Source organism: Oncorhynchus nerka, linkage group LG23 (assembly GCF_034236695.1).
Source record: "Oncorhynchus nerka isolate Pitt River linkage group LG23, Oner_Uvic_2.0, whole genome shotgun sequence".
In the NCBI taxonomy this organism is placed as follows: Eukaryota; Metazoa; Chordata; class Actinopteri; order Salmoniformes; family Salmonidae; genus Oncorhynchus; species Oncorhynchus nerka.
Genome location: NC_088418.1, coordinates 41410763 through 41482851, shown reverse-complemented (window position 1 = coordinate 41482851; position 72089 = coordinate 41410763). Strand labels below are relative to the sequence as shown.

The 72089-nt window shown below is 42.5% G+C and overlaps 2 protein-coding genes across 2 annotated transcripts; one reads left to right on the top strand and one right to left on the bottom strand.

Moving 5' to 3' along the window:
* The first annotated feature begins 26402 nt into the window (after positions 1-26402).
* atxn10 (ataxin 10) lies at positions 26403-38765 on the top strand. Its single transcript, XM_029629987.2, has 11 exons — positions 26403-26576; positions 26835-27011; positions 27307-27392; positions 27577-27673; positions 28317-28481; positions 28577-28657; positions 30336-30486; positions 30610-30718; positions 31318-31496; positions 33239-33302; positions 36899-38765. Exons 1-11 carry the CDS (start codon positions 26437-26439, stop codon positions 37081-37083), a joined length of 1434 nt encoding a protein of 477 aa, XP_029485847.1. The 5' UTR covers positions 26403-26436; the 3' UTR covers positions 37084-38765.
* Positions 38766-38888: 123 nt separating this feature from the next.
* Positions 38889-56210, bottom strand: wnt7ba (wingless-type MMTV integration site family, member 7Ba). Its single transcript, XM_029628803.2, has 4 exons — positions 55817-56210; positions 54180-54406; positions 46932-47203; positions 38889-42537 (listed from the first exon to the last, which is right to left on the bottom strand). The coding sequence occupies exons 1-4, from the start codon at positions 55897-55899 to the stop codon at positions 42058-42060; spliced, it is 1062 nt and encodes a 353-aa protein (XP_029484663.1). The 5' UTR covers positions 55900-56210; the 3' UTR covers positions 38889-42057.
* Between the last annotated feature and the right edge of the window lie 15879 nt (positions 56211-72089).

Genomic DNA, 72089 nt, shown 5'->3' with positions numbered 1-72089 from the left:
ATGGACCCACCTGCCAGCAGTGCTAGAGCCTAATTACAAGCCCCCTTTCCCTTTGGAGGCTTGACTTCCATGAAGAGGCTTATTTTTTCACCTCAGGAGACCCTTGATGGGTCCAATGCCTTGTTTGGCCTCTCCTCTTAAAACTTCTTCAGGCTAGGGTCCTTTTTTCTCAATTTCCGCCTGACGCGTCCAAAGTAAACTGTCTGTTGCTCAGGCCCTGAAGCCAGGATATGCATATAATTGGTACCATTGGAAAAAAGACACTTTGATGAAGTTTGTAGAAATGTTAGAATAATGTAGGAGACTATAACACAATAGATATGGTAGACGAAAATCCAAAGAAAAACCAAACTGAATTATTTTTTTTGAGAGCCCATGCTCTTACATTGGAAAGTATAGGGAAATAATTAAATCTAGCTCCCAGTATGTAATTCCTATGGCTTCCACTGGGTGTCAGCACTCAATATTTCAGGCTTGTTTCTTCCAAAACGAGTAAGAATAATGAGTTTTACTTCAGGGACACAGACTTGGACATTTGTGTATGTGCGCGATAAAGAGGACACGCACATGCTAATATCGTTTTTCTATTGAACATACTTCTTTCCGTATGAAATATTATAGTTGAATTACATTTTAGGGTGTCTGAGGATTGGATATAAACATATTTTTAATTGTTAAAACAATGTTTAGGGTAGATTCCTATCTTGGCATGTTGAACGAGTGGATTAATTAAGTCGATGGTGCCAACTAAACAGACTTTTGGGGATATAAAGAAGGATTTTATATAACAAAACAACACTACATGTTATATCTGGGACCTTTTGGATGACAAATCAGAGGAAGATTTTCAAAAATAAGTGAATATTTAATCACTATTTGTGAATTTATGAAACCTGTGCCGGTGGAAAAATATTTTGATGTGGGGTGCCGTCCTCAAACAATCGCATGGCATGTTTTTGCTGTAAAGCCAACTGTAAATCGGACAGTGCAGTTAGATTAACAAGAATTCAAGCTTTCAACCGATATAAGACACTTGTATGTACCTAAATGTTTAATATCCATAATGTTTATGATTACTTATTTGAATTGCGCTCCCTCCAGCTTCACCAGAAGTTGTCCTGCTAGCGGGCCTTATTAAGCATTGATTCATTAATATACCATTGAAAATATCTATGGATCTATTCAGGTGTTGTCAGAGTTTTGTGTGAAATGCTCTGGATTTTAGAGGTGCTTATCCATTCATCACCATTGCATTGAATGAGGAATCCTTGTGAATTTGTTTATTTTTCTGTAAGTGTTATTGGCACTTCTACACTGATTTGTATTGTTACTATATTTCAGTTTGCATAATGTAATTGTGCACTTGTATAGAACATGTCTCTCAATTCAATTCAAATGGCTGTATTGGAAACATATGTAGTTTGCCCCGGTGATGCGTTGTGCAGACTGCACCACCATCTGGAGAGCCTTGCGGTTGAGGGCGGTGCTGTTGCCGTACCAGGCTGTGATAAAGCCCGACAGGATGCTCTCGATTGTGCATCTGTAAAAGTTTGTCAGGATTTTTGGTGACAGGCCAAATTTCTTCAGCCTCCTGTCTGTGTGGGTGGACCATTTCAGTTTGTCTGTAATGTGTACGCCCAGGAACGTAACTTTCCACCTCCTCCACTGCTGTCCCTTCGATGTGGATAGGGGGGTGCTCTCTCTCCTGTTTCCTGAAGTCCACAATCATCTCCTTTTGTTGACATTTAGAGGTTGTTTTCGTGACACCACACTCCGAGTGCCCTCCCCTCCTCCCTGTAGGTTATCTCATCGTTGTTGGTAATCAAGTCCACTACTGTTGTGTCGTCTGTAAACTTGATGATTTGGGTTGGAGGTGTGCTTGCCCATGCAGTCATGGGTGAACAGGAAGTACAGGAGGGGCCTGAGCACACACCCTTGTGGGGCCCCAGTGTTGAGGATCAGCAAAGAGGAGGTGTTGTTTCCTACCTTCACCACCTGGGGGCGACCCGTCAGGAAGTCAAGGACCATGTTGCACAGGGCGGGGTTCAGACCCAAGTCCTCAAGCTTAATGATGCGCTTGGAGGGTACTATGGTGTTGAATGCTGAGCTGTAGTCATTGAACATAATTCTTACATAGGTATTTATTTTGTCCAGATGGGATAGTGTGTAGTGTGGAGCGCGACGGCGATTGCATTCTCTGTGGATTTATTGGGGTGGTAAGCAAATTGAAGTTACTCTCGGGTGTCAGGTAAGGTAGAGGTGATATGATCCTTGACTAGTCTCTCAAAGCATTTCATGATGACAGAGGTGACTGCTATGGGGCAATAGTAATTTAGTTTAGTTACCTTTGCTTTGGGTACAGGAACAATGGTGGACATCTTGATGCAAGTGGGGACAGCAGACTGGGACAGGGAGAGATTGACTATGTCTGTAAACACTCCAGCCAGTTGGTCTGTGCATGCTCTGAGGACGTGGCTAGGGGTGCTGTCTGGGCCAGCAGCCTTGCGAGGGACAACACGCTTGTCCAGAAGCAAGACGTTGGTGTCTACAACATGGCTCGTTTTACCTTTATAGTCCGTGATTGTCTGTCGACCTGGCCAAATGCGTCTCGTGTCTGAGTCGTTGAATTATGGCTCCACTTTGTCTCTGTACTGACGTTTTGCCTGTTTGATTGCCTTACGGAGGGAATAACTACACAGTTTGTATTCGGCTATATTCCCAGTCACCTTGTCATGGTTAAATGCGGTGGTTCACGCTTTCAGTTTTGTGCGAAAGCTGCCATCTATCCTCAGTTTCTGGTTTGGGTAGGTTTTAATAGTCACAGTGGGTACAACATCTCCTATAAACTTCCTGATGTACTCCACTCTGATATCCAAAAGTTATTTCCGGCTGTATGTAATAACACCAAAAGATTCTGGGCTAATAATGTAAGAAATAACACACGAAAAAACAACATACAGCGCCCTCAGCGCCATCTTACTACATTTCTACAGATTCCACAGCCATATTGTTGCTCGACAGTAGAACTGGGGCTAATCACTGTTTCACCTAAAATTACACTAGGTGCTTGGGAATGCATTTGCAAAATCTGCACATATTTAGTAGTAAACAACTTTGCCATCATGTTGTAAAATATACTATAGACAGAAATGTCATTAGCTAGCAAAGTTAATCAAAAATAGTTAGAAATGCTAAAGTTGGCTAGCTAAAATATGGAGGTCTCCCCTTAATCTTAGATAGCTAACATTGTACTGCTACTAAAGTCAATCTGGCGACATCAGAATTATGACAAATTTGTCTAAAGGCGGCAAATAATTAGTAGGCAATCTTCATCAGCGCCCAATGAGGATGCATTGAGTAGAATGCTCAGTTGGCCATCAGTCCTAAAACTAACGTTCAAAACAATATTGTAACGCAACGTGTAACCCATGAATAGCCTAGACAGGCTATGGCTGGGGAACTCGAGGAACTCGATTTTCAAGAGAATACTTTTATGTAGAAAGAATGAGGCTAGCTAAATTCTTTATAAACTGCTCATGTGTATTAGCTACAACTGTCCTCATGTTCGTGAGCTAACAACTGTTTAGAGCAGGCAGGTACGGTGGCTCCCTTATGACTTATATAAGGTGAGTCAAAAGGAACACATAACAATAATTCACAAGGACTACATAGTGAACATAACAAATACAACTGTTTGTTATGGATTCTCGTGACAATTGACGCGCTCTACTCTCACATGCCAATTTTGATGCCGTGGACATTGTCACTCTGTGTGATTTGAGCTGTAGATGCTGTTTAACACTCACAGCCCATCTGTTTTTCTCTCATTCACGCCTGTGCATTCTAATTTGTTTTATTTGGACTTTACTTGTTTTTTCCTTTGACATGATGTGCAAATTATTTTCATCTTTATGTTTAGATTCAGGGCTGGGTTTTATGTAAATATTACCACCTACCAGCATGGCAATGTTTGCTAACCTGAACCACCTGCTGCAAAGTTCTTCCTATTTGCGAGTCGTCTGAGAGCCAAAGAGCTTTTCTCTGAAGCCCTCACTTGGGTTTCTGCTAGATAAAACACCCACAAAGTCAAAATTGTCTATTGTACATATTCATGAAAATAAAATTAGGTTTTGGCCTTACATTAAGGTTAAGGCTAGGCTAATGATAGCAGTGTGGTTAAGGTGAGAGTAGGTTTAAAATCTGATTTTAGAATCAGACGGGTTTATGACAGCTGTGTTAAATAGTGATTACCCTACACTTTGCCACCTTGCCATGCAGCAAATAAAAATAGGTGGCGCAAACTGCCTTTGTATGTCCCCCCCCTTTTTTTTTTACATTGGATAACTTGTTAAATTTCGCTTATTTTTGATCTAGTCTGTTTACAAAACTTTTTTGAAATGGTCAAATTTCGTGATATGTGATAGCATTTTAGAACACGGCTCCACCCGTCGCACCAAGATGAATGGCTTTGACCAGTGTTTTAGACACATTCATTTTGCGTGTGCAGGGTTTGGTCATTTTCAACCATTCCATTGTTCCTAAAGATAAAATGTGTAACAGGTCACAAAATAAGTTGCATGGTCTCACTCTTGTGTGCAATAATAGTGTTTAACATGGTTTTTGATTAACTCGTCTTTGTACTCCTTCGGTCGAGCAGTGAATTTCAAACACAGATTCAACCACAAAGACCAGGGAGGTTTTCCAATGCCTCGCAAAGGGATATTAATGGTAGATGGGTAAAAAATAAAAAGCAGACATTGAAATATCCCTTTGAGCGTAGTGAAGTTATTACTTGTACTTTGGATGGTGTATCAGGACACCCAGTCACTACAAAGATACAGGCATCCTTCTCCAACTCCATTGCCGCTCAGGGATTTCACCATAAGGACAATGGTGACTTTAAAACAGAGTTAAACAGCTGTGATAGGAGAAAACGGAAGATGGATCATCAACATTGTAGTTACTCCACAATACTAACCTAATTGACAGAGTGAAAAGAAGGAAGCCTATACAGAATAATATTTCAAAACATGCATCCTGCTTGCAACAAAGCACTAAAGTAATAACAAAAACATGTGGCAAAGCAATGAACTTTTTGTCCTGAATTCAAAGTGTTACAGTATGCTTGGGGCAAATACAATTCAACAAATTACGGAGTACCCCTCTCCATATTTCCAAGCGTAGTGGTGGCTGCATCATGTTATGGGTATGCTTGTAACCGTTAAGGACTATGGGGTTTTTCTTGGTAAAATAAATCCTAGAGGAAAACCTGGTTGTCTGCTTTCCACCAGACACTGGGAGATGAATTCACCTTTCAGCAGGACAATAACCTAAAACACAAGACCAAATCTACTCTGGAGTTGCTTACCAATAAGAAAGTGAATGTTCCTAAGTGGCCTTATTATAGTTTTGACTTAAATCTACTTGAAAATCTATAACAAGACCTGAAAATGGTTGTCTAGCAATGATCAACAACCAATTTGACAGAACTTGAAGAATTTTGAAAAGAATCATTGACAAATGTTGCACAATCCAAGTGTGGCAAGCTCTCTGCCAAAGGTGTATTGACTCAAGGGTGTGAATACTTATTTAAATGTGATTTCTGTGTTTAATTTTCAATAAATTGCCAGACATTTCTAAAAACATGTTATGGGGTATTGTGCTAAGATGGGTGAGGGGGGAAAAAACATTTGAATAAATCTTGAATTCAGGCTGTAACACAACAAAATGTGTAATAAGTCCAGGGCACTGGAGCTAGCTAGTTTGCTGAAATTATAACAGGGAGAACAAAATATAGCTATTTGATCATGTCCGTGTGCATGTCCAAATATTAACGATGTCTGGAATTTGACATGGTTTCACTGGAATTATCAAAAGGCAAGAGTCAGGCAAACTTCAACCCTCAACGTGTCAACAGTTTTGTATAGGCACAGTTTAGCTGAGACTCCTCTCTTTACAGGTAGGCTGGTAGTCTCTTTTTCAGAAATAATGATTTCAACTTACACTATGCCCATCTTTTAACTGAAATGGTGCTCACAACTTTCATTGGCTGGCTAAAGTTAGCCTGCTAGCTAGTAACACTGACATCTGTCAGTTAGTGCCCTATTTGTAATTTCTCTGCTATACGTGGGAATCACCACAACGTTCCCACCCCCCAATTCCTGAATATGTATTAGCAAGCCTGTAAGCCTGCAAAATAACCATAGGACAACCACGCTCTCACCAAGCTCTAAGAAACATATAATTCTCAGGACATTGTGCTAACTGGGTTATTAGCTGAATGTAGTTGGTGAACCATATCATTTCTTTAAGGGGTTTTGAAAGCATCATCTGCATACCTCTTATTCTACCTTTGAACAACGCTGATTGTCTTCCTGAGTACCATTTCACCTGCCAACCCAGCTTCCTTCTCAACATCTGCTGATGTCTTCTTTGACATCCTGGCCGATGACAACCAGTTGTCTTTCGATGTTGTAAAGCTCTCTCAAAATAACATGATTATGGGTGAGTGGAGAGGAAGTCAAGTGCTACGGAGTCATTCAAAACAGAGAGAGAATGAAGAAGAACATGTGAAGAACACGTTCAGTGAGTAAGAATACTCTTATGCTAGTTTCAGCCCTAATTTCTCTTTGGCAATATCCAAGCAAGCTGGAATATAACCAGGGTTCCACTGAGAGAAATAAACTGGACAGGAACATAAACACAGTGAATTTCTGCTCCCTTACAATCACATATTAATTTAAACAAGCCTCCCCAAATTCCTCTGGATTTCAGATAGGCTAATACTTCGTTTTGTGTCCCTCCTGGTTGCATCAGAAGCCAGAGGTGTTTTTAAAAAATGTTTATCTTAAGGGATAATACAAGAAGACAAAACCCAGACATGAGGAGATTCAGACAAAATACAAATTGCAGTATTCCAATGGGCCCCTTTTGCATGTTTAAGTTGAAAGTCCCTATACTTCTGACAAACTATCAATAGACCATTAGTAACATATCAACTGTATATTATATTGATAGTGTATTGAGCAGTACTGTACATGAGTATAGGGGCTCTCAAAATAATGTTACCTAAATGTGTAACCAGAGTTATTCTCCTATCCAGGTTGAAGTTTCTGTCTTTGTGTGATTTTCAGGTGTTGTTCGGCAGGTGAAGCCCATCACTGGCCCTCTGAATGTCATCCTGGAGTTGGCAATGAACTACGTTGAGACGTTATCTCTCACTGGAACATTGTTCTCATCCACATCTTCATCTCAGAGTTTTGATAAATGAGAAACAAACAGTAAATGATCAATACACGTGTGCCACTGTGATGAAATGTTAACCTGTGGAATTGCATAACGTTATAACTATGACTTCTGTAGATTTGTGTAAATCCCAGAATGTGAGAAATTCATTTTGAACACCATAATGATAAAAAATGAAGGTATGAATATTGTTGTTGACACATAGAACGCATGGTTTACCTACTTTGATCCATACCATCTTTCTGTGGAATAGAAACTGTATTTACTGTAAATGTTGTTTTTTTTCATCATTGGGTTATAACATATTGCTATACATTTATTGTATCTGTGTACTTTGACAGTGGGTGAATTGGCCAGAAACTATAAGGCAGCTACATACATTTTCCAACACTTTGCATTAGAGGTTTTCAAACTGACTAACTCAGAAAGTTGGATGTCCTCTTTTCACCGGTGCTAGAAACCTACACTTCCAAAATGTATTTTTACACATATTTATTACTTTCAAAAAGGACAATTGACAACAAAAAAATTCCACACATACAACCCCCCCTAACCCAAAAAAGACCCAAATTACGCTTCGACTATAGCCAAATATTCAGCAAAAAAAATAGAGAATATACAGATTTACAGATCCAATGCTTTTACAAGATCAGCGGTTTGCAATTCCAATCTTTCTGCTTCTTAAAACGCCAGTGAATATCATGCTATAGGGTTTGGTTACTGTTAGAACACCATCTATTAGCTCATCAAAAAGAAAGGAGGACCAAGGCACTCTTCATATAATGAATTAAAATGCCTTTATTTGTAAACATGCCATACAAACAAAGGCATTTTAAAATTAATTATATGAAGATTTACTTGGTCCTCCTTCCTTTTTGATGACCAATTTACCCCTTTTACCAAAGAGCACCTTCTGTCTACCAAAATCTACTTTTGTGTACCTTAGCAGCACTTTAGATTTTTTTTTACTATATTAGCTGCTCAGGACTTGGGCTAATAGTCTTATACCGTGTCCATCCCATAATTAACTGACTTTTACCAGTGCTTCTCTACCCAAGGCTAGAGTCAACACAGAATAACCACAGACTGGAAAGTCTACAGACCCAAAATACTCTGCCACGCAAATGAAAATTCAAAAGAACATGGTTTCTCTTTGTTGTTGCAGCTGAAGCACTTGTCCCACAACTTGTATAGGGAATAAAGACAAATTGATCCCCTAGTACTGCTAGCCCTTTGAAATTATCAGTGCTTGATGTGGATGGGTGGCAGATGTCTGAGAGAAGTGGGATCAGACGTCTTATGTCTGCTAAATGACTTAAATGTAAATGTTATGTCAGGCAAATTGGAGTTACCTTCCAGATAGCACATTTGGTTACTTGGAAGTAATACATGTCCTGAAAGATGGGAAGGCAGGCAGGAAAAGACGAGATCAGGTGGGACAATTCTAGACAATGAGAGGGCAAATACTCCTGTAGGCACAACTCCGATATAAATGGTTTTTTTTTTTTCAATGTGGCCAAAATGCTTAAAATCGGTCAGCACTAGTTACCACAGCCACAAAGTCAGAATTCCAAAACGGCTATAGGCTATCAATGAATGAAAACAAAATTAGCTTTGATTTAATTTAAGGTTAGGATTAGGCATAAGGTTAGCAGTGTGGTTAAGGTTGGGTATAAAGTCAGATTTATAGTTTAGCCATAATTATTATATTGTGGCTGTGGTAACTAGTGACTTACACTGAGAGGACAAAACATTAAGAACACCTTCCTAATGTTGAGTTGCACCCCCTTTGCCCTCAGAACAGCCTCAAATAATTGGGGCACTGACTCTACAAGGTGTCGAAAGCGTTCCACAGGAGTGCTGGCCTATGTTGACTCAAATGCTTCCCACAGTTGTGTCAAGTTGACTGAATGTCTTTTATGTGGTGGACAATTACTGATACATACGGGAAACTGTTGAGTGTGAAAAACCCAGCAGCATTGCCGCGCCTGGGACCTTCTCCCATACCGTGTTCAAAGGCATTTAAACCTTTTGTCTTGTACCCACTGTGACTATTTAAATCTACCCTAACCAGAAACCTAGGATAGATGGCAGCATTCGTACAAAACTGAAAGCACGAACCACCGCATTTAACCATGGCAGGGTGACAGAGAATTTTAATTAATTTTTAATTTCACCGGTAGGCTAGTTGAGAACAAGTTCTCATTTACAACTGCGACCTGGCCAAGATAAAGCACAGCAGTTCGTCACATAACAACACAGAGTTACACATGGAATAAACAAACATACAGTCAATAATACAGTAGAAAAAAATACAAATATAATAACAGTGAATGCAAATGAGGTAAGATAAGGCAATAAATAGACCATGGTGGCAAAGTAATTACAATATAGCAATTAGATACTGGAATGGTAGATGTGCAGAAGATGAATGTGCAAGTAGAGATACTGGGGTGTACAGGAACAAGATAAATAAATAAATACAGTATGGGGATGAGGTAGTTGGATGATGGGCTGTTTACAGATGGGCTATGTACAGGTGCAGTGATCCGTGAGCTGCTCTGACAGCTGGTGTTTAAAGCTAGTGAGGGAGATATGGGTCTCCAGCTTCAGTGATTTTTGCAGTTCGTTCCAGTCATTGGCAGCAGAGAACTGTCAGGAAACACAGCCAAATGAGGAATTGGCTTTGGGGGTGACCAGTGAGATATACCTGCTGGAGCGCATGCTACGGGTGGGTGCTGCTATGGTGACCAGTGAGCTGAAATAAGGTGGTTCTTTAACTAGCAGAGACTTGTAGATGACCTGGAGCCAGTGGGTTTGGCGACGAGTATGAAGCGACGGCCAGAATATGGCAGACTACAAACAGAGTAGTCATTCCCTCCACAAGGCAATCAAACAGGCAAAACGTCAATATCGAGACAAAGTGGTGTCGCAGTTCCATGGCTCAGACACGAGACGTACTGTATATGACAGGGTCTACAGACAATCATGGACTACAAAAGGAAAACCAGCCACATCGCGGACACAGATGACAAGCTAAACACGTTCTTTGCCAGCTTTGAGGATAACATGGTAGCTGGTGAGTAAGAAATTTAAAAGTGTTAACCTTTGCAAGGCTGCCGGCCCAGACGGCATCCCAAGCCGCGTCCTCAGAGCACACGCAGACCAGCTGGCTGGTGTGTTTATGGAGATATTCAATCTCTCCCTATCTCAGTCTGCAGTCCCCAAATGCTTTGCATTGTTCCTGTACCCAAGAATGCAAAGATAACTAAATGACTGTTGCCCCGTAGCACTCACTTCTGTCATCATGAAGTGCTTTGAGAGACTAGTCAAGGATCATATCATCTCCACCTTACCTGTCACCCTAGACACACTTCAATTTGCTTACCACCCCAATAAGTTCACAGACGATGCAATCGCCATCACACTGCACACTGCCCTATCCCATCTGGACAAGAGGAATACCTACTGTATGTCAGAATGCTGTTCATTGACTATAGCTCAGCATTCAACACCATAGTACCTTCCAAGCTCATCATTAAGATCGAGGCCCTGGGTCTAGAACCCGCCCTGTGCAATTGGGTCCTGGACTTCATGATGGACCGCCCCAGATGGTGAAGGTAGGAAACAACATTTCCACTTCGCTGATCCTCAACACTGGGGCCCCACAAGGATGCGTTCTGCATCGCCATGCACGCCTCCAACTCAATCATCAAGTTTGCAGATGACACAACAGTAGTGATAACCAACAACAACGAGACAGCATACAACACCATAGTACCTTCCAAGCTCATCATTAAGATCGAGGCCCTGGGTCTAGACCCTGCCCTGTGCAATTGGTGAGGTGAGGGCTCTGGGAGTGTGGTGTCAGGAAAAACAACCTCTCACTCAACGTCAACAAAACAAAGCGTACATATCACTGACAAACTGAAATGGTCCATCCACACAGACAGCTATTGCGCCTTCTTCAACCTCAGGAGGCTGAAGAAATTTGTCCTGTCACCTAAAACCCTCACAAACTTTTACAGATGCACAATCGAGAGCATCCTGTCGGGCTGTATCACAGCCTGGTACGGCAACTGCACCACCCACAACCGCAGGGCTCTCAAGAGGGTGTTGCGGTCTGCACAACGCATCACCGGGCGCAAACCACCTGCCCTCCAGGACTCCTACAGCACCCGATGTCACAGGGAGGTCAAAAAGATCCTCAAGGACAAAAACCACCTGAGCCACTGCCTGTTCACTCCACATTCATCCAGAAGGCGAGGTCATTACAGGTGCATCAAAGCTGGGACCGAGAGACTGAAAAATAGCTTCTATCTCAAGGCCATCAGACTGTTATATAGCCATCACTAGCGCAGAGGCTGCTGCCTACATTCAGACATGAAATCATTGTCCACTTTAATAAATGGAGCACTAGTCACTTTAATAATGTCACTTTAATAATGTTTACATATCTTGAATTACTCATCTCATATGTACGCTACCGTTCAAAAGCTTGGGGTCACTTAGAAATGTCCTTGTTTTTGAAAGAAAAGCACATCAAATTGATCAGAAATACAATGTAGGCATTGTTAGTGTTGTAAATGACTATTGTAGCCGTAAACGGCAGATTTTTAATAGACTATCTACATAGGCGTACAGAGGCCCATTATCAGCAACTATCACTCCTGTGTTCCAATGGCACGTTGTGTTAGCTAATCCAAGTTTATCATTTTAAATGGCTAATTGATCATTAGAAAACCCTTTTGCAATTATGTTAGCAGTGCTGAAAACTGTGGTTCTGATTAAAGAAGCAATAAAACTATCCTTCTTTAGACTAGTTGAGTATCTGGAGCATCAGCATTTGTGGGTTTGATTACAGGTTCAAAATGACCAGAAACAAAGACATTTCTTCTGAAACTCGTCAGTCTACTCTTATTCTGAGAATTGAAGGCCATTCCATGTGATAAATTGCTAAGAAACTGAAGATCTCATACAACGCTGCTCTAACCAGAATAGAAAGAGGAGTGGGAGGCCCCGGTGCACAACTGAGCAAGAGGAAAAGTACATTAGGGTGTACTTGAGGGTGCCCTCAACTGGCAGCTTCATTAAAGAGTACCCGCAAAACATCAGTCTCAACGTCGACAGTAAAGAGGCGACTCCGGGATGCTCAAATCAAATCAAATCAAATCAAATTTTATTTGTCACATACACATGGTTAGCAGATGTTAATGCGAGTGTAGCGAAATGCTTGTGCTTCTAGTTCCGACAATGCAGTGATAACCAACAAGTAATCTAACTAACAATTCCAAAACTACTGTCTTATACACAGTGTAAGGGGATAAGGAATATGTACATAAGGATATATGAATGAGTGATGGTACAGAGCAGCATACAGTAGATGGTATCGAGTACAGTATATACATATGAGATGAGTATGTAGACAAAGTAAACAAAGTGGCATAGTTAAAGTGGCTAGTGACATAAGGATGCAGTCGATGATCTAGAGTACAGTATATACATATGCATATGAGATGAATAATGTAGGGTAAGTAACATTATATAAGGTAGCATTGTTTAAAGTGGCTAGTGATATATTTACATCATTTCCCATCAATTCCCATTATTAAAGTGGCTGGAGTTGGGTCAGTGTCAATGACAGTGTGTTGGCAGCAGCCACTCAATGTTAGTGGTGGCTGTTTAACAGTCTGATGGCCTTGAGATAGAAGCTGTTTTTCAGTCTCTCGGTCCCAGCTTTGATGCACCTGTACTGACCTCGCCTTCTGGATGATAGCGGGGTGAACAGGCAGTGGTTCGGGTGGTTGATGTCCTTGATGATCTTTATGGCCTTCCTGTAACATCGGGTGGTGTAGGTGTCCTGGAGGGCAGGTAGTTTGCCCCCGGTGATGCGTTGTGCAGACCTCACTACCCTCTGGAGAGCCTTACGGTTGAGGGCGGAGCAGTTGCCGTACCAGGCGGTGATACAGCCCGCCAGGATGCTCTCGATTGTGCATCTGTAGAAGTTTGTGAGTGCTTTTGGTGACAAGCCGAATTTCTTCAGCCTCCTGAGGTTGAAGAGGCGCTGCTGCGCCTTCTTCACGACGCTGTCAGTGTGAGTGGACCAATTCAGTTTGTCTGTGATGTGTATGCCGAGGAACTTAAAACTTGCTACCCTCTCCACTACTGATCCATCGATGTGGATAGGGGGGTGTTCCCTCTGCTGTTTCCTGAAGTCCACAATCATCTCCTTAGTTTTGTTGACGTTGAGTGTGAGGTTATTTTCCTGACACCACACTCCGAGGGCCCTCACCTCCTCCCTGTAGGCCGTCTCGTCGTTGTTGGTAATCAAGCCTACCACTGTTGTGTCGTCCGCAAACTTGATGATTGAGTTGGAGGCGTGCGTGGCCACGCAGTCGTGGGTGAACAGGGAGTACAGGAGAGGGCTCAGAACGCACCCTTGTGGGGCCCCCGTGTTGAGGATCAGCGGGGAGGAGATGTTGTTGCCTACCCTCACCACCTGGGGGCGGCCCGTCAGGAAGTCCAGTACCCAGTTGCACAGGGAAGGGTCGAGACCCAGGGTCTCGAGCTTGATGACGAGCTTGGAGGGTACTATGGTGTTGAATGCCGAGCTGTAGTCGATGAACAGCATTCTCACATAGGTATTCCTCTTGTCCAGGTGGGTTAGGGCAGTGTGCAGTGTGGTTGAGATTGCATCGTCTGTGGACCTATTTGGGCGGTAAGCAAATTGGAGTGGGTCTAGGGTGTCAGGTAGGGTGGAGGTGATATGGTCCTTGACTAGTCTCTCAAAGCACTTCATGATGACGGAAGTGAGTGCTACGCGGCGGTAGTCGTTTAGCTCAGTTACCTTAGCTTTCTTGGGAACAGGAACAATGGTGGCCCTCTTGAAGCATGTGGGAACAGCAGACTGGTATAGGGATTGATTGAATATGTCCGTAAACACACCGGCCAGCTGGTCTGCGCATGCTCTGAGGGCGCGGCTGGGGATGCCGTCTGGGCCTGCAGCCTTGCGAGGGTTAACACGTTTAAATGTCTTACTCACCTCGGCTGCAGTGAAGGAGAGACCGCATGTTTTCGTTGCAGGCCGTGTCAGTGGCACTGTATTGTCCTCAAAGCGGGCAAAAAAGTTATTTAGTCTGCCTGGGAGCAAGACATCCTGGTCCGTGACTGGGCTGGGTTTCTTCTTGTAGTCCGTGATTGACTGTAGACCCTGCCACATGCCTCTTGTGTCTGAGCCATTGAATTGAGATTCCACTTTGTCTCTGTACTGACGCTTAGCTTGTTTAATAGCCTTGCGGAGGGAATAGCTGCATTGTTTATATTCGGACATATTACCAGACACCTTGCCCTGATTAAAAGCAGTGGTTCGCGCTTTCAGTTTCACGCGAATGCTGCCATCAATCCACGGTTTCTGGTTTGGGAATGTTTTTATCGTTGCTATGGGAACGACATCTTCGACGCACGTTCTAATGAACTCGCACACCGAATCAGCGTATTCGTCAATATTTCCATCTGACGCAATACGAAACATGTCCCAGTCCACGTGATGGACAGACCTCAGCGTGGGAGCCTCTTGTTTTAGTTTCTGCCTGTAGGCAGGGATCAGCAAAATGGAGTCGTGGTCAGCTTTTCCGAAAGGGGGGCGGGGCAGGGCCTTATATGCGTTGCGGAAGTTAGAGTAACAATGATCCAAGGTTTTACCACCCCTGGTTGCGCAATCGATATGCTGGTAAAATTTAGGGAGTCTTGTTTTCAGATTAGCTTTGTTAAAATCCCCAGCTACAATGAATGCAGCCTCCGGATAAATGGTTTCCAGTTTGCAAAGAGTTAAATAAAGTTCGTTCAGAGCCATCGATGTGTCTGCTTGGGGGGGGATATATACGGCTGTGATTATAATCGAGGAGAATTCTCTTGGAAGATAATGCGGTCTACATTTGATTGTGAGGAATTCTAAATCAGGTGAACAGAAGGATTTGAGTTCCTGTATGTTTCCTTCATCACACCATGTCTCGTTAGTCATGAGGCATACGCCCCCGCCACTCTTCTTACCAGAAAGATGTTTGTTTCTGTCCGCGCGATGCGTGGAGAAACCCGTTGGCTGCACCGCATCGGATAGCGTCTTCCCAGTAAGCCATGTTTCTGTGAAGCAGAGAACGTTGCAGTCTCTGATGTCCCTCTGGAATGCTACCCTTGCTCGGATTTCGTTTTGGTGCTGGCCTTATTTTAATGAACAAAAAAGTGACAAACTTTTGAACGATAGTTTATATACTGTACTATATACTATCTTTTGCATCTCAGCCTATGCCGCACTGAAATTGCCAATCCATATATTTATATACTGTACATTGTTATTCAAAATTAAATCTAATTGTATTGGTCAAATACATATGGTTAGCAGATGTTAATGCGAGAGTAGCAAAAGGCTTGTGCTTCTAGTTACGACAGTGCAGTAATATCTAACAAGTAATCTAACAATTCCACAACAACTACCTAATACACACAAATCTAAGTAAAGGAATGGAATAGGAATATGTACATATGGATGAGCGATGACCGAGCAGCATAGCAAGATGCAATAGATGGTATAGAATACAGTATATACATATGAGATGAGTCATGCAACATATTGCGGCAGACGGCAGAGAGAGGTGAGGGGAGTGGTAATTGAGGAGAGATATCTTGCAGGTCTCTGGCTCCACCCCCAAGCCTTATGTGGACTTCCTGCCCCAACGAGGCAAGACTTCGTTAAGCCAGGGAATGCTTGGGGATAAAAGATGAAGCAGCCTGCACAAAGGTGCAGAGGAGGTGAGAGAAATGAGAGCAAAATCTGTTGTGACCTGAACTGGCGGACTATCTCCCTTGGGTACTCAGCCAATCCAGTCTGGTACACGAGTGTGAGGATTACCCCTGAAATACAGAACGGACATCGTGAACGGCTTGTGGACTGATGTGATTGGTAAATTCCCCATTCTTTCCCTGTGTAAAACCCCCTAATAAACTAATAATTTGCATTCTATTTGTACTACTGGTGCCTGTTTTGTTACTGAACTTGGTCACGTGGAAACCCCACGCCCTTGAGCCTGCTACAATATGTAAACATTATTAAAGTGGCATGATTTCAAGTCTGAATGTAGGCAGCAGCCTCTGTGCTAGTGATGGCTGTTTAACAGTCTGGCCTCGAGATAGAATCTGTTTTTCAGTCTCTTGGTCCCAGCTTTAATGCACCTGTACTGACCTCTCCTTCTGGATGGTAGCGGGGTGAACAGGCAGTGGCTCGGGTGTTTGATGTCTTTTTTGATCTTCTTGGCCGTCCTGTGACATTGGGTGCTGTATGGGGGCTGGAGGGCAGGTGGTTTTCCCCCGGTGATGCGTTGTGCAGACTGCACCACCCTCTGAAGTGCCCTGCGGTTGTGGGCGGTGCAGTTGCCGTACCAGGCGGAGATACAGCCTGACAGGATGCTCTCAATTGTGCATTTGTAAAAGTTTGTGTATTTTAGGTGACAAGACAAATTTCTTCAGCCTCCTGAGGTTGAAGAGGCATTGTTGCGCCTTCTTAATCACCACTGTCTGGGTGGGTGGACCATTTCAGTTTGTCCGTGATGTGTACACCGAGGAACTTAAAACTTTCCACCTTCTCCACTGTTGTCCCAGTGATGTGGATAGGGGGGTGCTCCCTCTGCTGTTTCCATCTCCTTTGTTTTGTTGACGTTGAGTGAGTGGTTGTTTTTCTGACACCACACTCGGAGTGCCCTCACCTCCTCCCTGTAGGCTGTCTCATCGTTGTTGGTAATCACGCCCAGTACTGTTGTGTCGTCTGCAAACTTGATGATTTGAGTTGGAGGCGTGCATGGACACGCAGTCATGGGTGAACAGGGACTACAGGAGGGGGCTGAGCACACACCCTTGTGGGGCCCCAGTGTTGAGGATCAGGGAAGTGGAGGTATTTGTTGTGAAATGGTTAGATATTACTTGTTAGATAGTGCTGCACTGTCGGAAATAGAAGCTCAAGCATTTCACAATACACTCATAATAACATCTGCTAAACATGTGTATGTGACCAATACAATTTCATTTAATTTCATTCCCCTCTGAATGGCACACATATACAATCCATGTCTCAAGGCTTTAAAGTCCTTCTTTAACCTGTCACCTCCCCTTCATCTACAACTGATTGAAGTGGATTTAACAGGTGACATCAATAAGGAATCATACAGTATCTTTCACCTGGATTCACCTGGTCAGTCTATGTCATGGAAAGATCAGGTGTTCCTAATGTTTTGTACCCTCAGTGTCTATTGGTGCATTCGTAACAACCTAACCTAACGTAGCAGGCATACAAAGACGCCTGAGCGGAGTTCCAACATTTGTGTAGGCTATTAAATGCCTGATTTCTCTGTTGTACTACATAACTCATATGGTGTATACCTCCACTCAGGTGCATCCAATTTAATTTGATCATCCTTGAGATGTCACCACAACTAGATTGGAGTCCACCTGTGGCCAATTCGATTTAGAAAGAAACACACCTGTCTATATAAGGTCCCACAGTTGATAGTGCATGTTAGAGCAGATACTATACCAGGAAGTCCAAGGAACGGGCCGTAGAGCTCTCAGATCGAATTGTGATGAGGCATATATCTGGGGAAGGGTATAAAACAATTTCTAGAGTTTTGAAAGTTTCCATAGGCACAGTGGTCTCCTTCACTGGAAAATAGAGAACATATGGAAGTACCCAGACTCTGTCTAGAGCTGGCTGTCCGACCAAACTGAGCAACCGGGCAAGGAGGACCTTGATCAGGGAGATGACCAAGAACCCTATGACCAATCTGACAGAATTACAGAGTTCCTTGGCTGAGATGGGCGAACTTGACAGAAGGACAACAGACTTGACAGCACTTCACCAAGCTGGGCATTATGGGACAGTTTCTCAGAAGCCACTCCTGAGAAAAAAGTGCATGACAGCACGCCTGGAGTTTGCAAAAAGGCACATGAAAGAATCTGAGATCATAAGGCAAAAGATGATGTGGTATGATGAGACAAAAATTTAACTTTTTGGCCTGAATGAGATGCGCTGTCTGGAGAAAACAAGGCACAGCTCATTACCCATCTAACACCATTGCTACCGTAAACCGTGGTTGTGGCATCTTCATGCTATGGGCATACTTTTCAGAGGAAGGAAATGGGAGACTGGCAATGACCGAGGGAACAATGAATGGAGCCAACTACAGGCAAATCCTTGATGAGAACCTTCCCCACCGTTCTCCACGGGATATCAAGTATCTCAGGCTAAATAGGTCATGTCTCCACTATATCCCACTCCCACTATAGAGGAAAAAGAGCATTATTGTCAGGATTTGGCCAGGGTTGTTCCGGTTTTTGGTCACTAGATGCCCCCATTGTGCCTTTTGACCTTTTTGTTTTCCCTTGATCCCCATTATTATTTGCACCTGTGCCTCGTTTCCCCTGATTGTATTTAAACCCTTTGTTTTCCTCAGTCCTTTGCTCTGTGTTTGTATGTTAGCACCCAGCCCTAGTATTCTGTTAACTCTTGTTGATCCCGGTGGACGCTCTTGTGGAATTCTGTTTTTTGTTCTTGTTTATTTATTTTTGAGTATCTTTTGAGGCTTTTTGTGCTATACCTCCCACCTTGTGGATTTACCTTTTTTGTCTTGGAGGATTACCTTTGTTCTTGTGGAATTCCTTTTGAGGTTGTGGAGTTACATGTGTTCCTGAAGGACTTCACTTTTTACTACATTAAATACACCGTCTCAAGTACTGCTGTGTCTGCCTCATCTTCTGGGTTCTGCCGACTATTCGTGGCTCAGTTGGTTAAGTGACTGTTTCTCACTCCGGAGACCCGGGTTCGTAACCGGGTCCTGACAATTATGGGTTGAGAGAGGCAGAAGAGGAACGTTTCACCAATCCAGACATAGTAGCCTCAGACTGGATCATAGATCCTGGAAACTATAGAAAGGTGTGCCCGGTTCGTACTCATGCAGTTGCGATGACTTAGTATAGCAGGCAGAGATGCCCAGAAGGAGGGCACCCCATACTGCCAGATGGCCAAACTACACACGAATCCAAACTACACCAGCCGCTGAGTATTGGTCAAATAAGTAGCATAATAAAGGGGTGCCTGACCCGGTTAAAGAGGGTCAGGAATTGATCCGTTTCCTGAGGGGACAGGGACGAATTTTTGAATTCCACGCTGGTGGTTATGATCATGTTTTTCCATCCCCATTGCCAAGAACGATGTTGGCACAATTAGTTGGAAACTATCGTACTCCCGCCTGGTCGTCCACCCGTGAGGCATGCGATCCAGCAACCTAGCAGGTTCAAATTGAACTATTTGTGACAGCTATTGGAAATAGCATTAACATGAACAACATTTGTAGATGTACTCTGCATCGAGAGGACTGGGTATGTGAGTACATTAATAGAATTTGTAAGTCTGCTTGGTTGGCAGGTTTGAAACCTGTTATCAAAACGGCTACTGCAGGGTTAGTGGACCAACATTCTCACTAGGATGAGATAGTAAAAGGAGACTTTGAGAGTGGACTCTAATTCCACTCACTTCGCAGCCGTGCATGTGGTTAATAAAGCCACAGTGAAAGTCACTAACAGTGGTTTTAACGGCCAAGGTAAGACAAAGAAAGGGAGGAAAGGGCAGTGAATCTATCCCAAGGTGCAGAGTGTCAGAGCCCTGTTTTAGGTGTGGGGCCAATGGTCATTGGAAGAGTGAGTGTAGTGGGGCAAAGGAGCTTGAAATAAGCTACATTTATGACATGAAAAAATATTACATTAAGCAGGGTAACAGGCAGAATCGAAAGCGATACAACTGCTTCCCATGTCTCTGACTATAGGATCACTAGGGGGGAGGGTAATCTCCTGAGACACTTTATTCTGTCTTATTCTGAAACAGATTTATAGAATTTCTGAAATAGATTTATAGAATTTATAGAGGAGGGGGTCACGAAATACCCCGGTCATTAATTTTTGTCAGAAATGAACTGTCGGTCTCATGGTAATTGACCATTAATTAACATAAATACATTTAGCATCTTCTGGCTTCCACACATATCCTACAAGCCACTGATGCAGACCTTTGGAACATCTACATTTTCAAAAGTCTATTAAATCCATGTAATATAGCCTACACCTTCACAATAAATCAATTTATTTTAGAAAGGTCTAAAGAAGCATGATATGAAGAAAATGTAGTGTTTTTCAGAAGAATAGAATAGCATACTCTGAGTTGTCCTTATGTTAGGTCCTGATATGGCAATGGCTGTGGGCTACGCTAGTTCATTTAGCAGACAAGATTTGCTTACAATTCTGTGGCATTATTTTATAGTGTGAAGAATACAATTGAACAAAGCTGAATAAAATGGAGAGGATATTAACACAGAAATAGACACTCCTATATGGTTAATTAAGAGTTATTAATGTAACTTTAGTTATTCTACAAACGTTGGGCTATATGTTTTGATTTTTAATTGTAAGGCTGCATGATGCGACTAATGATGATTTGAAAAAAGTTGCTTGAAAGGCATGAGCTCTGATTAGTTTTTTTTGCACAGGCTGTACACACTACATCAGTCACTCATTCACAATTTGACAAACACTTGATCCTGCTTAGAATTTCACGGCGGCATCCCCTTTGTGTGGCCATAATGCACCCTAAAAAAATCCATGCCTTTTGCATCCAGTGGCTGTTGTGTGCTTCTCCCTAAGTGCTGCGTGCTCCAGCACATTATCGGGTCTTTCTCACAGGCTACAAGTGAAGACAGACACATCGGGGACCCAACTGCGCGTGTCCTTATCTAATTCCGAGGTGCATATTGAAGATATTGGAAGAACTGTCCACATTTACTTTTCATCAGCCAACAATATGAGAAGGCCTAACGAACAGTCAATCTACTATAACCCATAGTACAAATGTCGACCTATTCTATTCTGTGCAAGAAATACATATTCCAAACATAGTCTGGGGCAGTTGTGGGATGTGATAGATCACAAATTAATACAACCACTAGCATCAAAAAAACTTTTTTACGCAATGTGGCTGACGCAACAGATCAGAACGTTTAGCTTAAAATGTTGATGGCAGCCCTCATGAGAGCCAGTTTCATCATCGCGCTTGATGGTTTTTGCAACTGCACTTGAAGAAACTTTCAAAGTGATTGAAATTGTTTGCATTGTCTGACCTTCATGTCTTAAAGTAATGATGGACTGTCGTTTGTCTTTGCTTATCTGAGCTGTTCTTGCCACAATATGGACCAACTTCTGTATACCAACCCTACGCTGCACAGCTATTTTCAGGTCTCTCCAGTGACGTTCGATTGGGTTCAAGTCCGGGCTCTGGCTGGGCCACTCAAAGACATTAAGAGACTATTCCCGAAGACACTCCTGCATTATACTGGCTGTGTGCTTAGGATCGTTGTCCTTTTAGGTAAACATTTGCCCCAGTCTGAGGTCCTGAGTACTCTAGATCACTTTTCCATCAAGGATCTCTCTGTACTGTGAGCCGTTCATCTTTCCCTCTATCTTGACCAGTCTCCCAGTCCCTGCCACTGAAAAACATCCCCACAGCTTGATGTTACCACAACCATGCTTCACCGTAGGGATGGTGCAAGGTTTCCTCCAGATGTGACGCTTGGCACAGAGTTCAGTCTTGGTTTCATCAGACCAGATAATCATGTTTCTCATGACCAAACTGAGTAATCGGGGGAGAAGGGTCTTGGTCAAGGGGGTGACCAAGAACCGATGGTCACTCTGACAGAATTCTTCTGTGGAGATGGGAAAACCTTTCATAATGACAACCATCTCTGCAGCACTCCACCAATCAGGTCACTAATCTGGATATGCTGGATTTGCGCTCGAATGCTGATGACTGGTCATTGGTCAACAATCAAGATGCACAGCTTTTTGGTTCTGACGCACTAATGAGAATTTAACGATGACTTGCGGGCAGTGGGTTCAGAACAACAAAGGCAAAAAATATATACAAAAAACATTTGTGGGGAAATTATACTACCAACGAAAAGGGAGCTTTGAAGACTGGAAGGGCAAATGGGCATGTGCTCTGCACAGGTAGAGCCATCCTGTGCACATGCCTGGACCACACTAAATAGCTTTTAGGCGCACTTGACATTGCACACTCACAGCAGAATCAGAGTTGAGGGGCGGCATCGGGTACACATCGATATATAGCCTAATAAGCAACTAATTCTCAAACAATGAGAAATATTGACATTTCATCAATTACAAATTACATTACCCTCCCCTGGACTCGATTTAAAAAAGACTAAACCCACCCCCTAACTGAAATTGAAAAAAACATGACCCTCCCCCATTTTCCTCCAGGTCATTCAATACATTTCTAACCAACCTTTAAAAGGGACAGGTGGCTATTTGAGACTCAGCATTTAAGGTACTCCTGTCTGAACACACATCAATAAAATCATACAAAATACTACAGAAGAGAGCATAATTTAGCCACAGAGGATCAACAGCTTCAAAAAAAATATTGTGGATTGTTTTATCACAAGCACTTACAGTCGGGAAGGCCGCAATTTGGGCAGCACACGTGCCAAATATAGAACAGCTTGATGCGTTGTGACTATAGACATACTGTAGTGGTGGCAGCCTGTTAAAGGATCTGAAGGTGTGGTTTGTTGGAAACGTAGCTTTGGGTTAGCTCTGTTGTAGACCCGTGGGAGAAAGTGCCATGCCAATTAATCTCTAATGTTGTACTCTTAACTACCTGTTCAGGATCAGTGTCCTGAAATCATGACAGTTGCTGTTTAATATGCAATATGTGACTAGAATGGTGTTGTAAACAACAGCCAACAACCTGGGACATAGACATGTTTTATATTGTCAGAAAACCTAAATGATTGTTATCTAACTGCAGGTTCCAATTTACATTAGTTATTACAGTGAAGGGCCATCATTACGCACCAATGAGACAAGCGGTGTTCACTTGATTGACAGTGTCTTGGTCCAATGACCACCTATCGTTTTGAAACCTGAAGAGAGAGCAGGAAGGTTACTCCTCCTCACACACCTGGACCATCAGACAAGGCAACGGTTTCCTCACTCGAGGGGCAAGGTCAGAATGGGACTCCCACATGGCCACCAGGGCATCGTCGCCGCTAGCACCCGTCTCGAGGTCAGGATAGCAACCCACTACAGCAATCAGAACGCCGCTGCTGAAGACTCCCGTCCAGGTTTAATGACATTGTGTTGGATTTCGTGGTTGTCAGGGACGACAGACCCCTTAGGTGGGGGCAATGTAGCAGCGGCAGCCTATTAGAGGATCTGGAGGTGTGGCTTGTTGGAGGTGTGGCCTTGGGTTAGATCTGTTGGACACCCGTGGAAGAATGTGTCCTGCCAGTTTGTGTTATGTTGTACTGTGCACTAATTTAAGCTTGTACACTGCCAGTTCTGTAGTCTTAATGAGACTGATGTAAGTGCATGTGATATCAAAGAGCCTACTAGAGTACCATCGTTAAGGCAGACACTATTTACTTCTGCTATGAATCATACACATTGCTGCGCTGGGGTGGCTGCAGCACACTGATAAATGTTAGTAAGTTTACTGAAATGAAATGTCAATTTTGCCAAAGATAACAGTATATTACTCCTGCCTGAACCAACATAAATAGAATAATTGAAAATAATACACCAAAGAGCATAATTTAGCCACAGAGGAACAATAGCTTCTAAAAAATTGCTGTGGTTTTATCACAAGTACTAATAGACGATTTACGGTCAATCTGGCGTCTATATTGGTTTTACAGCATTTACTGCGATGTGGTCTCTGCAGAAGTCAGGGCATTCATACTTTTTGCACTTTGCAGAGCTGTTGTGAATAAGTTTGTCAAGAAAGTGAGTTTGTGTTTATACAAAACGTACCACACCCACCTAACGTCAACCAATCATGTCACTGCAGAGCAATACATAGCCCTCTGCATTGTTCCAAAATTTGGAAGGACAGCGATGCTTGATTTGGCCTCCGGAGGCTCAGCAATTGCATGACACCCTCCGTACACTGTACATCCTCCGTACTGTGCCAAGAAAACATTCCCCACACCAGTTCCCCACCACCACCAGCCTGACACCAAGCAGGATGGGTGCATGGAATCATGCTGCTTATGCCAAATCCTGACTCTGACATCAGCATGACGCAACAGGAAATGGGTTGTGTATCCCAAGTGGCGTAACGGTCTAAGGCACTGCATCTCAGTGCTAGAGGCATCACTACAGACCCTAGTTTGATTACAGGCTGTATCCCAACCGGCCGTGATTTGGAGTCCCATAGTGCAACGCACAATTGGCCCAACATCGTCCAGGTTAGGGTTTGGCTGGGGTAGGCCGTCATTGTAGAATTTGTTCTTAACTGACTTGCCTAGTTAAATAAAGGACATTTTTTAAATTATTCACACCACTGTTGTACTGCGCCTTTATTTGTCAGTTTGTGGCGCTTTGTTAGCTTGCATGATTCTTGTCATTCTGCTTCAACCTCTCTCATCAACAAGCTGTTTTCACCCACAGGACTGCCACTGACTGGATGTTTTTTGTTTTGTTGCACAATTTTCAGTAAAACGTAGACACTGTTGTGTGTGAAAATCCCTGGCACCGACGATCATACCACGCTCAAAGTTGCTTAGGTCTCTCGTTTTATCCATACTATTGTTCAATCGAACAATAACTGAATGCATTGATGCCAATCTGTCGGCTTTATATAGCAAGCCAAGGCCACGTGACTCAATGTCTGTAGGAGCGATCCATTTTCGTGAACCTAATAAAATGGCCGGTGAGTGTATAGGCCTACTCCATAGAAGGGTATTGGAATCTCTGACCCTGGTAATTTGACTGTGAAACTAATGGGTACACTAACAATGGCTGGCAATCCATTATTTGACCGGGAACTGTAATTTTAGGATTTATATTTATTTGGTTGGTTGCAGCTGTCAATTTGTCTTTCACAAATGTCAAAATGCTATCGCGTGAAAAACGTTTGCTTTCCAAAAGTCTACTGCTGAAAAGAGAAGATTAATCTGTCTGTTTTATTGGCACGAGCGCATCAAATTAAATCAAATTGATTTATATAGCCCTTCTTACATCAGCTGATATATCAAAGTGCTGTACAGAAACCCAGCCTAAAACCCCAAACAGCAAGCAATGCAGGTGTAGAAGCATGGTGGCTAGGAAAAACTCCATAGAAAGGACAAAACCTAGGAAGAAACCTAGAGAGGAACCAGGCTATGAGGGATGGCCAGTCCTCTTCTGGCTGTGCCGGGTGGAGATCATAACAGAACATGGCCAAGATGTTTAAATGTTCATAAATGACCAGCATGGTCAAATAATAGTAGCTATCAACGGTGATGAGCCAAAACTTTGTCTTCAACATTGGGTGAGGCAGTGCCACTGGAAAGTTTATTTAGTAGCCTGCTATAGCCTATTTTTTTTTTCAAATTTTGGACAATCTGTGTCTTGAACTGGGCCATTATTTATGTTCAAGACCAGGTCGTTTTTATTGCTCAGTTTGGCACTGTCAGAGTAGCCACTCATTTTGGTCATTTGTGTGGTATTAAAAAATATAATGCAAATGTATTATCATGTAAATTATATAGAATTGCAATAAATGCGTTTGTAAAAGGCCAATGTTTTTCCAGACTCTGCCCCCCCCCCAAAAAAAATCCCCATGTGCAAATGTGATTATAGATGCATGCAATGTTTTATTGTAAAGGGGAATTTTGTGTCTTTGTTTTTGTTAGTTTTTTTAAAAGCGATGTTGAGATTCTGTATGAAAAGCGCTATATAAAATAAATATATTATAATTGCTATTAGTATAGGACAACCACGCTCTCACCAAGCTGTGAGAAACATGGTTTCTCAGAACATTATGAGCTAGCTGGGGTCAATTTATGGCATGATCACAATAATCGGTAGCATGTGTTTTGCTTTAATGTGTATATATAGCTACCTATGTCTATTTCTAATGTGAAAAAAACTCAAACCTATCCAATCATTTTAACTGCTAATGTCATCGCAATTAGAAGGTTTACATGGGTATTGACATGAAATGTACCTCTAGCGCCGCCTCTTTCCTGGTTTTATCGTATCAAACAACACAATATAACACGGAAGTCCCACCCACACTGGAGAGCGATACAAACAAACATGGCGGAACCCGCTTTGGAATCGTGGATTAGGATGGATTTTCCAACATTATTGAATGAAATTCTCGCTGAGAAGTTCCGTGAAAAACATTTACTTGTTTTACAATCACTGACAAATGCGTTACGAATTCAGGATTACAGGTGCGCAAATGGAAGTGTTATGTAGCTAAATGTGGCTAACTAACTAGCTATCAAAAGTCCTCAGCTAAACAGTCCGAGGCAAGCTCAGGAGTAGCAGCTAGCCATCGTGTTACCCATGTCCTAATTTTGTCTGTATAAATGAATCTTTGCTCGTTTTCTGTATTATCCATTATTCTCAAGTCTTCTGTGTTCATTTTTCACTTGACAATTTTAAAAGCTACACCCAAGTCAACGCGTGTGTGTGTGGTGCGCTCACAGAGACCGCAGTGAGGATGAAGCCTTCAGGAGCCTAATGAAGATCCTGTCAAAGCTATCAGAGGAGATCCAGGCTGCAGGTGGAGAGGTTGAAGAGCTGATCCTGCAGTTGACTGCAGCATGCTTCAGAGCCCAGAGGAATGGCTGTGTACAGTGTGCACGCAACCAGTCCCTATTGAGGTGGGCTACAGTCCTTATTGTCCTTGACACACACAAAGCATGCACACAAATGTTTTACATTGGGCCTACATTTAGTTAATTTACCAGACACTCTAATCCAATCTCACGCACAGGAAGAGTTAATACCATTCCCAAGCACATCCACATCCGTAGTTTTGTTTTCACAGGAATTTACACTTCAAAATCCTGGGGGGGTGTTCTATCTAACAGTTTCCCTGTTATGAAGTGTTCCCCCCTCTGTCCGGTTGTGTGTGTGGTTTGGTTAAAACATAAGCAAAACTACCTTGTTATCCAGGTCACTTGGTGCTATTGACCTGTCAATCAGAATCCTAGACATGCTTCAGAGACTGAAGTCTGAGAACACTGACTACGTCTTTGAAGGTGATTGTTTTATTGTCCCTCCTATGGCTGAAGAGGATAAGTGTAATCTGATATTTGCAGTTCTGCTTACTTGTAAAACAATTGTAGCATATTGTATAGTAACTGTTCAAATTTGATAGGATAAAAAAAAAAAAATCTTAACATCTCTCTTAATGGTCTTATACATGTCTGACTGTTGATCTAGCACTTCGATGTGGGGTACAGTTCATTGGAAACCTTGCTGTTGATAACCAGTTCTGCAAAGATGACATTTGGACGCTCATCTTTCCAGATCTTCTCTTGTAAGTACTTGGGCCCTACATCACTTTCACCTCTCAAGGCCTCGACCTTATATGCAAATCATGAATGGGAAATTAATGTGAAAGAATTAAGCTTGAGCCTTACATGGTTTTCACAATTCACGTTAGGACTTCATCTTTATTGACCCTTTAGGCCTACAAACAGCAATCAAAGGGTTTTTATGCATGAAAGCATAGTGTCAGCGAATCGTACCGGACTGGATCGAAGTTACTGATGTGTTGACTGTTTTTATTTGTTTTTACAAACAATTGTATTCCTTCATTATCTTCCCCTAACCCTGCCACCCTTCCCCTAATTGGAGTACACTAATGGACAACAATACTTAGGCTTCCAGCTTATACATACTACATACAATTTACAAACACAAAGTATTTTGCAATAGTTATCTTTTTGTTTGTTTTTAATCCTGTCCTTCAACTACCCTCAACCCATCCCATCTATCTCAGAAATCAAACTGGATGATCTTCAATGTTGGCTGTGTTTGCAGGGCCCTTCTGGGTGTGGATGATGAGTGGGCATTGGCCTATTCCTTCATGGTGCTCCACACCTGTCTGTGTTGTCTGTGTTTGCAGGGATCTTATATGTGTGAGTGATAAGTTAACTCTGTGTTGTCTTTGATCACAGGGCCCTGCTGTGTGTGGATGACGAAAGGGCAGTGGGCTACTCCTCCATGGTGCTCCACACCTGTCTAGATGAACACAAGGTGGAGCGACTGGCTCATCCAGGGAACATCCACCTGGCCCTGAAGGTCATGGAGCTGTGTAGGACTCAGTCAGAACTGGACTGGACGTAGGTACCCTCTGAGGGGTGTGGGAGATGGGGTTTGCTGTGTGTGTTAGATGTACACACAGTATATAAACATCTATGGTACCTATTTTTGACAGGGTTTTGATTGCTACCCAGCACTTCCTCAAGTCCTCAGTGCTCGTTAAGAACATGTATGCAGGGATGAGCCATCAGGAGAGGTAACTCCATCTAGTTCATCCAATTAAAGAATCTAACTACTCTCACAAATACTTAGAAACTAGTATATCTACACCCACAGTGAGCAATTCTTTCTCCTTTTGATGGTCCCAAATGTGTGATTGACATGAGTTTTCTCCTTACATTGATCTTCTAGAAAAGCTAGACTGTACAGTCGTGGCCAAAAGTTTTGAGAATGACACAAATATTCATTTTCACAAAGTCTGCTGCCTCAATTTGTATGATGGCAATTTGCATATACTCCAGAATGTTATGAAGAGTGATCAGATGAATTGCAATTAATTGCAAAGTCCCTCTTTGCCATGCAAATGAATTGAATCCCCCAAAAACATTTCCACTGCATTTCAGCCCTGTCACAAAAGGACCAGCTGACATGTCAGGGATTCTCTCATTAACACAGGTGTGAGTGTTGACGAGGACAAGGCTGGAGATCACTCTCTCATGCTGATTGAGTTCGAATAACAGACTGGAAGCTTCAAAAGGAGGGTGGTGCTTGGAATCATTGTTCTTCTTCTGAACCACGGTTACCTGCAAGGAAACACATGCCGTCATCATTGCTTTGCACAGAAAGTGCTTCACAAGCAAGGATATTGCTGCCAGTAAGATTGCACCTAAATCAACCATTTATTGGATCATCAAGAACTTCAAGGAGAGCGGTTCAATTGTTGTGAAGAAGGCTTCAGGAAGAAAGTCCAGGAAGCGCCAGGACCGTCTCCTAAAGTTGATTCGGCTGCAGGATTGGGACACCACCAGTACAGGGCTTTCTCAGGAATGTCAGGAGGCAGGTGTGAGTGCGTCTGTCCGCACAGTGAGGCGAAGACTTTTGTAGGATGGCCTGGTGTCAAGAAGGGCAGCAAAGAAGCCACTTCTCTCCAGGAAAAACATCAGGGACAGACTGATATTCTGCAAAAGGTATAAAGATTGGATTGCTGAGGACGAGTCATTTTCTCTGATGAATCCCCTTTCCGATTGTTTGGGGCATCCGGAAAAAAGCTTGTCCGGAGAAGACAAGGTGAGCGCTACCGTCAGTCCTGTGTCATGCTAACAGTAAAGCATCCTGAAACCATTCATGTATGGGGTTGCTTCTCAGCCAAGGAAGTGGGCTCACTCACAATTTTGTCTAAGAACAATGCCTTTTCCAGCATGCTGGAGCACCTTGCCATAAGGCAAAAGTGATAATTAAGTTGCTTTGGGAGCAAAACATAGATATTTTGGGTCCATGGCCAGGAAACTCCCCAGACCTTAATCCCATTGAGAATTTGTGGTAAATCCTCAAGAAGCGGGTGGACAAACAAAAACCCACAAATTCTGACAAACTCCAAGCAATGATTATGCAAGAATGGGCTGCCATCAGTTAAGATGTGGCCCAGAAGTTAATTGACAGCATGCCAGGGTGGATTGCAGAGGTCTTGAAAAAGAAGGGTCAACACTGCAAATATTGACTCTTTGTGTCAACTTCATGTAATTGTCAAGAAAAGCCTTTGACACTTATGAAATGCTTGTAATTATACTTCAGTATTCCATAGTAACATCTGACAAAAATATCTAAAGACACCGAAGATGCGGACTTTGTGAAAATTCATGTGTGTCATTCTCTAACATTTTGGGTACGACTGTACATACCTCCAATTAATTACATAAATATTGATGGAGCTGCAGGGTGACGTTGCTGGAGCTCATCTCTGCTCAGTTGGGAGAGGAGGACTCTGAGGATTGTGGGATCCCCCCCACCGTCGCTACCTTCCTGGCATCCTGCTTCCAGGAGCGCTGTGGGGCCGTGCTCACACTCGCCTCCGAATCAGACAATGAGGTATCAATGATCCTGATTGGTTGTATAAATGACCTGTTCCATAGCCTGGGTACCTGACTGTTTCTGTGACATTTTAGATTGCCTTTTTTTTATTGGTTGATTGATTTGTGTTGTATTTTGTAGGAGGCCCTGACTGTGATCAGCCTGTTAGATGTTCTCTGTGAGATGACCTCTGATCACAAACAGTTCATGTTCCTGCAGAACCATCCTGACCTCCTCAAGTCTACCGTTGGTAAATAAATAAGTACACCAAGATCTATTGAACTGGAAGTTTACAAAACCTTTTACCTATGATGCTTAGTCTTTTGACATTAGAGCCCCGATGCCAAGTGCTGTTATCTTTTTTTTTTGTAAAAACCACCAGCATGTCACACTGTCTCAAATGTCCATGTCAAAGAAGGTGGCCCACAGTTTAGTTTACACTATCACTACCAATCCAGTGACATAATATGGTTTTACTGTGTTGGAACAGAACTATGACACTTAAAGTACAGGCAGGTTCATGCCTTTCTGTTGAGAGAGACGCTGTTACATTGAAACAGCAGTCACATCTTAATAATTGAATCTATCATCAGCGGGACTGAGAGGGGAATACCTCTCACCTCTTCTGTAGAACAGATTTCTCTGTCCAATTGATCATTTTGCCTTTATGTTCTCTGTTGCTTTTTTTCTGTTCACTGATTGTTATTTAGTCTTTTCCTGGGCCCTGGACGCTTTGTCTGACTTCTGATGTAAAAAGGGCTTTATAAGTAAATGTGACTGATTAATTGATATTCTGGTACTGTATCCCTTTGTGTGTTCTCCTGTTCATCTCTCTTTCTCCTCTTACAGATCTCCTGCAGCAGGTCCATGCTCTGGGGAAGACCAGTAAGAATGTATTCACTGCAGCTCAGAACTTCTCCTTGGCTCAGGGAGGAGACTGCTCCTCCTCTCCCTCTGTCAGCTTCAAGGCACATCTCATCCGTCTCATTGGAAACCTCTGTCACGGAAACACTGCCAACCAGAACAAGGTATGGATGGATGGATGTATGAAAGAATGAAAAAACAAACAAATGAATTTACTGTGTTGATCCCCAATGATGGAAATATGTTTTGCCACCAGCAGCAGACATCAGACAAACAATGCCGACACACAGGCATACAGCTGGTGTAGATCGTCGACAAAACACTGATAATAAACTGATAAATGATAAATACTGTTCGCTGCTCAGGCCCCCCAATGGTGGAACAAACTCCCTCACGACGCCAGGACAGCGGAGTCAATCACCACCTTCCGGAGACACCTGAAACCCCACCTCTTTAAGGAATACCTAGGATAGGATAAAGTAATCCTTCTCACCCCCCCCCCCCCCCCTTAAAAGATTTAGATGCACTATTGTAAAGTGGCTGTTCCACTGGATGTCATAAGGTGAATGCACCAATTTGTAAGTCGCTCTGGATAAGAGCGTCTGCTAAATGACTTAAATGTAAATGTAAAACATGGGTGTGGGGGTCGAAGATTAAATGACTGACTTTCTTGTGATGCAACACCATTGATAAACTACATTTCATCCTAGGCTTTGAAGTTTACTCACCCTCCACAGGTTTTGTCTGTGAGCGTGTCCTTTCAGAGTAGGATTTGCAAACTCCTTTTGAACCCTTAAATAAGCCCTTAGGGTCCTTTCTCAGTGTCTAAGAGAGGAGTTTAATCCTTGGAAAGGACAGATCAAGGGTCAAAAAGCATGTGTAAAAGGTCAGGCAAGGAGACATGTAAAATGACACTTCCTATTATAATCAATTCTGGTCGAAAGTAGTTCACTAAAGGGAATACGATGTCATTTGAGACACACTTTGAGTTGAATAGCACATACAGTGATCTCCTCATGCTGTCTCTGCTTCCTGGGTCACACCGGAGAGAGAATATGTGCTTTTTGAGTCCATCGTGGCACTGAGCCATATTGGCTTCCTCATGGTGGTATTATTATTAAATTCATGGAGGAAAGAGAAACATTTCCTTACTCATTATCTGTTCCATCCCAGCTATCGGCAGCTATCACTGACTGATATAAACACATTTAATAGAAAATAAGAGGAATGTGGGGGGAAACTGGCATGTGTCCACTTGCATTGGCTTAAAAACCTTGCTCCCACTTTACAAGGCCCTTGAGAATCATAGTAGTAAACCTTCGCCGGCTCCCAGCTGGTTAATAATCATTTAATATGATACTGTTTGATTAAGTCTTTTTTTACATATAGGCTTAAGTTTAGATTTTTAGTTGATGAAAAGTGCACACTTACAGTAACTAACTCAGCATTTTCTCTCTTGCTATGGCCATTCATGACTCTACCAATGAATTTGTAGAGTAACCGCATGTATGTAAATTAACCTATGTAATTAGATGGGTGACAGAGACCAGTGCAACACGTTGTGACAGCTTTAGACCAGCCCACAGCCACACATGGCTATTTTCCATGGTAGTAGGGATTTCCTAAGGATAGGGACCTCAATGTTGGCTGATCGGGACATAGGTGTTGGTTAGTTATTGAGATTGTCCTATATAAATCAAGGAAAACAATACTTTAAACAGCTTCTTCTTGCATAAGGAACATCGTCATCTCAGCATTGTTTTAAATTGGCCCTGTCCATAGACTCAAGCCAAAACAGAATAATTAGTGAGACTAGTGTTTTTTTTTACTGTGTTTGGATGAGAAAGTAGTTTTTTGCATTGTAAATGTGTTTGTTTTGATTATATATTTTTTTGTGTTCTTCCAGGTTCGGAAACTGGATGGTCTTCCTCTCATTATGGACAACTGCAGTATTGACAGCAACAATCCCTGTATCCTTTTGATTCGTCTAGAATCTAATGTCCCTTTGGTGAATAAATGATACTAGTCGTGTAACTATCATGTTATAAGCCACTGTGGATGGATGTTAACCTAATGATCTTGGTATCATCCTTTTTGTCTTCCTGAAAGTAATTGTGGTGGCTGACGCGTACGTTTATCTACCATGTTTATAGTCATAAGTCAATGTTGGTGATTGACAGATGTATTACTGTATACACTCCCTACGTATTTATTTGGACACACAGTGACGCTAAAATGTGAACATTTGTCTTTATTCTCCATCATTTAGAATTTGACATAAAACATGTAATTAGGCGACAGTACAGAATCTTCTCTTTTATTTGAGGGTGTTGCACTTAATGCATCTAGTCTGGTTTAGTATTTGGTCCCCTATTCCTAGCATGCGATGACTAATGGCTCTTTAAACTTGTTGGATGCACAGGGGTTAAAGTTCTCCATTGCTGTGATGGGATTTCTGTCATTGATTCTGAAGAGGTTGTTTTTGAGATAAGTGTAGATCCTACTTATAGCTGCTGGCAAAGGAATTCAAATCCTGTACTCTATCACTTTCTAGTGCTACTATTTTTGCCATGTAATTTTGTAAAACAAAATCAGACAACCCCATAGTAGAATAGTTTTCCTATTTACCTAATCGGCTTATGTGTTCTATGCCAGATAAATATTCATCTCGGAGGTGCGTTCAAGTTGTGAGAGCCATAGGGAGGGAAACATGTATTCAATGCACAACAAATCTTTAATGCAATGGCCTTTGTTAAGAAAGAGGGGATCCCGGCTTTTCATTGCTACCACTTTTATTTCTCTACTCATTGAAAAATGATGACACCTGGAGTTTTGGGCACAACAGAGCTCTTAAAGGGGCAATGGCTACTTAAAAGTGCACTGACATACTTTGTAATAGAAACCACATATTGATTTATTTTTTGAGTGACTAAAAATGAATAATTATGAATAATAATTTAATAATCAGGATGGTGTGTCCAGTGGGGGAAATGCAGATGGACAAACCATGCTTCTATGTTTTTATAGCCACGATGCTGCATCAGTTGTGCTACAGGTGATAATGCTTATTGCTAATAGTACATCTGATATACAGTGCCTTCAGAAAGTATTCAGACCCCTTGACTTTTTTCACATTTTGTTAGGTTTTATAGCCTTATTCTAAAATTGATTAAATATATATTTTTATACATTTACATAAGTATTCAGACCCTTTACTCAGTACTTTGTTGAAGCACCTTTGGCAGCGATTACAGCCTCAAGTCTTCTTGTGTATGATACTACAAGCTTGGCACACCTGTATTGGGGAGTTTCTCCCATTCTTATCTGCAGATCCTCTCAAGCTCTGTCAGGTTGGATGGGGAGCATTGCTGCACAGCTATTTTCAGGTCTCTGTTCTATCAGGTTTAAGTCCGGGATCTGGCTGGGCCGCCCTTCGGGACATTCAGAGACCTCTTGCATTGTCTCGGCTGTGTGCTTGGGGTTGTTGTTCTGTTGGAAAGCGAACCTTCGCCCTAGTCTGAGGTTCTGAGAGGTCTGGTGAAGGTTTTTATCAAGTATCTCTCTGTACTTTGCTCTGTTCATCTTTCCCTCGATCCTGACTAATCTCCTTGTCCCTGCTGCTGAAAAACATCCCCACAGCATGATGCTGCCACCACCATACTTCATTGTAGGGATGGTGCCAGGGATGGGATGGTGTATTCTGACATGCACTGTCAACTTTGGGACCTTTATATAGACAGGTTAAACAATTTTTTACCAATCTGTTATTAGGCTAATTTCTGGAGATGAAAATTATATTTTAGATGGTGTCAGCATTGAATTTTCTTTTCATTTTGGAGTAGAAGAAAATCCCAGAACTGAGCTTCAGTCCACATGAATATCATTCTACATTAATGTGGATGCTGCCTTGATCATGGATAGTTCAGAATAAATTGTGAATAATGATGAGTAAGAGAAAGTTACAAAGGAACAAAGATTCACCCCCCCCCAAATGCTAACTTCCCCTGTTATTAGTAATTGTGGGAGGTTAGCGTGTTTTGGGGGCATGACCTTTGTACATCTGTAAGTTTCTCACACATTATTCACGATTAATTAATGATAATCTGTAATCATGGTAGCATTCACATTAATGTAGAAGTGTTCAGAAACATATTATATTCTTATTCACAATAGAAGTGGCTCCAAAATGACAGAATACATTATTTATCATTAATTTATTTTCAAAACAAACTGCAAATGCATCCAACAAGTTTGAAGAGTCACAAGCTTGATGTAGTCATTGGGTGCTCGGAATATGGGACCAATTACTACATTTTATGTACTATGTGAATCCAAATACTTACGACACGGTCAAACGGGGGGACAAGATGCATAAAGTGCATTCATTTCTAAACGTTAAACAGATATGTATGAAAATACCCTCAAATAAAAGGTTACAGTCTGTACTTTCGCCTCATAAAACATTTTTTTTTTAATCTCAAATCCAAAATGCTGCAGTACAGGGCCAAATTAAACGGTTTAGCTTCACTGTCCAAATAAATGTAGGGGAGTGTATGTCTACATACAAGTCACTGGTGAATTATTATACAGTATGCGTCGTGTATCCATCATGTTTATACTGTTGGTGGATGTTGGTACTGACAGAACAGCGGCTTAGTTTGTGTCCGCCTCCGTCCACCCCCCGGGGACTAGCTGCCGGTCAGGGCACGGTGCCAGCTTGTCTTTTTCACCAGCTATTCATCTGAGCCCCACTCTCCCCCTGACCCCCTCAGGAAGGAAGTTGTCATCGACTGTTACTGTTGAGCTCCATCTGCTCTTCTCAGGTGGGCCATAGCCAGACCCACTGGGCAAAAACTGTCTGAAGCAATGTTGTTTCCATGTCAATTCAACAAAAAAATGATATGTGGTAAAGTTGAATCAATGTGAAAAACTGATTCGATTTGAAAAGTCAACATAAATCCAATGACATTAAATGTTTTGTTGATTTCAAGTAAAATTCACTTAAGTTGACATCTGAACCTAATGTAAACCAAAGCTAGATGTTGAAATGACGTCTGTGCCCAGTGGGAAGCTGTGCGGGCTTTGCCGGTTTGAGATTATTCTATTGGTCCATTCAGCCAGGCAAGCTCAATCAAGCACAGATAAAGCATTTGAAATGATTTAGAATGCTATTTGAGCCCAGGTCTCAGCCACAGCTACATGGCCTGGTCACAGATGCTGACTGGGCCTAAGTGGAGAGGAAGGACGGGAGGCTGGGTCGCTTCCTTGTCATTCAAAATGGACACAGTACTCACTCACTGTACTGATAGTTTCCTGTACAGTGGGATGGTGGTAGCTAATTTAGAGTGGGGGTTAGTGTTACTTTACTTTGATTTGTGGTGGAAAGGGAGTATGTGTAAATGTGTAGGAGACCAACCAATGTGGGTAGTTTTGTGTAGAAAAAAGCTTTTGAGGGCCGTGTTTGTCTAGCTCTTGTTCCTCTCCCATAGTAAAAACTTTAACTCTCACTCTCTTTGTGCCACGAATGTATTTGTAATGCTATCCTTAACTGTTGTTTCTCCACCAGTCATCAGTCAATGGGCCATCTTTGCCACTCGGAATATTCTAGAACACAACCTGGAGAATCAGGAGCTGGTGGCAGCTCTAGAACGTCGCGGGGTGGCCGATGACTCTGCCTTGAGGGCCATGGGCTTTAGAGTAGAGGAGAGAGATGGTAACGTGCTGCTCAAACCTTGTTCAAAGGACCCTTAAAGGTGCCCTAAACTCTAAGGACTATATTGTGCTGCACCATATAGTGCTGCATTACTTTTTAGTGCACTATTGTTTTGCTCTGGTAGTGCACTACTTTTTAGCTCTAGCTCTTTTTTTTCTTCTTTTGGTTAAACTGTGGGATGGCCTGGACCCAATGTTCTGCTGAGATTTGTTATGGTACAGAAAACACATAGGATGGGCCCTTATTTAAAAGTAGGTTTAATTTGGAGTGTAGAGTGGTGTTTTTTTAACACTTTTTGTGTTTCTTAAGTGAAGGGAAATTAAGTGTTTCTATGGGTCAAGTGAACTCCTGCTGGTATCGGTGATATAGTGTTGGGGTTTAATCATCCAACAAAGGGCTACTCTGTTTCCTGCCCTTTCACCCCTCTGAGGGAGACTCTTAACATCGGCAGGGGGTGGGCTCTAATCCCAAAACCAATCAATTTTGCGGAAATCAACAAAAAGCGAGAGAATGACCGAAACATTAAGGAACTGGATTGGAATGTCGATCTGACTTCAAGCTAGGTTCTGGAATTCTCACATTTTATGGAAACCTCAGGCATTTTGACTGGAGAATGTTTTTTTTCTCCGATTTTCACACAAATGATTTCAAACCAATTTAATGGTGCTAACCAAACTATACAGGGTGCCCCCTCCATTTCTAAGGATGTTGCTCATGGAATGCATTTTGATTGTCTCGCTACAAGCGTTGCACTATATCTGCTTTTACCACCCTGTTTTGGCTTTTGGTTAGAATAACAATGACACATAGGACCATTCCTGTCCTTCAGGTACCGCATGTGTCTTTACAACAACAAACCTTAGTTACATTTTAGATACATATTTGTTACATGTTCCAACCAACAACACCAGTCGTCAACTTCCTTACACATTTCAATAACCTAATCTATGTTATGTGGCAGCTTTGTTTACTGTGTGTGTGTGTGTGTGTGTGTACTAGTGTGGATGTTTAGCAGCCAGCTAGACAGAGGACAGACGGCCTGAGTGTGATTAGAACAGTGTGTAGACAGTGAGCCGTTGTGTAAGTGGTAGTATATGTGTTTGTAGACAGAGAACAGGTAGTGTGAGTGGCAGTGCGTGTGAATCAGACCAGAAGTATTGGCTTGCAGAACGACCCCCCCCCCCCCTCCCCACTGAATAAGCTGACCGGTCCTGACACCTCAACAATGCATTGCTTTAGTCACCCGGCCCACTCGCCGCTCCGCCCTATTTACTCGGTCTCTTATTTTTTAATGACAAAATGTATTGAAACAATCGGGTTGACTTTTCCCAATCCGCTGGGTATAGTGAGGGGAGCTTACGAGGTTCCGGTCCCCAGCATTTCAGACGCCTAACAAAACACAGCCTTTACTTCTGCTCCAGCGGCTGCCTGCAATGCTTTTCAAACACAGGGAAACACAGAGAGAGCGTCAGGCTGGCTGAATGAGGTGGCAGTCACAGCCGCCCATTCAACAACTTCTGGGTCAGGAGTAAACAGCTGTCCAACCGCAGTCAGGACTGAGCGGTGTCATCAAGATCAGCCGGTTCACAACTCAAACCTTAACTCTGTACTCCTGTGCCTTCTGTACTGGTATTCTTCACAAATTATATCCGTACTACTCAAGCTCTATATATTGGATGATTGTGACTTTAACTGCTGAATAAAACTTTTGTGTGACAAATGTTCTGGGGTTGTTTTTTTTCAGAGAGAATGGGTCAGTCTTTTGTAAATTGAAGTATGCTTTTGTGTCTAAAGACAGCGGTATAGTAGTTTGGACAGGAAACCCAATAAATCACTAAAGGATGCTCAGATTTTATTAGAAAAATTAGAAGTATCCATTTGTCTGTGGTGCACACAATCCTGCATGGCCTAAAAGCTAAGTAATCATTTCTCATGATAGCAGACATCCAATCCAACACTGGATCAGTAACATCCATTTATTTTCTTAATACTTAATATTTTGCCGGCGCATTTCTTGATAATCCACCAAGTAAACCAGGAGCTATAGAAAATGATGGTCTTCATATTGAGAATAAAATCATCTGGGCTAATTGTCGAACACATGGTCTATGTACACTACAGCAACTTTAATAAATCAGAGACAGAATAATCATTCAGAATCATTTGTAGCTCTCAAATCTTTAAAAACAATGACAATCAATGAAAACAAAGTGCCATATGTAATGCATATAAAAATATACTCTTTGTTTTTTTTAGCTATATAAAGCCTAAATAAAACAAAATCGCTGAATACATAGAAGGTTAATGCCTGAAATAGCTCAATGACCTCTGGCCCATGCCCTCTTTCCATAGATCTGTATTATATGGTTCAGCAAAATACTTATTCTCAGGACAGGTTGCCTTTAACTCTGCTGGTATAGACCTGAATGCAAGGGGTGAGCGAAAGTGAAATTCCATGTTTCTGGCATTCGTTGATACGTGCAGTGTATCGCCTATGGAGCTCCATAACGCTTACACCGCATCATCTCAGAATGGGAATAATTACCCCCCCCCATGTTGGAATTGAGACCGAAATAGGGACATGTTTTATTTTTCCTTTGTATGGGCTAGAACGGGTTGCTTTGTTGGGCTCTTTTGGTAAAATGATTCAGTGCAGCACTCACCAATTCACCTAGTATCATGTTAAAATCATGTTCAATGAATTGAGGAGGGATGGTGAGCAAAATAATAAGATAACTACTTAGACACGCTACTGACAATAGAAATGCACAGATCTAAGAAAATGAAAATTGCAGAAAAATGTTTTGTACTCTACTGTTGTGGCTTTATGCTTAATGCCACACTAACTCTGGTACACTTCAGTAGCAATCAAAGAGAAAAATATATATATTAAACATTGCTATCCATACTATAAGACCTTTTAGTTTGAAGATATCTTAACATAAATAAACCATTTATTTTCAGTGTTCAAACATACAGTGCCTTCAGAAAATATTCACACCCCTTGACTTTTTCCACATTTTGTTGTGTTACACCCTGAATTGAAAATGGTTTACCCCATAATGTCAAAGTAGAATTCTGTTTTCAGAAAGGTTTTACAATCCCTTGCAAAGAAGGGCACCTATTAGTAGATGGCTATTTTTAAAAATGTTAAATCAGACATTGAATATCCCTTTGAGCATGGTGAAGTTATTCATTACACATTGGATGGTGTATCAATACACCCAGTCACTATGAAGATACAGGCATCGTTTTTAACTCCGTTCCTGGAGAGGAAGGAAACCGCTTCGGGATGAGGCCAATGGTGACTTTAAAACAGTTACAGAGTTTAATGGCTGTGATAGAACACTGAGGATGGATCAACAACATTGTAGTTACTCCACAATACTAACCTAATTGACAGAGTGAAAAGAAGGAAGCCTGTACTGTACAGAATACAAATATTCCAAAACATGCATCCTGTTTGCAACAAGGCACTAAAGTGATACTGCTAAAAATGTGGCAAAGCAATTAACTTTATGTCCTGAATACAAAGTGTTATGTTCGGGGAAAATACAACACATTACTGAGTACCACTCTCCATATTTTCAAGCATAGTGGTGTATGCATCATGTTATGTGTATGCTTGTAATCGTAAAGGACTGGGGAGTTTTTCAGGATAAAAATAAATGGAATGGAGCTAAGCACTGGTAAAATCCTAGAGGAAAACATGGTTCAGTCTGTTTTCCACCAGACACTGGTAGATGAATTCACCTTTCAACATTTACATTTACATCTTATCCAGAGCAACTTACATTTTCATCAAATGTTTTGTTGTTGTTGACAATAACCTAAAACACATGGCCAAATCTATACTGGAATTGCTTACCAAGAAGACAGTGAATGAGTTGCCGATTTACAGTTTTGACTTACATCTGCTTGAAAATCTGGCAAGACCTGAAAATGGTTGTCTAGCAATGATCAACAACCAATTTGACAGAGCTATAAGAATTTTGAAAAAATTATTGACAATTGTTGCACAATCCAAGTGTGGAAAGCTCTTAGAGACTTACCCAGAAAGACACAGCTGTAATCACTGCCAAAAGGTGATTCTTACATGTATTGACTCAAGAGGGTTGAATACTTATCTAATCAAGATGTATTCTTGTTTTATTTTTCATTCGTTCTTTTTTTTATTTTTACAAATGTTCGAATTTTTCTCCCACTTTGACATTATAGAGTATTTTGTGTATATTGTTGACAGGAAATTACAAATCCATTTTAATAACACTTTGTAACACTACACAAAAAAAAAACAAGGGGTGTGAATAGTTTCTGAAGGCATTGTAAATACAGTGTGACTGGATAGTCAAGGTACACCACCATTCTACACCAGTCTTTTGAAACCACGCTCCTTTCTCTCTCCATCCGTCTCGCATCGCAGTCAAAAGGCACTTTGCTGATGTACCGTTTCCAGTTTGAGGTTGTAATTATGTCAGTTAATCCGTTTTTTTTTTTTACTTCCCTGTTTCAGATGTCGAGGTTATTTTGCTTTTATGAGCAGTGTTACCGAGGAGGTGAAAACTGCACTTGATCAAGTTTGGGTCCGCAATGTTTTCAATAACAGATTTGCTTGGTTGGAGATAGAAAAATGAACAACCACAATCCTTGCACTTCATCAATATCTTGCAACACATAGTATATCTGCATCACAGTTTTCCAGTCAGCACATAAGAAGAAAACATTATTTGCCTACTTCTCAAAGTAATTTCTCTCAGTCATTTTAGTACATTTAATCTTTCCTTTGTTTTTTAAAATCAAATAGGATGTCCAATGTGCAAAATGAAGCCGTGAAGAATCGAACAATTTTCCAAGTCCACTCTGTAGAGTCCCTCCTTAAGTCCTTCCCCACTAAGTCCACGTCCTAGTACCCTTTTTTCCTTCCTTGTATCCTCTCTCAGGGCCTTGCCTTGTCCCAGCTCCGTCCCTCATCCCTCCGTCCCCCTCCATCCATCTGCTTGTCCATCCATCCTTTATTTGCAGGTGAACACCTCAGACTTCTCGCTGCACGTGTTACACTTCACAAAACAGCACCACTGGAACTTGCAGTTGCACTGCCACACGCGGGTATACTGGTGGGTGTTGTGGCCTCTACCACAACACATCAGATTGCAGCCGTCGGTATGGGGTGACGTGTGGTTACACAGTCTCCCCCGTGTCCCTGTGCTCCCTGTCGCCGTGTCCTCCTCGCAGTAGTTAGGAGACCTCTCCAGGTAGACCAGATCTGTGTCCGTGGGTTTCTGGTAGCCCCGCGACTCCTTCAGCCGAAGGAAGGATGGTTGGCGGAGACGGGAGGCCCGGACCGGTTCGACTTGGACCGCCTCGCTGTAGCGCTCTTTCAGGATGTAGCCAATCTCCCGGAACATGGGTAAGGTGATCCAGCAGGTCTTGGTGGTGCAGGAGCCTGACACGCCGTGACACTTACACTCCAACTTCATATGCTCCTCCAGGATCTGAGGGAGAGGAGAGAAGAGGGTTGGATACAAGGTTTGGAAAAGGTTAACATGACCCGAGGGTTAGATAAATGCTTTGAGTAAGAGTTGGCAAATCCCAAATGTTGAATAGTTGTGTGTAGGTAGCTTAACTACTTAATTCAAAGTGATGTGAATTGGAGATTTGTATGAAAGAGTTTAGGCCACCCCACATATCCACAAATTGTATTTTCCATTCAACAGTTCTACAATACATTAGTCTATCAACTAAGGGCATCCCCTGCAATATAGCCTAAAGTCCATTTGGACTATATATTTCAAATCCCCCAATTGGACAGTGATGCCAGCTATGTAAAGAAATAAAGTGAAAATAACTTATGGCTCAAGCCTCTACTCTCTTACTAACTTGACCTTTTTAAGGATCACAATGGACAGAATAAACGACCAGAACTCTTATGTAACCAGAACCTGTATAACGTTGTACTTGGTTTCATGTGCGATTTAAGTTTTGATGTCTTGCGGATATATTTAGCGGACACATTTGACAGATGACAGTTTACCATTTAGGGTTGAGTTATATAAACTCAGCAAAAAAAAATTCTAAGATAATTCGTAAAAATCCAAATAACTTCACAGATCTTCATTGTAAAGGGTTTAAACACTGTTTCCCATGCTTGCTCAATGAACCATGAACAATTCATGAACATGCACCTGTGGAACGGTCGTTACGACACTAACAGCTTACAGACTGTAGGCAATTAAGGTTACAGTTATGAAAACTTAGGACACTAAAGAGGCCTTTCTACTGACTCTGAAAAACACCAAAAGAAAGATGCCCAGGGTCCCTGCTCATCTGCGTGAACATGCCGTAGACACCGAGGCATGAGGACTGCAGATGTGGCCAGGACAATAAATTGCAACTGGTCTATGAGACGCCTAAAACAGCACTACAGGGAGACAGGACGGACAGCTGATCATCCTCGCAGTGGCAGACCATGTGTAACAACACCTGCACAGGATCGGTACATCCGAACATCACACCTGTGGGACAGGTACAGGATGGCAACAACAACTGCCCGAGTTACACCAATAACGCACAATCCCTCCATCAGTGCTCAGACTAACCGCAATAGGCTGAGAGAGGCTGGACTTAGGGCTTGTAGGCCTGCTGTAAGGCAGGTCCTCACCAGACATCACCGGCAACAACGTCGTCTATGGGCAGAAACCCACCGTCTCTGGACCAGACCGGACTGGCAAAAAGTGCTCTTCACTGATGAGTCACGGTTTTGTCTCACCAGGGGTGATGGTCGGATTCGCGTTTATCGTTGAAGGAATGAGTGTTACACCGAGGCCTGTACCCTGGAGAGGGATCAATTTTGAGATGGAGGATCAGTCATGGTCTGGGGCGGTGTGTCACTGCATCTGAGTGAGCTTGTTGTCATTGCAGGCAATCTCAACGCTGTGCGATACAGGGAAGACATCCTCTTCCATCATTTGGTACCCTTCCTGCAGGCTCATCCTGACATGACCCTCCAGCATGACAATGCCACCAGCCATACTGCTCGTTCTGTGCGTGATTTCCTGCAAGACAGGAATGTCAGTGTTCTGCCATGGCCAGCGAAGAGCCCAGATCTCAATCCCATTGAGCACGTCTGGAACCTGTTGGATCGGAGGGTGAGGGCTAGGGCCATTCCCCCCAGGAATGTCCGGGAAGAGTGGGGTATCATCTCACAGCAAGAACTGGCAAATCTGGTGCATTCCATGAGGAGGAGATGCACTGCAGTACTTAATACAGATACTGACTGTTACTTTTGATTTTGACCCCCCCTTTGTTCAGGGACACATTATTCCATTTCTGTTAGTCACATGTCTGCGGAACTTGTTCAGTTTATGTCTCAGTTGTTGAATCTTGTTATGTTCATACAAATATTTACACGTTAAGTTTGCTGAAAATAAACGCAGTTGACAGTTTTTAACATTTTAAAATGTATTATTTTATTTTATTTCACCTTTATTTAACCAGATAAGCTAGTTGAGAACAAGCTCTCATTTACAACTGCGACCTGGCCAAGATAAAGCCAAGCAGTGCAACACAAACAAAAACACAGAGTTACACATGGAATAAACAAGCGTACAGTCAATAACACAATAGGGAAAAAAAGAAAGTCTATATACAGTGTGTGCAAATGGTGTGAGGAGGTAAGGCAATAAATAGGCCATGGTAGCGAAGTAATTACAATTTAGCAAATTAACACTGTAGTGATAGATGAGCAGATGGTGATGTGCAAGTAGAAATACTGGTGTGCAAAAGAGCAGAAAACTAAATAAAAACAATATGGGGATGAGGTAGGTAGATTGGGTGGGCTATTTACAGATGGGCTGTGTACAGCTGCAGCGATCAGTTAGCTGATGTTTAAAGTTAGTGAGGGAAATATAAGTCTCCAGCTTCAGCAACTGTTGCAATTCGTTCCAGTCATTGGCAGCAGAGAACTGGAAGGAAAGGCAGCCAAAGGAGGTGTTGGCTTTGGGGATGACCAGTGACATATACCTGCTGGAGCGCGTGCTACAGGTGGGTGTTGTTATCGTGACCAGTGAGCTGAGATAAGGCGTAGCTTTACCTAGCATAGACTTATGGATGACCTGGAGCCAGTGGGTCTGGTGACGAATATGTAGCAAGGTCCAGAATATGTAGCAAGGTCCAGAATATGTAGCAAGGGCCAGAAACGTCTAGTGAGAGGACGTTTCTTTTTTTGCTGAGTTTAGTTGTGACCAAATTTTGAAATGTTTATGTAGACTAATGTTCCCCAAAAAATAATAGCAAATTCTAACACAAAGCAATATCTATCAGTGTTGACATTAGATGCATTGTCAATAGGAATTCAAAACTTCTGTGTGGCCAGTACTGTAGCCTACTAGCCTATCATGTACGAGTGTATCAAGAATGTTGCACTTGATCTGCCCTGCTATCAAGTTAGAGGATTGGCTCTTGATTAGGTTGGTTCAGTGTGTGCAGTGGTGCAGCAGCATGGTTTTGGGGGCTGCCAACGAGAGAGGAAGAGAGAGAGACTTTGCAATAATATCCTGCATCCTGACTTAATGCTCTGTATTTCAATGAATGGGACTGCAGGGTTATGGCAGGACTCCATTTGGCAGCCGGTTTGCCTGGCCTTGCGTTCCCTCCGCTCACACACACACATACACACAGGGGCAGTTCACGCACACACCCACACATGTGCAGGCACACACACATGTGCTCTCACACACACACACATTTTGAAACCTTCTGTTTTTAAACTAGTATAGCATAATTTAGCACAGCGATTCGGTCTCCTCTGAACTTATATTTACACTGAAAAAATATATAAATGCAACATGCAACAATTTCAAAGATTTTACTGCGTTACAGTTCATATAAGGAAATCAGTCAATTGAAATAAATTCCTTAGGCCCTAATCTATAGATTTTACATGACTGGGAATACAGATATGCATCTGTTGGTCACAGATACTTAAAAAAAAAAGGTAGGGGCGTGGATCAGAAAACCATCTTCTTCACATATAGTTGATCAGGCTGTTGATTGTTTCGTGTGGAATGTTATCCCACTCTTCAATGGCTGTGAGAAGTTGCTGGATATTGCTTGGAACTGGAACACGCTGTCATACACATCAATCCAGAGAAAACAAACGGGATTCATCCGTGAAGAGCACACTTCTCTAGCATGCCAATGGCCATCGAAGGTGAGCATTTGCCCAATGAAGTTGGTTATGGCGCCGAACTGCAGTCAGGTCATGACCCTGGTGAGGAAGACGAGCACACAGATGAACTTCCCTGAGACAGTTTCTGACAGTTTGTGCAGAAATTCTCTGGTTGTGCAAACCCACAGTTTCATCAGCTGTCCGGTTGGCTGGTCTCAGACGGTCCCGCAGGTGGAGAAGCCGGCTGTGGAGGTCGGTTGTGAGGCCGGTTGGACATACTGCCAAATTCTCTAAAACAACACATCCATGTTGTGTGACAAAACTGCACATTATAGAGTGGCCTTTTATTGTCCGCAGCACAAGGTGCACCTTTGTAATGATCATGCTGTTTAATCAGCTTCTTGATATGCCACACCTATCAGGTGGATGGATTATCTTGACAAATGAGAAATGCTCACTAACAGGGATGTGAACAAATCTCTGCACAAAATTTGAGAGAAATACACTTTTTGTGCGTATGGAACATTTCCGGGATCTTTTTAATTCACCTCATGAAACATGGGACGAACGTTGCATTTAGATTTTTGTTCCGTATACTTTCCTGGTTGAGTTGTATTATATTCTATTGTCTGATATTCTAGATCTCTACAGAAACAACTACATGTTTGTTAGGTGTGTTAAAACCCCAGACAACAAGACACGCAGTGTCAGTCACTTTACCTTTCGTCCTGCCTCATTATTATGCAGGTTCATCAGACGTCGGGCGTTCTTCTTGATCTCTCGGGCATCCACGAAGCGTCTGGAGAACTCCACGCCGTACTTGATGTTGGCCGAGCAGCCTCCCCACTTCCAGCCCTCCTCCTGGTCATGGTAGCCCTGCTTCTCCCTGTCGCAGCCACACTGGCTCAGGTTGCCCTGACTACACGCCGCTGTCACCGAATGTGCCACGCCAGCCGCCGTGATGGAATAGGTGAACGCCGCCTCTCGGCTGCCTGGGGTGGAGAGAGAGGGAGAGAGCGGCAAATAGTTATCTTGCACTAGTCCTAGGTGAGTTGTAGTGCATTACAGTACATAGTATGAGTTTGTGTTACTATACAGTATAGTATTTTATGCTGTGGCCTAATGAAAGGCTTGTGGCCCACTACAACAAAATTCATCCACACTTTACATTACTAGGTGACCTGACTGCAATTTGGCCTTTTACTAGTCTAATGTAATTAACCTGTAACAGGCTAATAAATACCTACCATTCCTTATTTGATAGTCTCTTTCTAACTGACTCTCGTCAGAGCCCTAATTTTTAACAGGTGGGCTGGGTAAGACTCCACTGATAAAACCCCAAGTGACATCTGCTGGTTGACCACAGGAGCCTTACTGTATCTGTGTCTGTACAGCAGATACAGTAAAAAGTACTGTATATACTATAGTATTACTATAGTAGTATATGTACTATAGTATTATAGAGTATATATACTGAACAAAAATATAAATGCAACATGCAACAATTAGAGTTACAGTTCATATAAGGAAATAGATGTCTGGTTAGTATGCAGGCCATTGAAGAACTGGGCGGCTGATGAATGGCACAATAAAGGGCCTCAGCATCTCGTCACGCTATCTCTGTGCATGGAAATTGCCATCAGTAAAATACAATTGTGTTCGTTGTCCATAGCTTATGTGTCACGGTTGTCGTAAGAATCGGAACACGGCGCAGCGGATGTTGAGTTCCACGTATTTATTTCAAAGTGAAACTTAAAGCAAAAACAATAAATCAATAAACGAACAATGAAACGTGACTATGTGGTGCACATGCACAAACACAAAACAATATCCCACAAACACAGGTGGGAAAAATAGCTACTTAAATATGAATCCAATTAGAGCCAACGATTACCAGCTGCCTCTAATTGGGAATCATACAAAACACCAACATAGAAAAATAAACTAGAACACAACATAGAAATATTAAGCTAGAATACCCCCTAGTCACGTGACATTATGCCTGCCCATACCGTAACCTCACAGCCACCATGGAGCACTCTGTTCACAACGGTGACCCAACAGGTCCACAGACGATGCAATCGCCATCACACTGCACACTGCCCTATCCCATCTGGACAAGAGGAATACCTATGTAAGAATGTTATTCATTGGCTACAGGTCAGCATTCAACACCATTGTACCCTCCAAGCTCATCATCAAGCTGGAGGCCCTGGGTCTCAACTCCGCCTTGTGCAATTGGGTCCTGGACTTTCTGACGGGCCGCCCCCAGGTGGTGAAGGTGGGAAACAACATCTCCCCTTCGCTGACTCTCAACACTGGGGCCCCACAAGGGTGGGTGCTCAGTCCCCTCCTGTACTTCCTGTTCACCCACGACTGCGTGGCCATGCACGCCTCCAACTCAAATCATCAAGTTTGCAGATGACACAACAGTAGTGGGCTGGATTACCAACAATGACAAGACAGCCTACAAGGAGGAGGGGAGGGCACTCGGAGTGTGGTGTCAGGAAAACAACCTCTTACACAAAATGAACAAAACAAAGGAGATGATCGTGAACTTCAGGAAACAGCAGAGGGAGGATCCCCCTATCCACATCGAAGGAACAGCAGTGCAGAAGGTGAAATGTTTTCTGTACAGCACTTTGTGACATCAGCTGATGTAAGAAGGGCTTTATAAATACATAGATTGATTAAGTTCTCTGCGTACACATCACAGACTAACTAAAATGGTCCACCCACACAGACAGTGTGGTGAAGAAGGCACAACAGCGCCTCTTCAACCTCAAGAGGCTGAAGAAATTTGGCTTGTCACCCAAAACCCTAACAAACTGGTATGGCAACTGCACCGCCCTCAATCGCAAGGCTCTTCAGAGGGTGGTGCTAACTCAGAGAGGCTGCTGCCTGCATTGAGACCCAATCACTGGCCACTTTAATAAATTGATTAATAGTCACTTTAAATAATGCCACTTTAATAATGTTTATATATCTTACATTACTCACATCAAATGTATATAGTGTATTTTATACCATCTATTGCACCTTGCCTATGCCGCTCGGCCATCGCTCATCCATATGTTTCTATGTACATATTCTCATTCATCGCTTTAGATTTGTGTGTATTAGGTAGTTGTTGTGAAATTCTTAGATTACTTGTTAGATATTACTGCACTGTCGGAACTAGAAGCACAAGCATTTCGCTACACTCGGATTAACATCTGCTCACCGTGTGTATGTGACCAATACAATTTGATTTGATTTTGATTTGACATCAGCAAACCGCTCGCCCAAACTACGCCATACACGTGGTTTGCGGTTGTGAGGCCAGTTGGACGTACTGCCAAATTCTCTAAAATGACATTTGAGGTGGCTTATGGTAGAGAAATTAACATTAAATTCTCTGCCAACAGCTCTGGTGGACATTCCTGCAGTCAGCATGCCAATTGCACGCTCATCTGTGGCATTGTGTTGTGTGACAAAACTGCACATTTTAGAGTGGCATTTTATTGTCCCCAGCACAAGGTGGACCTGTGTAATGATCGTGTTGTTTAATCAGCTTCTTGATATGCCACACCTGTCAGGTGGATGGATTATCTTGGCAAAAGAGAAAATGCTCATTAACAGGGATGTAAACAAATTTGTGCACAAAATTTGAGAGAAATAATATTTTTAGCCTTTGGAAAAATTCTGGGATGTTTTATTTCAGCTCATGAAACATGGGACCAACACTTTACATGCTAGGTTTATAGTTTTGTTCGGTGTAGATTATCCTATCTATAAGTGCACTTAATGTGTGCCAGTTGGTTTCTGCTTCAGCCAACACATTTGTCATTCTATAGCTGACAATGTAGCGTGATTGAACTCACTACCTTCACTCTAGACAAGTTGTTTATGGATGTAATGTAATGTCTTGTATATTATTTATAAGATGTTAATAAACACACAAATCCGCTTAAAGATGCTAGATAAATGTTAAGTGAACATTACTCATATTGTTTTTGTAGCTGGTGGTGATAACTTATCACGGGTTATAGACCCACAACCACATGATACATTCTCACATCTGCTGTACCATTGATCATTCTGTCAAACTACACCATCAAAGCAACGATAAATACCCGTAAGAGACTTTCAAATGACCCGCTTTCCATTTCAGAACAAACACATTCACATTTACAGCATGGAAAGGAAATGAATTACTGTACAGTTGAAGTCGAAATTTACATACGCCTCAGCCAAATACATTTAAACTCAGTTTTTCACAATTCCTGACATTTAATCCAAGTACAAATCCACTGTTTTAGGTCAGTTAGGATCACCACTTTATTTTAAGAATGTGAAATGTCAGAATAATAGTAGAAAGAATAATTTATTTCAGATTTGATTTATTCCATCAAATTCCCAGTGGGTCAGAAGTTTACATACAATGCTAACATAGTATTTGGTAGCATTGCCTTTAAATTGTTTAACTTGGGTCAAACGTTTCGGGTAGCCTTCCTCAAGCTTTTCATAATAAGTTGGGTGAATTTTGGCCCATTCCTGCTGACAGAGATGGTGTAACTCAGTCAGGTTTGTAGGCCTCCTTGCTCGCACACACTTTTCCAGTTCTGCCCACAAATGTTCTATAGGATTGAAGTCAGGGCTTTGTGATGGTCACTCCAATACCTTGACTTTGTTGGCCACAACTTTGGAAGTATGCTTGGGGTCATTGTCCATTTGGAAGACCCATTTGCGACCAAGCTTTAACTTCCTGACTGATGTCTTGAGATGTTGCTTCAATATAGCCACATAATGTTGATTCTTCATGATGCCATCTAATTTTTGAAGTGCACCAGTCCCTCCTGCAGCAAAGCACCCCCACAACATGATGCTGCCACCCCTGTGCTTCACGGTTGGGATGGTGTTCTTTGGCTTGCAAGCCTCCCTCTTTTTCCTCCTAACATAACAATGGGCATTATGGCCAAACAGTTCTATTTTTGTTTCATCAGACCAGAGGACATTTCTCCAAAAAGTATGATCTTTGTCCCCATGCGTAGTCTGGCTTTTTTATGGCGGTTTTGGAGCAGTGGCTTCTTCCTTGCTGAGCAGCCTTTCAGGTTATGTCGATATAGGACTCGTTTTACTGTGGATGTAGATACTTTTGTACCTGTTTCCTCCAGCATCTTCACGAGGTCCTTTGCTGTTGTTCTGGGATTGATTTGCACTTTTCATCACTAAAGTACGTTCATCTCTAGGAGACAGAAGGCGTCTCCTTCCTGAGCGGTATGAAGGCTGCGTGATCCCATGGTGTTTATACTTGCGTGCTATTGTTTGTACAGATTAATGTGGTACCTTCAGGCGTTTGGAAATTGCTCCCAAGGATGAACCAGACTTGTGGAGGTCTACTTTTTTTTTCTGAGGTCTTGGCTGATTTCTTTTGATTTTCCCATGATGTCAAGCAAAGAGACAGTGAGTTTGAAGGTAGGCCTTGAAATACATCCACAGGTACACCTCCAATTGACTCAAATTATGTCAATTAGCCTATCAGAAGCTTCTAAAGCCATGACATCATTTTTGGAATTTTCCAAGTTGTTTAAAGGCACAGTCAACTTAGTGTATGTAAACTTCTGACCCACTGGAATTGAATTATAAGTGAATAAGTTAAATAATCTGTCTGTAAACAATTGTTGGAAAAATTATTTGTGTCGTGCACAAAGTAGATGTCCTAACCAACTTGTCAAAGAAATTTGTGGAGTGGTTGAAAAACGAGTTTTAATGACTCCAACCTAAGTGTATGTAAACTTCTGACTTCAACTGTATATAACATTACTATTGCGTTGTCCTTGTAATAGGATATTTCTCGCCTCAATCAAGATACTATGTTGAGTTCCATTCTCCTCAACAACCTGAGTATTAATGTATGGTGTCTAGTGGAAGGCAATGGGGTGGCTTCTCTCCAACCTGACAAACTCACTGGTAGATCCCATTAGCTCGGTGGCTCACTGATCCATAACTTTAAACAAACTCTGAAGTCTTCTCTCATCAGTCTGAACCAGGGAAACTGACCTTTCAGTAAATGTAGAATAGTGAAGGTTTTCCTCGAGCTGCCAAATGTCGTCCCCAGCATATAAAATGTGTTTTGATTGTAGAGTAATACACGCTTGGTTCCATTGTTGTGGGTATTTTAACTGCTGTAGCTGACCTTGATTAGTGGTCAAGACAGAAACTCCGGTCTCACTCAATAGTTATGGTGTATGTTCCCTGTCCTTGCAGGTCAATCAGATTAAGTGTTTGAAGAGGAACTTTGTGATGCCTTTACATATGCATGAACTCGAATGGATCAACTGACCATAGGATGAGCCTGTCCTCAGGCCCTGTGAATGATAAATCCAATATTTCATCACTACCAACAGCAACCCAAGAGGTGAGTCCTACCATAACTTCCCAGTAGATCGACAGAGTTCTTGCCGTATCAATCTCTCCCAACACATACAGTCAGTAGAGGGACAAGCTGAGTGTCCCTATTAGCCACCTAACACACCATAACCCTAACACACCACGGTGAACAGAGGAATAGACACATTTCCTTTCCTCTAACAAAACAACTAAATGAATCCTCGATCCAGCAGTCCGCCTGTCTGTGAGAGAAGTGATTGTTTCCAGAGCTGTTGGATTAAACACAGTTCCCAAACCACAGTGAGACCGCAACAAAACATTTCTGACTGATAGACAACTTATATAAGAGAGCCCGTATTAAGACCAATACCACTGGTGTGCTGTGGGAAGAAAAAAAAAATAGGGGAATGCTGACTAAAACCAGATCAGAGTGATGTTTAGAGATTATGAGTATAGATAGTTAGGAGAGGTTGCACTTCTAAGGACACTGTGGTTCATTTTCACACAATAATTATTATAGATCTACTGTATTTAGGACAGTCAAGCCCAGAAGCAGGACAGACTTCTACACAATGAGGTCACATGTAGGACTGACTGTTGTAGGATTGAAACCCCTTCAGGACACTAGCAACACGGCTTCAAGTTTAAATTGTTCCCGTATGCCAAATATTATGGAGTAAAAGTACGGTATCCACTGTGGTTATTGAAGGAGGATGATGGTGAAAGAATAATATTCTCACTGGAAGATTTCACTGAAGTAGTTTCACTAACCGTAGAGCTTCACTCTTCATTCTAATGAAGAGGAGGTCTAGTTTGTGAACCTCTCATTGTTGCTTCTATTGCAGGAGTAGCACCACACACACTACAACAACCAAATTGGCCATGATGAAAGCTATCGCTCCCACCTTCACCAAATTGTATTGCTCTGAACTGACTACCATAACCTCTCCTGTAACCAGTGCCCTGGTCTGAACATAGCCACTGGGAAGAAAAAGGAAGTTCAACAGAAACAACTTTAATTGAACTTTCATTTTCCTTTAAGAGTGGCTGATCAGATTTTTTTTTATATATATCCAGCTTACGCTTTGTGTCATGCACCTTGGACTGTATTGGTTGGACTGTGAGTTAGGTGCTAGTCACTGACAGTAGACCTATATGTTTTCATCGGGGCACAGGAAAAGCCAGTGACTTCTCATTCTGCCCAGTTGGCACAATCAGATGCTCACCTCTCACCAATGCTTGGTCTGGTGGGCATTCAGATGCAATCACTGCATCATCACCATAAACTATTATTATATCCTTCTCAGTGTGGAGCGGCCACACTGTAGAGAATGTAGAGTAGAGATGAAGTACGACCCACAACATTGCGGGTCCTACTTCATCTATACAGGGTGATTTCCCAGACACAGATTAAGCCTAGTCCTGGACTAAAAAGCAAGCTCAATGGACAATCTCCATTGAAAATTGTTTTTTGTTGTTGTCCAGGAATAGGGTTAATCTGCTTCAGGGAAACTGTCCCTACAAGTTTTCTTCAGCCCAGCACCCCCTAACAAGTTATGTGCATTTGACTAGACTAATTGCAGCAGGTAGACTGACCTACTCTCAGCTCTTGTCCGAAGACGGTCCTCTCGCCCAGGGCGGAGCAGTTCCAGCGGCCATAGCGGAACTGGTACTGGCACTCATTGATGCCCTGCTGGGCACCCTCACCGATGACGATGATGGCATCCGGGCGGCTCTGGCAGAGTGCGCGCTGTCTAGGGGCCAGCCCAGGGATCTTGTTGCAGATGATGTTAGCGCCCAAAGCTACCACCGAGGACAGTGCCCTATGGGGGAGGGGGGGAGATAGTTAATCATCAAGACATAGAGTTGGCAGGGCAGAGTCGGAGTGGCACGGACTGTAGCTACAGATTCTACAGGTCCCCCCATGGGCAACAGTGTTCCCTCTTATCAGTCAGGTTTCTAGATAGAGCACTTAAGACACACAGCTGATTTAAGACACACTCCTGGTTCGAGACAAGCAGGTCACTGGGATTGTTTATTGTGACCTTATAGATCTGAGTCAGTTAGGAACGACCCTGCTCCACCGCCCTCTTACAAAAAGAGAAAGGGATGGGGAGTGTGACTCATGTGGCTTGCCGTAACCCTGAAAATGAGCCGAATCACAGTAATGGGCCAATATCTCTATTGTATTTGCCAATAACTTCTGGTTTACACTTGATTGATTAGGTTTTGAGACTGACAAATAAACATGTTAAATACTAACTTCAGATAAACAAGCAAAACCTGCAACTTGACCCTCATAACTTTTAAAGGACCACTGTGTGTAAGGTTTACTTCGGGTCACTGAATCAGGTTTTAAAATGCACAAAAGCAGACAATGGTTAGCCGATGAAGAACAGACAACAAACCAACTCTGACTAATAGCCGTTTATTCCCACATTTTAACTAAAGCAATGAACCTCAACAATGACTGTTTTATGTATTGGTCAGGTCTGTCTGTACAAGTATGAGACATATATGTGCAGTAATCATTCGTTCTGTGAGAGCCTGGGTCTTTTAATGTAATAAGAAATAACCAGTTGTGCAGTCTTACTGTCTACACAACACAGGATGTCATCCAGCGACATGTCGCTCTTTTCCATATGTTGCTTTACAAAAATAGCGTGCCTGGAACATGGTCATGATGCAATGCGCAAATCCTACGAGTCAGGTAAGCTCATCAATTTAGTTATTGAAATATTGATTTAATTTCATTTGTCAGTTTGGGAAGTTGGAGCAGCTCTCCATTGACTGTACCACTTTTAGGCTAGTTGGAAAATACATTTAGCCAAATAACGTTTAAATTAAGATATTCAACAGACATGTTTTTATTCTTGTTAAGTGGTTTTCTTGTAGGTTTTGTTATTAATATTCCATTTTCAGTCACAAAACCAAACAGATATTTGTTGTTTGGCACCAACAATTTAATGTAAAGGCCAATACCATCCCATTATTTTACAATAGGCTATTACATAAGTTCCAATAGCTTATTTGAGTTGATCATTTTATAGTGAAATTGCATTATACACTACACATACTTTTCACGTGCGTAAATGTCCTAATCAACAAATTAATTAAATTAGTGTATAATAGAGATTCAATATGTAAAGAGATCTTACAAATGCACACCATCACATGGCTCTCTCTACAAGCACCTGTTGGAGAGAAGGGTAAAAAAGCACGTGCCAACCTACAGGTAGCTACCGCTGGTGAGGATGAGGAAGATCTGGGGATAGTAGACGGACAGCAGCGCACTGCGGGACGAGACAATGAGCATGGTGTCATTGAACACAACGACCGCTGCTTGCTTTAGTGAGGGGAAAAATGAAATTAGCTAGATAATTCCTTTAGAAGATAAGTAGTCCTGGGTGTTCGTATCAAACAAATCTCTGTTCCCTTCTTTGGGTCAGTCGGCGGAGCGTTGGTGCTATGCAGCTCCAAGCCCCCCGGTAGTAGCGTTGGCTTCGGGCGCGGAGACTGGACGGGTCATCTCTTGGCGGCAGTGGTGTGAATGTGGTTGTCCTCCTGGACTGATGGGGTGGATTTTAGATTCCGGGACAACAGGGATGTGCCGCTTTCGCCTCCCAAGAGACACTGTTTTATCATTTGCAGAGGGAGACACAGTGGAGGGAGTATGACAGTGCTAAACCGCCCACCCCCCGTTAAAACCAAACGGGACAACGGTAGAGAGACGAGACTTCGACTCTTTAGCTCCCAAATATTTTTTTTTCATTCAATCAATGAATCCATGTGATCAATACTGTCTTACAAATCGGTGCTTTTATGCATTTATATTATTGGTATTATGGTGTTAGGTAGGATACAGATATTTCTGGACATTATGTCTTCAACAGGTCTCAGTAAAAGGCTCGCGTAAAAACAATTGTAAAACCATCAATTGCTTGTGAAGGCATGCATGACAGGTCCTGTTCATTTCAACTGATAAAAGAGACACCATAACATTGGTTGTTGTGGAAACAGGTAGGACATACATGGGGTGACACACAATATAACCGCTCAATCCCTAAATAACAACTATAGAAATAATGTAGGATACTTTCAGGACACAATGAATTATCTTGCTCTCTCAATGATCTTTAGATCTCGAAGATACCCTCATGTGGTTGAAAGGTAGAATGCATTTGCCATCACTGTCAACTTGAAGGAGGTCAAATAGTTGTGATCTTGAACACATCACACTGCAGAAAGAAGCTATCATTTAATACTTTTTCTTAGTATTAATCTTGTCAGGAATCATTTACTAGTTCACGAAGACAAAACTGTATCTAAGCCCTGAGTGATTCTTCTCAAACGGGCCCATGTTTTAACCACATGTGTAAAACTTCCAAGACATGCAAATAAAACCACCAAAAGCACTCTAGAATATCAGATGGGAATGAGAAACAAAGAAAGACATATTTACAGTCTTCCCTTTAAAGATGTTCCATGCAAATAACAGCTTGTTTGCCTAGAAACTTAGTGTGAGTAAAACATCTCAGTGGGTGGGGATGGTGCTGTTTAGTTTCAAACGACCTTCAAAGCATGGACAGTTTTACAAGGATACTTCTCTCATGGGATGATAACTGAGGGCAAAGTACGCCCGTGTTGTCTCTTCTCTCTCCTTTTCGGGGGTGTCGTGTCATGTTAGTGAAGTGTTGTGTTGAAGACATCCTCTGACTGTTGTGCTCTTCGTCTCGGTCTGCTAGCACAGATTGGACCAGCTGAGCACTGAGCAGTCATTCAAGCATGAAAGGCATGCTTTGTTTCAATCAATAAAAGAAAACATGAAGAGAAATATCTCACATTCTTTATTCAGATCAGATCAGAAAAGCCACTACAAGCTGAGACTACTATCTGTGTAACCGCAGACTCAGATTCACCCATTTTAAGAGCCAGGCAAGGCAAACCACAACCCCAGTGTTTCCCCACTCCTCCAGTACCCCAACAGCACACCTGATTCAACATGTCAACTTATCATCAAGCCCTCAATGAGTTGAACCAGGTGTTTTTGTCTGTGGCTACAACATAAATGTGTGCTGTTGGGGGTACTCGAAGGACCGGAGTTCGGAACCACTGCACTACACCCTTCCTACTAAAACCTATTTGCCAACCTCTTGGTCACAGTCTATCTTGGTCACAGACTATCTGTAGCCACAAAGACTCAGATTCACCCTGTCTAAAACCTCTCTGCCAACAAACCACCTTAGAGTTAGATAGAATTCTCTAGCTGATAACACCTCAATCCAGGCTTTCATATCTTTCATTTCAACAAAGCCCCTGTCAGTAAAACACAACTTGTGTCCTACTTCTGATTCCAGCGGACATCTCACAGATAACTTTGTTGGCTTTCTGATCAGGGCCCGCACAAAGCACAGCAGACTAAGTGTACATCTCAAATGGCACCCTATTGCCTATTTAGTGCACTACTTTTGACCATGCCCTTGTCAAAATTAGTGCACTAAATAGGGTATAGGGTACCATTTGAGACATACACAGAGTATCTGGAACTTTCTCTCTGACAGTTTTGTATAATCCTCCTCGCCTTGGTTGCATCTCAAATTGCACCCTGTTCCCTATATAGTGCACTGCTTATGACCAGGACCCATATGACTCTGGTAAAAAGTAGTGCACTATATAGGGAATAGGGTGCCATTTAGGATGTACCCCTTGTTAGTGTATTTGACCACTGTGTCTAAAGCCAAGACAGCACTTAAGCAGTGCACTCGCTGTTTCAACTGGTCTGGACAATGGTATCTGTTTCTTATCATGTTTTTACATAGTAAGGGAGGGATTGGGAGAAATGGAAGGGATTCGAATCATTTTGGTTTCCAACCACGGGGAAAACTTCACAGAATAATGTAAGTTGTCTTTAATATGTGAATCCATCCCCAGAGAGAAAGGATAGAGAACTTCTGCTTGGTGCAAGATGGCCTCCTCTGTCCTCTCTTAGAACTTGACCCAAGGGCAGGGATAGTGACAGTCAGGTAGGATATCATGGTAGAATCTCAATTGCATACTCCTCATGTCCTCTCTCCTCGCCTCCTTCTCAAAACCCATTGCAGGAGAAGGTCATAGGAAGGGACCTCACCTCTGGCATTTGTGAGGAGTGTGCAATTGAGATTCTCCCCATGTCCCTGTTTGCCATGTACTATAATCTATCTTTTGGCATTTCACATGTGGAGTCCCCTGAAATTGAAATGGGGTCCCCTGAGAAAATCTGTAATTTTACCAAACAAATTAATTACTTTTTTCTCTTCAAATGGATATATAATGCAACCTTTTAGTGTCAACTAAGGACCCCTTACGCTATAAGAATGTGCTTTCATGTCATTATTATGTGTCTGGACAGCCGGCACAGCATTAACTAGGGGATATCATGTTGGGACCCCTGGATATTCCAGTGCCAATTTAAGGTGCAGTAAACGTTTGGTAACCTCTGGACTAGGACATCCTGCATGTGTAAAGCAGGAATCCACCCCGGTTTCATCAAATAACTTTTACACATTTGTTTCTGATACCCCCGGGTCCCCTAAAATAGAGAACCAAATAGCTAGATGGTCATGTTATCATATATGTTACGGTAGTAGATATCATAGAACAATTTCTAAGACTTGTATGGGTTAAAAGTTTAGTGCCATAAAGGGTTTCTGTCTGGTACCACTCCAAATATCACTTGACTTTCATCCTATTCATCCCAAACAGATGTCGACACTATACAGTGTAGGAAAAGATAATAAGACCAACCAGCACATTTAAGTAATCTCAACTCATCCTTATCAGATGGCTTGGCTGTTATCCTTTACAAAACAGCAGAGGCATTTATCACCAGTAACATGCTTGGACAAATACATGGCACCACTAATCAGTCATGTAAAAGGAAAAAGCATAAACTAACTGTCAGGAATCTGTGGAGAAAATGTGTATCCTCACCTCTGCTCCTCTGAGATTGTATGATATACACACACACACACACATACACACACACACACACACACACACACACACACACACACACACACACACACACACACACACACACACACACACACACACACACACACACACACACACACACACACACACACTATGGGTGATGAAGAGTAAACTAACCCATGGGGAGTATTTACGATAAAGCCAAGTGGATTTATATATATATATATATATATATTTTTTTTTGGGATTGAATATCCAAAACATACAATATACTTGCAGTGAAGCCGCTCAACAACTACACCACATACCCCCCCAAGAACCCCCCCAATGCACCAACAACCAAAAAATTGTACTTAAAGAATAAAGAGACAGGGGAAAATGGAAAACAAGGTCACCAAGGACAACTAAAATCATAACAGCAAGCCCAACTGTATATGTTTGTGTACATGTCTGGCACTATTTACATGTGTGTGTGTCCATGTATGTGTGCATTTGAATGAGAGTGTGTGTATATGCATGTGTACAAATACCTGTACAGCATCAGCCTCGGGCAAACCTGCATTAGTTGTAAAAACTGCCCCTCAGTGTCATTCAAATGTACTTTTTATTATGTTTTATTTTGACTTTATTTGTTATACTTTTATCTTTGACCATCATTCTATCCCCCTCTCAGCAACTCCATGACCACTTGTCTCCAATTCCACATCCCAACCTCCAGCTTCTCTCAGCCCATCCCAACTATCTCTGCTGGCCACCCTCTTCGGATTTCTTCGCAACATAAGTTGTGGGGTCACTTAGAAATATCCATGTTTTTGAAAGAAAAGCACATTTTTTGTCCATTAAAATAACATCAAATTGATCAGAAATACAGTGCTAACATTGTTAATGTTGTATATGACTATTGTATCTGGTGTTTTGCAGGATGATGAATGATGAAGTGAGTTGCCCCCAGAAACTGATCTAAGGTCAGTTTTGAATTTCTGCCCCCTTGTAGTTTTTACCAATAGAGGGAGACAATAACCTGAAGAATGGCTGAGCTCAGATGATATAGCCTAAACCTCCACATTTAGCTTCTCCCTTATCTCTACCCCATATGTATTGTCATTGTTTTCACTTATGTTTCAACTTTCATTTTTTATTGTTGATTTTATTAATGTAGTACCCATGAATTTCAGTATATTCCACATTAAAATAGATATGTATTTATTCTTGTCAAGTTCTACATTGTCTGCTTTGTATGTGATGCCAATGAAGTTCTGGATTGTCTCTCTGAGAAAGCAATGCTCTAAATGTCCACCTGGGGTCTCTTCTCATCCATATTTGCTGCAGAAAAAGTGCTGGAGCTCATGATGTCGAACACCCTCCAAATCATTGCACCATACTGAGAGACTCTGCAGTGGTTCCGCCATTTTGATTCCCACTTTGGCAAGAGTGAGCATCGGTATTATTGATACTCAACTAACCAAGTTCATATCGGAATAAGTGTTTTTCCACTGTGTGTAGGCTACTAGGCGTATTATTACTTCCTGAGTATTGAATGTTTAAAGGTGTGGTTATTACTGTTTAAGCACATTTTTTCCACTTTTTGTGTAACTATCTGCAAGGTGCAAACGTTTATTTGCAGTGTCCCTTTTTGGGGCAAAATGTCGAAACCATGGACAGGAAAAGTAAAGGCCCTGTATAACAGAATGTTTATTACATTGTGAAGTTATCTTTATGTACTGATCGTTGGTCCCCATTATGTACTGGTTGTTGTTCCCAAAATAGGGGATTTGGGAATCAAACATATCCGATTTCTGTAAGTCTCTCTTGAATATATTGAGTGCCATTAGTCCACAGGGTTAGGTTTCTTTGTTGAAACATACTGACAATATCTCTTTCTCTCTAACACACACACACACACACACACACACACACACACACACACACGCACACACACACGCACACACACACACACACACACACACACTGCAACCCTTAACAGGTTTTAGCAGGTTCGAATGGCTCAACCCATAAGGCAAAAGTTTTAAGAGCCATGTCGCATTAGAGCTGATTAAGCTTGGTTATAATCACATGGGTCAACTCGGGGGGTTAGCTGAACGGGTCATTTGTTTTAACTTTAACAACCATTTTCTGCTTCTCAAAGCACATGTTGGAGAAAACATTAGCAGACATGCTAATGTATGTAGCCTGATTATTTGCAGTACTCAACTCAGCAGAGAAAGAGAGACTGGCTAAATCAAACAACTTTCTAAATCATAAACAACAGGTGTACACTAACAGTGAAATGCTTTTACTTACAGATCCTTTTCCAACAATACAGACTTTAAGGAACAGATTGAAAAAATTGTGACACAAGGAATAAATACACAATGAATAACAAATAACAATAACGAGTAAAAGTAACATGGCTATATACAGAGAATACCAGTATTGAGTTGATGTGCAGGGGTACGAGGTAATTGAGGTAACTGTGTACTTATAGGTAGGGGTAAGCACACACCCCTGAGGGGCCCAGTGTTGATGGTCAGCTGTGTTGTTGCCTACCTTCACCACCTGGGGGGGTGGCCCGTCCAGGATCAAGTTGCAGAGGGAGGTGTTCAGTCCCAGGGTCCTGAGCTTGGAGGGGACTATGTTGTTAAATGCTGAGCTGGAGTCAATAAACAGCAGTCAACGAACAGCATCCTTGTTTAGGTGGGTGAGGGTCGTGCAATAGAGATTAGAGACATATGTGGCTATGTTGGGCCGGTATGTGAATTGGAGTTGGTCCAGGGTGTCTGGGATGATGGTGTTGATGAGATCCATGACCAGCACTTCAAAGCATTTCATGGCAATAGATGGGAGTGCTACGGGGTGATAGTAATTTAGGCAGGTCACCTTGGCCTTCTCGGGCATGTGAATATGGTGGTCTGCTTGAAAAAAGTTGGTATTACAAACCGGGTGGGGCAGAGAGGGAGTGAAAGGGAGGGACGAGGGCAGAACGAGAGAGAGAGGCAGAGGGAGTGAAAGAGAAAGAGAGCCAGACTGGGAAAGGGAAAGAGAGTTAGAGGGGCAAATATAGATAAAGAGAGGCTCGTCATTTTGTGGGCCTTGTCACCATCACCCTGTTGGGACGACAGATGTGCGATGATGTCATGTAGAAATGGGATAGGGTATGTGGAGGGGTGGAGCAAAAGAAGCCAGCGCATGAGGACAGCGGACAGGCAGATCCTTGATCCAAGAGAGGGAGAGAAAAGGGAAGGGAGACGGGCAGAGAAAGCAGGGAGGGGGAGGGGGAACCATTTTTCAGCCACTGCTCCTCTTCAGCCCTGCAGCCCAGTATTAAGTTAGTTCTTATAAAGAACACACTGAATGTAATGACAAATACAGATGTACACATTTATAGTGCTTTATAATGCAACAGCTATTATTTTTTCAGACTTAGTAGTAACAACCCTAGAGGGCAAATAACTAAACAATTGTATTATCTACAAAATCCTATGTGTATCTACAAAATCATCAGTGTTTAAGCTCAAGGGATAGTTACTGTGTAAATATGCTGAACTTGTGCTACCCTATCTAGCAGCACCACACAAAGCATTGTTTTCTAAATGATGGCACACACACACGGCCCGACAGGGTTGTAGCTTGATTGTGCAGTTGTTGCAATGCTAAAGTTTATCCTCCGATCCCATCAGTGGTATTCCGTGACAATGAGTGTTTGTGGCCATCCGAGGCAAGCAATACAGTAATTGTACTGTTCACTCACTGTTGCTCAGAGACCTGTGTGTGTGTGTGTGTGTGTGTGTGTGTGTGTGCGCGCGCGTGCGTGCGTGCGTGCGTGCGTGCGTGCGTGCGTGTGTGTGCGTGTGGCTCTTTGCTGCTGCACTAGTGGGGTCACCTCAAGGGTATAATGCTCCCAGTCAGTCACTCTATCAATTCCCTTGTCCTTTGCAATAACAACTATACGATTATAAGATGAAGATAAACTGTTAGCTTTGCTTGCAGTTGTAGACTGACTCCCCTCCAGTCGAGCTTTTGCTGGCTTGGCAGCAGGATAAAATGAATTAAGGCCAGGGGATGTTTCTGAATTGGTTTCTGCAAATACGCACCTATTCCTGGCATTGTAGTATGTTAGTGTTGGTGTGAGGGGTATTGTGTAGAGTGGGGTAGAGTTGAGTGAGAAAGCCCCAGAGAGCCTCAGACCCAGTGCACGAAGGCCAAAACTATGTCAACCTGTGGTACTCAGGCCAAGGGGAAAGTGATGCAGTTCAGGGTGTGTTATTTTTTTTGTTGCATGAAATTGAACTATGACTTTGACTCTTTCTAAAATGTACAAGCAGTTTTGGAGAAAGTACCCAATTGTCATACTTGAGTAAAAGTATAGATAACTTAATAGAAAGTTACTCAAGTAAAAGTGGAAGTCACCCAGTAAAATACTTGAGTAAAAATATTTGGTTCTAAATATACTTATGTATCAAAAGTAAAAGTATAAATAATTTCAAATTCCTTATATTAAGCAAAGCAGATGGCTCCATTTTCTTGTTTTTAAAATGTACGGATAGCCAGGGGCACACTCCAACACTCAGAAATCATTTATAAAAGATGCGTTTGTGTTTAGTAAGTCTGCCAGATCAGAGGCAGTATGGATGACCATGGATGTTCTCTTGATACTGCACGTCAAATCAAATCAAATCAAATGTATTTATATAGCCCTTCGTACATCAGCTGATATCTCAAAGTGCTGTACAGAAACCCAGCCTAAAACCCCAAACAGCAAGCAATGCAGGTGTAGAAGCACGTGCGTGAATTGGACCATTTTTCTGACCCGCTAAGCATTCAAAATGTAACGACTACTTTTGGTTGTCATCGAAAACGTATGGAGTAAAAAGTACATGATTTTCTTTAGGAATGAAGTGAAGTAAAAGTTGCCCAACATATAAATAGTAAAGTAAAGTACAGATACCCCCAAACAACTACTTATGTTGTACTTTAAAGTATTTTTTTACTTAAGTACTTTACACCACTGTGTACAAGCCAGGTTGTGACTGTGACTCTTTTAACATAATTTATATTTTATTTATTTATTTCACATTTATTTCACCTTTATTTAACCAGGTAGGCCAGTTGAGAACAAGTTCTCATTTACAACTGCGACCAGGCCAGGATAAAGCAAAGCAGTTCAACACATACAACAACACAGAGTTACACATAAACAAACGTACAGTCAATAACACAATAGAAAAATCTATGTACAGTGTGTGCAAATGTAGAAGAGTAGGGAGGTAATGCAATAAATAGGCCATAGAGGCGAAATAACCACAATTCAGCATCAACACTGGAGTGATAGATGTGCAGATGACGACGTGCAAGTAGAGACACTGGGGTGCAAAAGAGCAAGAGGATAAATAACAATATTGGGATGAGGTAGTTGGGTGTGCTACCTCATGTGTCCTACAAAGCCATCAAACTCAACTCTGGACCAGTTCCACTGTGTTTTTTTTCCATTGTTCCCCTCTAATCAGGGACTGATTTAGACCTGGGACACCAGGTGGGTACAATTAATTATCAGGTAGAACAGAAAACCAGCAGGCTCCAGATCTCGTAGGGTAAGAGTTGAATACCCCTTCTACAAGGTCTTGCAGTTCTATTACATCAGCTAGAGCTAGGCACACTCAATTTACTTTTAAAATGCATAAATTCAAAATGTCACTATGGTTCACAACATGTATGTTACAAAAAAAGTATAAGACTAGCATACAGCTAGCATTGCCCTTGCTAACAATAACAAATAGACACAAATGAAAAATATGTCATCATCAGTCAGTTAAACTTACTGTCAGAAGGTTTTGAACCTTTATTTAACTGGGCAAGTCGGGCGACGCTGTGCGCCACCCTATGGGACTCCGAAACACGACCGGTTGTGATACAGCCTGGATTTGAACCAGGGTGTCTGTAGTGAAGCCTCTAACACTGAGATGCAGTGCCTTAGACCGCTGTGCCACTCGGCTTAGCTACCACAGCCTAACAATGCATGGTTCTGCTTGTGTCTCTGTATCTGTCACAGTGTGGTGAGCCTGATGGCCAGGCCATGACTTGTTCCTGAGGAAACCCTCCCTCGGTCGGGGCTCCCTGGGTAATCATTCACCTGTTACCTGTGGCAACAGAGCTACAGCAAACACCCAACAGATAGCAGGGCAATGACAGCACTGGAGATGCACACACACTCAGGTGAGCTGTTTTCGACAATCACACAGACAGACTTTATGACTGCCTTATCAGTGAAGCTTAGGCCTACTCTGTCGTAGTCTGCCACATTTAGTCCTAATGAAATGTTTTTATTATGGGTATATTTGACTTTCAGATGGTTTCTTGGTAGTACAGAAAAGTTAAAGATGCAGGTCCATTTAATAAAGATATATTCTATTCTATTGAAATAGCAGATGTTTTTGGGAGGCCTCTAACAACCCTGTTCTTCTAAAGAAATAAGAGTGATTAGCAGTTTATTCTGTGTAGATTTCTGACATAAGGTGATTTTCCAAGAGTGACCTCTCCCTCGTAATATCAGTTCAACATGAACACGCTGTATAATATCTAAAGTTATTAAAGTGATTCGCAAATTATTCTGCATACATTTCTGAAACAAGGAGAATTAGGTTATTTTCCAGAGGTGACTTCTCCCTCACAATGACAGTTCAATGTGAAGACAGTGTATAATGTAATACTGCATAGCCAAGAGTCACAGAAGAACTCCACGACCTGGATACCAGATATTGTAACAGAGCAGAGCTATAAAACCTGATGACATAACCATGGTTATCAGATGTTAAAAGAGTAGAACTACCCCAGAGGCCTGAACACGCAGTGCCTGCCTAGGCCCTAGGGTGTGGCACTGCAGCATGTCTTTGTGAGAAGGGAGGGAGGGATAGAGAATGGCAGTTTGTCCTGCTTTGGTTCCGCCTCCTCGGACGTCATTGCCATCTCTTGGCTCTCTCCAGTCCCAGAATGCTCTCCGTCTGAGAGCACTGGCCTGAAATAAAAGTACGAGCTAGCTAGGGCTCTGGCTGGTCGGCCGCTCAGGCCCCAGAGAATGGCTGCTTTGTCTCAGCTGCCATTTACACTGTCTGGAGGCATGGAGAGAGAACTCAAAGAGAGTGTCTGATTGCAAATTAGCACAGACCTTAGTGTGAAATGGAGCTACCCTCACCCTCCAGTTTATCCCCTCCCTCCTTCGTTCACTCCTTCCCTCTGTACTTCAGATACAGTTGGTGCTGGAGGAAATTGGGTGAAATTGTTTTGCGAAAGCTACAGGTTTTGAGTCTTTGATAGAAGTTATTCAAATCAATTGGTAAAAAATGAGAAATCTCAAATTTACTTTACTATCGGGTGAATCTAAATCATAGCATGTAATTTGTCTTAGCTTGTAAACTGTTGTTAAATTATTGTCCACAAATTTATTAGGTATAAATTAGTGGGCATACATAATTTTGAATTATTTATTACGGGTTGAATGCAGATCATATCTTCGCATTTGCCTCATAGGCCTACTGTGTGATCTTGCAGATATTGTTATTTGGAATGAATATGTGAATGACATACAGTATTTTGCAATGTTAGAAAAAACTGTGTGTGATGTAATGTATTCTTCATTCATGGGTAAACAGGAGTCCTGCATCATCTGAACCTGCATCATCTGATCCTGCTCCACACACACACACACACACACACACACACACACACACACACACACACACACACACACACACACACACACACACACACACACACACACACACACACACACACACACACAGTTTACAGACGACACAATGGTAGTAGGCCTGAATACCAACAATGACGAGAGAGGAGAGGAGATGAGGGCCCTCGGAGTGTGATGCCAGGAAAATAACCTCTCACTCAATGTCGACAAAACAAAGGAGCTGATCGTGGACTTCAGGAAACAGCAGAGGGTGCACGCCCCTATCTACATCGACGGAACCGCAGTGGAGCAGGTGGAAAGCTTCAAGTTCCTCTGCGTACACATCACTGACGACCTGAAATGGTCCACCCACACAGACAGTGTGGTGAAGAAGGCGCAACAGAGCCTCTTCAACCTCAGTCGGCTGAAGAAATTTGGCTTGGCACCTTAAAACCCTCACAAACCTTAACAGATGCACAATTGAGAGCATCCTGTCAGGCTGTATCATAGCCTGGTACAGCATCTGCACCACCCGCAACCACAGGGCTCTCCAGAGGGTGGTGCGGTCTGCACAACGCATCACCGGGGGCAAACTACCTGCCCTCCAGAACACCTACAGCACCCGATGTCACAGGAAGACCGAAAACATCATCAAGGACAACAACCACCCGAGCCACTGCCTGTTCACCCCACTATCATCCAGAAGGCAAGGTCAGTACAGCTGCATCAAAGTTGGGACCGAGAGACTGAAAAACAGCTTCTATGTCAAGGCCATCACTAGGCGGCTTCCACCCGGTTATGTAACCCTGCACCTTAGAGGCTGCTGCCCCATATAACATAGACTTGAAATCACTGCCCACTTAATAACGGAACACTAGTCACTTTAATAATGTTTACATATTTTTGCTTTACTCGTCTCATATGTATATACTGTATTCTATTCTACTGTATTTTAGTCTATGCCACTCCTACATTGCTCATCCTAATATTTATATTTTCCTTAAAACTTATTTGGGACTGGGGGGCAGTATTGAGTAGCTTGGATAAAAAGGTGCCCAGCGTAAACTGCCTGCTACTCAGGCCTAAAATCTAGAACATGCATATTATTATTAGTATTGGATAGAAAACACACTGAAGTTTATAAAAATGTTTGAATAATGTCTGTGAGTATAACAGAACTCATATGGCAGGCAAAAACCTGAGAAGAAATCCAACCAGGAAGTGGGAAATCTGATGTTTGTAGTTATTCAAGTCATTGCCTATCGAATATACAGTGTCTTTGGGGTCATAATGCACTTTCTAAGGCTTCCACTAGATGTCAACAGAACCTTGTTTGAGTTCTCTACAGTGAAGAGGGGGGGGATGAGATGATTTAACCAGATGTCTGCCAGAGTGGCATGAACTGATCACGTGCGCACACATGAGAGCGACCTGCGTTCCATTGTATTTCTGAAGACAAAGGAATTCTCCGGTTGGAACATTATTGAAGATTTATGTTAAAAACATCCTAAAGATTGATTCTGTACATCGTTTGACATGTTTCTACGGACTGTAACGGAACTTTTTGACTTTTCGTCTGGACCTAGTGATCGCGCCTTATGAATTTGGATTACTGGGCTAAACACGCGAACAAAAAGGAGGTATTTGGACATAAATGATGGACTTTATTGAACAAAACAAACAGTTATGGTGGAACTGGGATTCCTGGGAGTGCATTCTGATGAAGATCATCAAAGGTAAGTGAATATTTATGATGCTATTTCTGACTTCTGTTGACTCCACAACATGGCGGATATCTGTATGGCTTGTTTATGTGTCTGAGCGCTGTACTCAGAATATTGCATGGTGTGCTTTGTCCGTAAAGTTTTTTTGAAATCTGACACAGCGGTTGCATTAAGGAGAAGTGGATCTAAAATTCCATGCATAACACTTGTATCTTTTAGCAATGTTTATTATGAGTATTTCTGTAAATTGATGTGGCTCTCTGCAAAATCCCCGAATGTTTAGGAACTATTGAACAAAACACGGCAATGTAAACTGAGATTTTTGGATATAAATATGAACTTTATCGAACAAAACATAAATGTATTGTGTAACATGAAGTCCTTTGAGTGTCATCTGATGACATTTTTTTTTAATTTAGGACCTATGACTGGGAATACAGACTGGGAATACAGATATGCATAGGGGTGTGGATCAGAAAACCATTCAGTATCTGGTGTGACCGCCATTTATGTTATGCAGCCTGACACATCTTCGCATAGAGTTGATCAGGATGTTGATTTTGGCCTGTGGAATGTTGTCCCACTCCTCTTCAATGACTATACGAAGTTGCTGGATATTGGTGGAAACTGGAACATGTTGTCATACACGTCGATTCAGAGCATCCCAAACATGCTCAATGGGTGACATGTCTGGTGAGTATGCAGGCCATTGAAGAACTGGGACATTTTCAGGTTCCAGGAATTGTGTATGGATCCTTGCAACATGGGGGCATGCATTATCATGCTGTCACATGAGGTGATGGTGGAGGATGAATGGCACGAAAATTGGCCTCAGGAACTCATCACTGTATCTCTATGCATTCAAATTGCCATCGATAAAATGCAATTTTGTTAGTCGTCAGTAGCTTATGCCTGTCCATACCATAACCCCACCGCCACAATGATGCACTCTGTTCACAACATTGACATCTGAAAACCGCTCGCCCACACGACGCCATACACGATGTCTGCAATCTGCCCGGTACAGGGATTCATCTGTGAAGAGCACATTTCTCCAGCGTGCCAGTGGCCATCAAAGGTGAATATTTGCTCACTGAAGTTGGTTATGACGCTGAACTGCAGTCAGGTCAAGACTCTGGTGAGGACAACGAGAATTCAGATGAGCTTACCTGAGATGGTTTCTGACAGTTTGTGTATAAATTCTTCAGTTGTGCAAACCCACAGTTTCATCAGCTCTCCGGGTAGCTGGTCTGAGATGATGTCGCAGGTGAAGTAGGCAGATGTGGAGGTCCTGGCCTGCCATGGTTTCATGTGGTCTGCGGTTGTGAGGCCGGTTGGACGTATACCAAATTCTCTAAAAGACATATTTATTTTTTGAACATTTTTTTTTTAGGCGGCTTATGGTAGAGAAATTAACATTACATTCTCTGGTAACAGATCTGGTGGACATTCCTGCAGTCAGCAATCCAATATGCACTTTGCATTAGGCCTTCCTCAACTTTAAAGCATAACTTATGTATATCCTATAGTCAATCACACATTGTTTGTGTGTGCGCGAGCGAGTTAGTTTGTGGTGATATTGTTATAATAATGGGTTGGAGAGTTTTGTTGATGTGAGTGAACTTTTTTATTTATTTGTACTTAACTTTATTTAACTAGAATAAAAATCTTATTTACAATGATGGCCTACCGGGGAACAGTGGGTTAATGTCCTTGTTCAGGGGCAGAATGACAGATTTTTACCTTGTCAGCTCGGGGATTGGATCCAGCAACCTTTCGGTTTCTCTGCGCCAGGGTCCAACCTTACCACGTCACAGTTCTTAGGCCCGAGGTGAAGCCCAAATCTGATGTCAACCAGATGTCATCAAACAAACACATCAACCAATAGGCTACCTGCCGCCTGTTTGATGTGCCTGTTTGATGACATCTGGTTGACATCAGATTTAGGCTTCGCCTTGGGCCTAAGAACTGTGACGTGGTAAGGTTGGACCCAGGTGTAGAGAAAAGACCAGATGAGGAATCAGTGGTTAAGGATAAACATAATGCTTTACTGAGAAAAGGTAGCCGCAGGATCCCAGTGCACTTGAAAAAACAGCAAACACTAAGTCTCGAAAAGAAATGAACGCACACACGCTGTTGCAAAGGACAACAGAAAACACACCTCTTTTAACAGGGAAATCATAATGAGTAAAGAGTGTCGTTAATGTCTCTAGGACAGTCTCTGCCACCTTCTGGTCACAGGTGGGACCATGACAGTAACCCCCTTCTAGGAGCAGCCCCAGCTGCGGAGCAACCACCACGTAGTTGATTGAAGTCCCGAACCGGTCCCGAATCCAGGATGTCCCGGGCAGGCACCTCCTCTGGGCCGTAGCCCTCCCAGTCCACCAGGTACTGCAGGGTGCCTCGGACCCGATGAGCCTCCAACAGACACCAAACAGTGTAGGCCGGGGGGCCACCAACAAGTCGAGGAGGCAGAGCGCAGGTGTAGGGCGAGAGAAGGGACTGGTCCTTACCAGCTTAAGATGGGAGACATGGAAAGAAGGACAGACCCTCATAGACCTGGGAAGCTGGAGACGATAGGTGACCGGGTTGATGCAACTCAAGATATTGAATGGTCCTATGTAGCTTCCGTGAGTCCGGGTGGACAGCCACACCCGGTGACCAGGTCGGAGGAGGTCTTTGGTGCCGGTTTGCCTGGTTTGGTGTCGGGCAGAGGAGCGGAGCAAGGAGGCTCCCGCTCTGATCCAGGTGCGGTGACATCGTCAAATGAAAACCTCGGCAAATGACACCCCCGTTTCAGCCTTTTGTTCAGGAAACAAGGGAGGGGGTGAACCCGAACTGATACTCGAACAGCGACAGTCTAGTCAACGAATTTGGCAGTGTGTTGTGAGCATATTCCACCCAAACGAGGAACTTGCTCCAGTTGCTGGCCTGGGTGGAGACGAAACAGCGGAGGAACTTCTCCAGCTCTTGGTTGGCCCGCTCCGTTTTCCCATTTGACTGTGGGTGGAAACCCGAGGAGAGACTCACTGACGCCTCCAAAAGGGAGCAGAAGGTTTTCCAATATTGTGCGACAAACTGGGGCCCACGATCCGAGACAATGTCCTGGAGAAGTCTGTGTAGTCGATATAC

Excerpts from the sequence above, each read along its gene's own strand:
- wnt7ba (XM_029628803.2), bottom strand. The coding sequence starts at position 55,899 with ATGCTCATTGTCTCGTCCCGCAGTGCGCTGCTGTCCGTCTACTATCCC. Across the intron at positions 47,204-54,179 it reads CGGACAAGAGCTGAGAGTAG|GCAGCCGAGAGGCGGCGTTC; the intron begins GTCAGTCTACCT and ends TCTCCACCCCAG. Across the intron at positions 42,538-46,931 it reads ATAATGAGGCAGGACGAAAG|ATCCTGGAGGAGCATATGAA; the intron begins GTAAAGTGACTG and ends CCTCTCCCTCAG.
- atxn10 (XM_029629987.2), top strand. The coding sequence starts at position 26,437 with ATGGCGGAACCCGCTTTGGAATCGTGGATTAGGATGGATTTTCCAACA. Across the intron at positions 27,393-27,576 it reads CACTGACTACGTCTTTGAAG|CACTTCGATGTGGGGTACAG; the intron begins GTGATTGTTTTA and ends CTGTTGATCTAG. Across the intron at positions 27,674-28,316 it reads ATCTTTCCAGATCTTCTCTT|GGCCCTGCTGTGTGTGGATG; the intron begins GTAAGTACTTGG and ends CTTTGATCACAG.